Source organism: Neovison vison, chromosome 13, assembly GCF_020171115.1.
Source record: "Neovison vison isolate M4711 chromosome 13, ASM_NN_V1, whole genome shotgun sequence".
Classification (NCBI taxonomy): domain Eukaryota; kingdom Metazoa; phylum Chordata; class Mammalia; order Carnivora; family Mustelidae; genus Neogale; species Neogale vison.
The window spans coordinates 4,394,990-4,467,078 of record NC_058103.1 but is presented as its reverse complement, the minus strand read 5'-3'; the positions used below and the strand labels follow the sequence as shown (position 1 = coordinate 4,467,078).

General features: G+C 48.2%; 1 long non-coding RNA gene and 1 other non-coding gene across 3 annotated transcripts; one reads left to right on the top strand and one right to left on the bottom strand.

Annotated features, from left to right (window-relative positions):
* The first annotated feature begins 12,041 nt into the window (after positions 1-12,041).
* LOC122894828 lies at positions 12,042-12,182 on the top strand. Its single transcript, XR_006381856.1, has one exon. It is a non-coding gene; the product is annotated as a U4 spliceosomal RNA (small nuclear RNA).
* Positions 12,183-37,160: 24,978 nt separating this feature from the next.
* Positions 37,161-58,251, bottom strand: LOC122893523. Of its 2 annotated transcripts, none has more exons than XR_006381641.1 (3): positions 58,161-58,251; positions 48,210-48,317; positions 37,161-37,393 (listed from the first exon to the last, which is right to left on the bottom strand). It is a non-coding gene; the product is annotated as an uncharacterized LOC122893523 (long non-coding RNA). The 2 variants fall into 2 exon arrangements; XR_006381642.1 differs by lacking the exon at positions 58,161-58,251 and adding an exon at positions 49,680-49,848.
* Positions 58,252-72,089: the final 13,838 nt, after the last annotated feature.

Genomic DNA, 72,089 nt, shown 5'->3' with positions numbered 1-72,089 from the left:
AAAAAGGGGGGGGGAATGAAAGAAGAAAGGAAGGAAGGGGAAATAAAGTCCTTCCCAGACAAACAAAAGTTGTGGTCATTTATCACCATGGGATCTAATGAACACATATGGAAAAATTCACCCCAAAGTAGAAAAATAGCTTTTCCAAGCATACCTGCTACATTCTCCAGGATAGAATATGTGCTAGGCATAACAAAATTCTCAACAAATTTAAAATAATTGAGATAATCTAAAGTATATTCTCTGACCACACCAGAGTTAGATTAGAAATCAACAACAGAAAGAAATCAGAGAAATACTGACATCCTTGGAAATCAAACATCACGTTCTAAATAATGCATGGGCCAACGGAAAAATAAAAAAAAAATTTGAAAATAGGGAAAAGAGTGAAAACATGACATTAAAATTTATGTGATGTAATTAAATCAATGCTTAGAGAGAGAATTTAAATTTAAAATCTTATATGGGAAAGGAAGAATAATTTAACACAGTTATGAATGAAAGAAGGGATGTCACTACAGGAATTCCAGGTTATGAACAATTTATGTCAAAAACTTAAATGAAAAGAAAAAATTCCTAGAAAAACATAAAACATCAAAACTCAATAAAGAAGAAAGAGAAAAATTTCTAAGGAAGATCATTGAATTAGTAATTTTAAAACTCTCCAGATCTAAAGCTCAAGCCAGGATGGTTTCACTGGTGAGTTCTACCAACCATTTAAAGAAAAAAAAATGCCAACTCTTCAATAAATCTTTCAAAAAACAGAGAAGTATAAAATACTTCACAATTCAATTTATGAAGCCATAGTCCCCAGATATCAAAGCCTGGCAAAAGCATCACAGGAAAAATACCACATCACAGACCAAAAACATCACAGATAATTTTCCCTCATGAAAACTGATCACAATCCTTAGCAAAATATTGGCAAAATAGTCCAAGTAACAAAGGAGGATGGTTTTACATGATAAGCAATGGGATTTGTCCCAGATATTCAATGTTGGTTGAGATCCAAAAGTCAATTGATGTAATATATTAAAGGGGGAAAATGATCAAATCAATAGACTCAATAAAATCATCTGACAAAATCTAATACCCTTTATTGTACAAAGGCTCTCAAAAAACTAGGAATAGATGAGAACTTTCTTAACCTGATAAAATGCATTTCCTTAATTGTGAAAAACAAGAGGAATGTTTTCTCCCCAAGGTTGGGAAGAAGACATGAACACCTGCTCCTACTGCTTACATTTAATATTGTGCTCGAGGTTTTAGCCAGGGCAATAATGGAAGGAAAGGAAATTTAAGGCATACAACTTGGAGAAGAAGAAGCAAGACTGTCTTTTTTCTCAGATGACATGATCTCTCATATAGAAGATACTAAGGAACCTATAAAATTACTGTGAGAATTAATAAGCAAGTTTAGCAAGGTCACATGATGTAAGATCAATATACCAAAAAATCAATTGTATCTCTATATACCACCAATGAAAAATCTGAAGACAAAATTAGGAAGACAATTACACTGACAAAAGTATCAAAAAATATTTAGGAATAAATTTAACAAAGGATATGCAAAACCTTTATGCTAAAAACTGTAAAACATCGGTAAAAGAAATCAAAGTGGACCTAAACTGAATGGAGACATATACCATATTCATGGATTAGAAGACAATATTCTTTTTTTTTTTCCCAAGGACTTTTTATTTATTTATTTGAGAGAGAGAGAGAGAGTGAGACAGAGACAGAGATAGCAAGAGAGAGCAGAGTGGGGAAGAGAGAGAGAAGCAGGATCCCCACTGAGCAGGGAGCCCAACTTGGGGCTTGATCCCAGGACCTTGGGATGATGACCTGAGCCAAAGGCAGACGCTAAACGACTGAGCCACGCAGGTGCCCCTGGAAGACAATATTCTTAAGATGGGAATTGTTGCTTTCAGTTTTTCATTGTTGAGTATGATGTTAGCTGTGAGCTTGCCATCCATGGCCTTTATATTGAGGTACTTTTCTTCTGTACCTAATCCCTTGAAAGTTTCTCTCATGAAAGAATGTTGAATTTTGTCAAATCCTTTTTTCTGCATTGAGATGATCATATAATTTTTTTTCTTCATTCTGTTAAAGTGGTGTGTCACATTTGATTTGTGTAGGTTGAAACATCTTCTCGTCCCAAGGATAAATCTTACTTGATCATAGTGGATGATTTTTTTTTAATGTGCTGTTGAACAGTTTGCTAGTATTTTGTTGAGGATTTTTTAGCTTATCAGGGATATTGTCCTATAATTTTCTTTTCTTGTAGTGTTCCTTTCTGGCTTTGGTATGAGAGTAACACTTGTTTTATAAAATGAGTTTGAAAGTGTTCTTTTCAGTTTTCTGGAAGAGTTTGAGTAGAACTGGCATTAATTCTTTCTTAATTGTTTGATGGAATGCACCGGTGAAGCCATCTGATCCTGGGCTTGTCTTTAATGGGAGGTTTTTGATTACCATTTCAATCTCCTTATTCATTCTTTGTCTGTTCATATTTCCTATTTCTTCCTGATTCAGACTTGGTAGGTTTTATATTTCTAGGAATTTATCCATTTTTTCTAGATTATCTAATCTGATAGCATATAGTTGTTCATACTGGTCTTCTATGGTCCTTTGCATTTCTATGGTATTGACTGTAATGTCTCCTCTTTCATTTACAATTTTATTTATGTAAGTCCCCTCTCTTTTATTCTTGGTTAGTCTAGCTAAACAATCCTAAAACTTATGTGGAACCACAAAAGACCCCAAAGAGCCAAGGCAAACTTGGCAAAGAAGAATAAAGTGGGAGGCATCTTTCTTCCTGATTTTAAACTATATTAGAAAGCTATAGTAATCAAAAACAGTATAACACTGGCTTGAAAACAAACCACAGACCAATGGAATAGAACAGAGAGCCCAGAAATAAACCTATACATATATGCCCAACTCATCTTTGACAAGGGTACCAAGAATACACAATTGGGAAAGGATAGTCTCTTCAATAAGTAGGGTTGGAAAAACTGGATATCCACATGCAAAAAATATAACTGAACCCTTATCTTACACCACACACAAAAATATTAATTAAAAAGTATTAAAGACTTAAAAGTAAAACCTGAAATTACAAAACCCCAAAAAGGAAACAGAGGGGGAATACAAACCATGACATTGGTCTTGGCAATGATTTTGGGGTGGGGAGAGATAAGACACCAAAACAGAGGCAACAAAAGAAAAAATAAACAAGTGGGACCACATCCAACTGAAACTTTTCTGTAGAAGAAAGGAAAGAATGAGCAAAATGAAAAAAGCAACCTACAGAATGGGAGAAAATATCTACAAAGCATATATCCAATAAGGGGTTAATGTCCAATATATAAAGAACTTACACAGTAGGAAAAAAAAAGGGAAGAACAAAAATAATTCAATTAAAAATGGGCACAGGACCTGAATAAACATTTTTTCAAAGAAGACATACAGAGGGTCAACGGGTACATGAAACTATGCTCACCATCATGGATCATCAGGGAGATGCAAATCAGACCCAAATGAGATATTGTCCCACATGCATTAGGCTGACTATTATCAAGAACACAAAAGACAACTAGTGCTGATGAGGATGTGAAGACACTGGAGCTCTTGGGCACTGTTGGTAGGTAAACTGGTGAAGCCACTGTAGAAAACAGTACGCAGCTTCTGCGAAAAATTGAAAACAGTACTACCGTATGATCCAGCAATCCCACTTCTGGGTATCGACCCAAAGGAAATGCAATCAGGGTCTCTGCACCCCCATGTCACTGCAGGATTGCTCACAACAGCCAAGACAACAGAAACAACCAAAATGAGCATCAATGAATGAATGAGGAAAATAAAAATATAATATACTGAAAATAGATGAAATATTTTTCAGCCATAAAAAAGAAGAAATCCTACTATTTGGGACAACATGGATGAACTTGGAGGACATTATGTTAAGTGAAATAAGCCAGATACAGAAAGACAAATACTGTATGTCTCCCCCTGGATGAGGTCTCTAAAGTAGTCAAACCAGGGTCGCCCTGGTGCTCAGTTGGTTAAGCATCTGCCTTCAGCTCAGGTCATGATCCCAGGGTCTTGGGACCAAGTCCCATGTGGAGCTTCCTGCTCAGCAAGGAATCTGTTTTTCCCTCTGCTCCCCACCCCCATTCATGCTCACGCTCTCTCTCTCTCTCTCAAGTAAATGAATAAAATATTTAAAAGAAAATAAAGTGTCCAACTCATAGTTAGAGGGTTTAGAATGGTAGCGACCAGGGGCTAGGAGTGGGGGATGTGGGGAGACGGTCAAAGGGTTACACACTGTTGGTCGGTTATGAGACGAAGTTCTGGAATCTCAGGTACAGCAGGGTGATTCGGTTAGTGATAATGTATTGTAAACTTGACATTTGCTAGGAGAGTCGATCAGAAGTGTTCTTGCCTCTGGTTCTTCCAAGTTGACAGCAGGATGGGAAGCCATCTCGGGCTGTCCACTCCATCCTCTAAACTAAGCCCTGAAAGTGCCACCTAAGGGAGGTGGGGGTTGATGGGCCCCTAAGAAGAGCCACGGTGAAGAGGGAGAAACTTGGGCTGGGATCAGGACCGTCAGAATTCTCCCCACACCTACCCAGCCTCCCGGGCCGGTGCCTGGCTGCCTCGGCCTCCACCCTCCATGCCCAGTGCCCATGGGGTGCTGGTCATCCGGCTGCCGTTGGCCCGGGAGGGGCGGGGTGGTGGCAGGACGGAGGAGAGGGGTGCACGCTCTCCTGTGGACTTGGCTGTGGTGTCCTGGGGCGTCCTTGAAATCAACAAGGCTGGTGAGAATGGAGAAGGGAAGTGAGGCTATAAAAATACCATCTCCCCATCCAGCCGGTTCGATGGGACTTTGGGGATGGGAGGCATCCCACAAGTAAACAAATACAAGGTCTCCTACCCATGTAACAGGATAAGATGGAAAGCACATTATGTGATGAAACCCTGTTTAAAAGGCTCAAGTCAAAACAAATAAATTAATTTAGTGTATTACGAAACAATTACAACAGTGCCCACCGCCCCTGTCCCCCACCCCCCGCCTCCAACTAGAGGTCTTCTTTCTGGCTCGAACCCTGGGGTTTTGGCAAAATTTTAAATGGCTTGAGTACAGTGCGTGCCTTTGGACCCAACCCGGCTGGCTTTATTATGTGCATGGACTGTCAGCACCATGTCTGGCGGGCTTCCCCGGCCCGGCAGCCTTTCCTGCTCCCAGAGACAGACAGGGGCAGTTGTCTCTGCTCCGCTAGGCTGCCCCCCACCCCCAGGCCTGCCCGGTGACCTGCTGGGCTTGGTGGCCCACAGCAATCGGCAGTGTTTTCCTTTGCTCTGGCCCCCGGCTGGTCTCTGCCAGGTCTCCCCTTCCCTTTCGCACGACTTGCCCCATCTCTAAGCTCCTCCCCTTCTCCCCTGGCCTTTTATTGCCTCCCAAGGGGACACCTGGGAGATCTGCTCTGTTAGGGTTGGGAGCCCTCCACTGGCCTGGCCCGGCCCCCAGGGTGCTCTGCTCTCCCTTTCTGAGTCAGTTAAAATTCAGTTTAAATGCCATCCTCTCCGGGAGGCTGAGGTGTGCCCAATGTCCCTGCAAGGGGCTCCCCCCCCCAAACCTCTTGGCCTGTGACTGTGTTACTTACATGTCAGGGGGGATCTGAAGGTTGCGGGTGGAATTAAGGTGGCCAGTCAACGAGCCTTAAAAGAGGGAGACGATCCCGAATTCTCCGGTTGGGACTCAGGGTCATCCCGGGTGCTCATCAATGCGAATGAGGCAGGCAAGAGAGGAGGGCGAGCGGGGGCAGGCCTGCCTGCCTCTGCTGACTTTGAAGATGCAGGAGGGGCCACGAGCCAAGGGGCACATGTGGCCTCCAGAAGCTGGAAACAGCCAAGAACAGACTCTGCCCTGGAGCGTCCAGAAGGAACTCGGCCCGGCCAACCCCTCAGTGTTCTCCCAGGAGACCTGTCCAGACCGCTGGCCTCTCTAGGTCACTACAGCCTCTAGGTCAGCGGCAATCTGTGGGAGCAGCAAGAGGAGCCCCGGACAAAAGCCTTCTCCCGTGGACAAGGGAGGCAGGCCCTCTGTGGGTTCCACGTACTTTAGAGCGTGTCTCTTGATGCTGCGGTGACAACGGCTGAAGAGCAGCCGGTGCGCTCACAGGCTTTCCAGCACGTCGAGTCGAGCAGGCTGGGTCCCAGGCTTCACCTCTCCCAGCTTTGCTCTGGCCTTGACCACCACGCATTACAGGGCCACGCTAAGGAGCACCAGGGCTGGCTTCCTCCCTGAGGCCACATACTCTGGAGCCCTGAGCTGCTGGGGGTAGGGGGTCCCCGAGCAGACCACTTGTGTCACCCGGTGATGAACCGCTGGTGTGTGGCTGGAACATCCTACTTGGAACCCGGCCCTCGGGGGGCCCCTGGGGCACCACCTGGACCCGTTTGTCTCGCCGTCTCTCTGGGTGTGAGACGGGTGGCTGGCTGATCTGCTGGGTGCCCAGGGCAGGAGGGGACACAGAGCAGGGGCTCTATCAGTCAATCAACGAATCCACTAGCCAGTCGATAGAAATTAAGCAACACCGAAAGATAGTTTCAGAAGACCTTCGGTGTCCGCAGCATCCCATTCTCCTCCCGGGGGACCCCTTCTGAGCTGGCCTCTCTCTCACCCGGGCCAGGCTCTCTGAAATGCACTGCCATTTCACAGCGGCCCCCTCTCCCGGCTTCTGGACCAGGCTCTCCTCCTGCTTAGCCCCAGGCCCCCTAGCAAGTGAGCCTTCACCTAACCCCAGGCGCCCGGGGCGACCCAGAGCGCGCCCACTTTAGGACTCTGCCCTGCTCCTGCTCCTCCATGTCCCCAACATCCAGCCGCGGAGAAGGCCCTGCCCAGGTTCTCAAGCGGTGTCCTCTGAGGCGGGGAGGACACCAGGCCCAGACCTGCGCTCTGCCAGCGGGCTCTGGGGACATGGCAGCTTTGATGCTGTTATATTTGCGTTATCCGCCCTCACTTCCCTCTTAGCTTTTCTCCATTCGCTGTTTTGCTGGATTAAGGAAAAGAGCGGGTGCCCTGTGCTCCCTTCCCTCAGGACGCTGAGTGTGCTATGATGAGATCCTGTTAATGTGGCTCTGTCCTCGGAGCCAGGCTAGAGCTCAGGGGGGACAGTGCGTCCCCAGCAGTTACCGGTGGGGACAGGAAGCAGGATTCAGGGGTCTGGGGTGCTGCTTCTTGGAGGGCCCTCAGTTCGCTGGGTCTCCCCATGGTGGGCGGGTGGCCTGCCCCGAGCCCAGCTGAGGTGGGGATGTCAGTGCTTGTGACAGTGACCAGGCCTCATTCTCTCATGTGGCAAGACGGGCCACTTGGTGTCTGGGGCCAGGAGCCGGCCGCCCAGACTCTGGAACCGGGTGTCCCGAGCTCTCTGAAAACCTCCTTGCTTGAGATCAAAGTCGTATCAATAACTGCAAACAAACAACAACAACGGAGCCTTGCTCATTCCCAGCCCCTTGTCCGGTGTCTCAGGGGCTGTCGCAGAGTCCGGAGCAGCAGGTCTCCAGCTGACGGCCTCCCCCAGGAGAGCAGGGAGGAGGGTCAGTGATGGCCAGACGCGGAGTGCAAGCCCAAGCTCATTCAGTCCCGCTGGAGACGTGGCCTCCCCGCCCCCCCGGCCGCGCCGCAGTCAGTCTCAGATCATTCGCTTCCAGACCGAGCAGCAGCCCCAGAACGGGACGGTGATGTCACTTCCCTCTCCCCTGTGCCGGCCTCCAGTCCCTAACATGAACAGGTCCTCCAAGGACTCTCCAGGGCGGTCTGACGGACGGACGAGGTGAGCGGCGGGACATGGGAATTCTTCCCAGGAGCCGGGGAACTTTCTGGCGCTGGCGGTTCTGACAGGGCAGCGGCAGCTGGCAGCCAGCGGGCCGGCATGACTCTGACTAACGGGTGTGGACGGCCCCGGAAGACCAGTCATGAGAACAGGCTGCTTGCCTGTCGGGGAGAGGTGAAACTGTCCCCTAACGGCTGCCCACATGACTGGCGGCTTTCTCCAGAAGCTTCTCCCAGAAGCAGCCCACGGCGGGTCTGAGGGAGAAGTGGGGAGAGGGCCAATGGCAGGGAAAATACAACCCAAACCCACACCAAAGCTTGTTTTTTATTTACCTGCGCGACTCCTGGGCTGAAAATTGCACAACCGGATTCCAACCAGATGCGCTGTAACAGGTGCCCTGACGGAGGTCTCGGGTGTCAACAGGCTTGCCCTCTGCTCTCCCAAGGACAGCGAAGTTCATCGGCGCGCCGATGAGAAGAGGTAGCCTCAGCCACTGCAGTTAAATTTTTACCGAGCCACTTTGGGTAAACAGGGGACTAGCGGAGTCCTAGTTTTCTTTCCAGACCAGCAGCCTCAGTATGTTTGTAGTGTAACAAAGAAAAGCGTTTTCTTGGAACCTCCAGGAAATGAATGGCTCATTTTTCCTGGCAGGCTGATGTGAGGGTACTCAATTACCTTGCACTGATTAAAGACAAGCGTTCCCGCCTCTGGGCAGAGAAGAGAAGAAGAGGAAAAATGAAGCCCATTAGCAAAGGGGGGCAATGATGTAAGCTATGCAGTCGGGTCCGCTTTTCCACTCGCCTGTTGTTTCCAGATGCCGGAAAATGGGATCGCACGGGGCTCAGGCCGCATCTTGTCATGAGGTTGCCTTGGGTGGCTTCTTGGAAGCAGAGAAAAAGTGATCCTTATTTACTAAAGACCCGCAATGCGTCCCACGCTTTCATCCTTTTACCTCTTTTAAAAATGTCCCATAAGGAAGGCAAGGGATTGACATCATTCTGCAGTTATGGGAGCAGACTGGGAGGGCCACCTTCCCCTCCAGTGCAGACCAGGAGGAGACCATGCCCTCCGGCCTGCCTGAGTTTGAACTTTGTGCTGGAGGCAGCTCAGCACCCCCAGGCAAGGGCTGACTTAGTAGGTCCCCGGAGGTCTGCGGAGGTAGGGGTAGGTTTGTGCTGGGATGGAGTCCAGGGGGATCATTAGCTACTCGTCCCTCCAACAAACACGATTGTGCACACAGCTGGAGATACCGTGGGTAGCCTCCCAGCCGCACCCAAGGGAAGAGGAGAGGGTCCCCAGGTGACTTATAAGCCCAGCTCAGCCTCTCAACAGCTTTGCCAGATGGCATAAATGTCCCAGTGCCCCGGTGCGATGAAGGGTTGCCCTGCAGAATTCCTGAGATCCCTTCGCCTTTCCATCCTAGGATTCTATTAACGCTGAGTGTGGGTTTTAAATGCTAAATGGAGTCCATGAAGGCTGAATATTTCTCGAGATTTAAAATGTCTCTCTGCTAATTGAAACTAATTCTCTGAACTGCACATTAAAAGCCCCAGGCTGATTTTTCTATTTGATGGACCCTGACAAAGTGGTGCGCGGAGACGCAGCGGCCCCAACCCCGCTCCAACTCCCTCCGCCCCATGTTCCTGCAGCCCAGCTCCCCCGGGAGCCTGGGCCTCCTGCCCTCCCCTCACTCCGGTTCCCTCTCCTCCTCCTCCTCCTCCTCCTCCTGCTGCAAGCTTGGCAGACTAATGGCCATCATCATCATGATGGGCGTTTAACAATGATGGGAGCTGCTCTCAACAGAACGCATTTCTTCCTCTGGAGAAGGGACATTTAAATCCTGCTGCCTGGCTAAGTGGGAGAGAGAATGGCAGGGCCCCAAAAGCGGCAAGGAGGAGGCCCCCCAGCTGGAGGTTGCAGCAGGAGCCTCAAGTTTCAAATCAGTGTTGTGGGGACAGAGAATTATTAAAGTTTCGGGGTTCTGTGCTCACCCTCTGAAAGTGACCCCTCCCAGCCTGGCCAGTATTGAGTTTCCAGTCTTTTAAGTACATGAGCAACAAAAGTCCATGGAACAGCATTTACCGATGGATTATATGATGCACCCCTTTCTCACTGTGTTGAAATACACCTGACGTGAAATTTACCATCTTAGCCATTTTTAAGTGGCATTTTTCAGTGACGTTAAGTACATGCACCCTGTCGAGCTGCCATCACCACCATCCATCTCCAGAACTTTCTCATCATCCCAAAGAGCAGCTTGATCCCCATTAAACACAAACTCTCTGACCTTCCCACCAGGTGCCAGGGGATGTGATGCACTTCTACCTTTCCAGATCTCTCGGGGGCATTCCATTAAACACATGCTGGTCAGGACTCGTAGGAATCTACATTTTAAAAATTGTACAGCCCTCATTCTGTTGGGAAAACTGAGGCACAGAGATAGGAAACAGCCCATTTCAACTGAGAGAGAGCCAGGGGCCATCAGGGATGCAAGTCCCAAATGTCCTTTGATTTTCACTGCACTTTGTAGATGGCCAAGATGGGTTTGTAAGTTCCTTTCTTTTATAGGAAATTAACGGGATACATAAGGATTAAGGGAATGGCATAATAAACACCTGTGTGTCCACCACCAGAATTGATGAATGGTAATATTTTGTCACAACTGTTTTACTTTTTTATAAAAGGAACAAAATAATAGACAATTCTGCCTAATCCCAGGGCACTATCTCCCCATAGGTAACCCAAATCTCACCCTTCTGAATTAGGTACATTCTTCTAGTATGCTGTTTACACCTACAGAATGAGATGTCCATGAATAATTTGTCCTGTCGTTTGCAGTGGGTTTTTAAACATTTTCATGAATGATGTTGCAAAGGAAGCTTACTTTTTCCTCAACATTATGTTTTTGAGATGGAACTGTGTTGATATGAGTGTGTGTGTGTGTGTGTGTGTGTGTGTACTTAGGTTGTTTCCAATTTATTTTCCTATTACAAACACTGCTGCAATTATGCACAAGCCTCTCTAGGTAATTGATTTAGAAGGGGAGTTGCTGAGTCTTTGCAAACCAATGTTTCCAGCTCCAATTTTGCTTTGGATATTGACAGATTGTTTTCCAAAGTGGTTGAATTAATCTACACTCCTACCAGCAGAGTGTGAGAATTCCTCTTATGCCTTATATTCACTAACTCTTGATATTGTCAGTCTTTTAAAGTTTTTGTCAATCTGATTAGTGTGAAATGTCCTCTTGTTTGTTTTAAATCATATTCATCGGATTCTTAGGAAGGCTAAGCATATGGGCATTAATGATTTTTAATGTTCTCCCATAAATTGTTTATTCTATGAAACAGAATAGAAAGCCCAGAAATAGACCCACATAAATAATGTCAATTGATCTTTGACAAAGAAGCAAAGGCAACACAGTGGACTAAAAACAGTTTGTTCAGGAAATGGTCTTGGAACAGCTGTGGGACATCCACAAGCCAAACCATCCATCTGGACACAGACCTTGCATACTTGGCAAAAATTAGCTCAAAATGGGTCATAGACCTAAATATAAACACAAGACTATAAAACTCCTAGAAGATACCACAGGAGAAGACTTAGGCAACCTTGGTTATAGCAATGACTTTCAGATACAATCCCGAAAGCACAACCCTTGAGAGAAATCATTGGTGAGCTGGGCTTCATTGAAATTAAAAACTTCTGCTCTGCTAAAGACCGCGTCAAGAGAAGGAGAAAAGAAGCCACAGACTTGGAGAAAATATTTACAAAACACGTATCCGATAAAGGGCTTGTATCCAAAATAAAAAAAGAACTCTTAAAACCCCAAAAAAGAAGACAAACGGTGTGATTAAAAGTTGGGCCAAAGACCTTAACAGACATATAAGCGTCAAATAAACATCTGAAAAGAGCTGCTCATCAAATGCCATCAGGGAAATGAGCTACCACTACACACTTATGAGGGCCCAAATCCAGAACACGGACACCAAATGCTGGTTAGGGCGTGGGGCAACAAGAGCTTCCATTCAGTGATGATGGTAATGTAAAATGGCGCGGTCACAGGAAGACAGGTGGAAGCGTCTCGCCCAACTAAATATAATTTTACCGTACGATCCAGGAATCATGCTTCCCAGTACTTACCCAAAGGAGTTAAAATTTTATATCTACACAAAAACCTGCACACAGAAGTTTATAGCAGCTTTATTCATAATTCAGTGGCAGTATCATAGCCAATGAGGTTTATCCGAGGCGCGATTATTGCTAATTGAAAACTTTTCCCATAATTCCAAAACTCTGAAGCAACCAAGATGTCCTTTGGTAGGGGAATGGATAAATAAACTGGTTACATCCAGACAATGAAATAGTATTCCATGCTATAAAAAAATGGGCCAATAAGCCATGAAGAGACCCCGAAGAAACTGAAATGCACATTGCCAAGCAAAAGAAGCCCATCCGGAAAGGCTACGTCCAGTAGGACCCCGACTCTATGACATTCTGGAAAAGGCAAAACTCTGGAGACAGTAAATTATCAGTGGTCCAAGGGCTTGGGGCAGGAGGGATGACTAGGAGGAGCACAGAGGATCTTTAGACAGGGCCAATCCTTTGTAGGATGCTGTAATCGTGGATTCGTGTCCTTACACACCCGTCTGAGCCCATCGATTATACATCAAGCGTGAACCCAGCCGCGTATCGTGCTTGGGACGATCATGATGTGTCAGTGTAGGGTCGTCTACGGTTATGGTGGGGATGCTGACAGAGTAAGGTGGCACGCATGTGCGGTAGCAGAGGGCATCTGAAAAAACTCTCTGGACCTTCCTCTTAATTTTGCTGTGAACCTAAAACATCCCTAAAAAACAAAGTTAAAAAAAAAAAAAAGATCACTGACTGCTTAAAGAAAGACGGATAATACTTTGTGGAGTCTCTAGAAATATGCAGGACAGTAATGACACAAAATAACACGCGAGGGGGAAATGGAAACATACGGTTTATATTTTTTACTGAATACACAACTTGACACATTCTTTCGAGATAGACTGCAATACATTAATTGTGCCTATCCTAAATTCTAGAGGAACCTTCAAAAAATAAAGAGGTACAGCTAATAAGACTATAGGTGAGCTAAAAGGAGATGCTAAGATTACTCAACCCGGAAGAATGCAGAAGAATGCAGAACAATGGGGAAAGAAACAAAGGATATACAGGGGGGCAACAAACAGCAACATTATATAATTAAATTTAAAACGTAAATGGTCTAAATGCACCAATTCAAAGCCGAGATTGTCCGACTGGATAAAAAAGCAAGACCTGAGACTTCTAATTTCAGCCCTGACATGTTAGTGCTTCCAAGTAATCACTCCCATCCTCACTTTAAAAAGAAAAAAGAAAGAAAGAAAGAAAAGAAAAAAGAACAAAGTGAAAATCAATGTCTTTTGTTGGATCCATCATCTGTCAGAGAATTGAGGTCACAGGGCAAACTACCACCTGAAAATGGGGGGCGGGGGCAGACAGGAGACACAGCCGCAGCTGAGATCCGCTTTCCTGAGAGCCAGGCCACTGGAGCTCTAAACCGATAAGAATACTTAAGTGGTAATTGTGACAAATTGCCGGAGATTGAGTGTGGACAAGCATTTAAGAATGGGAAATGGGAGGGGGAGGCGCAGTTGAGTGGGTTTTATCTGCAGTCCCCCCAGGTTCTCACCTTGAAGAGCCAAGAAAATTTCCCTCTTGTCTCAGGCGGGGAGAGGAGAAAAATGAACCCTTTGAAACACTCTCAGGGCATCTCCATAACAAAGGTCTACTCAGCAGGAGAAATGACCTTATCAGAGCCCTGTCTCAGGATGAAGGGCAACAGCCCCCTCTAGCCTTCCCGTGGCACTGAAGTCCCCCGGAGAAGGGAAGAAAACCAAGAAATGTATGTGAAATTCACACGCCAGGGACACAGGTCCACTAAAATTTTATCACGAGATTACAGAATGCCTCCCTCCCCGCCTTCACTACCACATCCACGGGCTCCAACGTCAGGCCACTGGATTACAGCCGAAAGAACTGCCAGGCACGAACTATATTTAGGAAGCAGTTCTTAGAAAAATCTGAAGACCACATGAAAAATAAAAAGAAGGACGCTAGACGCATCTGAAGCCTTTGGAATTTACATTTACAACGAACAAACACAGCTCAGCTCCTGGCCAGATTAACATAAAACCTCATCCTAAAAGCCTGTTCACCTCAGTTATTACCAGATACATCAGCTTGGGCTTTCAACAAAATAATTAGAAGGCATTCTAAGAGGAAAGAAAAAAATAAGACCAAACTGTATGCTGTGAGTAAGAAACTCAGTATAAGCACAAAGACACCAAGGAGGGAAAAAGAAGTATCATGCAAACACTAATAAGAAGAAAACGGGGAGTCCATGTCATTAGAAGACACAGTAGACTTCAGAACAAGGAGCGTCCCTAGAGGAAAGAGGGACATCCTGTAATGATAAAATGCTCTGTTCACCAATATGACACAACACGACAAAAGCAAGTACACTTCCAGTAATATAGCATCAAAATAAGTGAGCAAAACACCGAGGAAGCTGAACGGAGACAGTAAAATGCACAATTATTTTATATTTCCATACTTCTCTCTCTGTAATCAAGAGGAAAGTACAGAGAAAATTGCTAAGTAGCAAGGATAAGAATCACACTGAACTTAGCCTCAGAGACTATGGAAGCAAGAAGAGAGTGAAGTGAAATATTTAAAGTGTGGGAAGAAAAGAAATCCACAGTCTAGAATTCTGTATCCACTAAAGTTAGCCTTTGAAAGTGAAATACAAATACCCTCAAACAGAAATTGAGAGAACATGTTGCTAATAGAGTCGTTGTCCTGAAAGAAATGTTAAAAGAAGTTCTTCAGAGAAGAAAAAGGCTGTAGATCAGAAACTTGAAATAGAAAGAAAGAAAGAAAGAAAGAAAGAAAGAAAGAAAGAAAAAAGAAAAGAGAAAGAACATAAGAAAAGGGATAAGACAAGGTAAAATAAAATTATTTTTATTATTCTTAATTGAACTAACAAATAACACTTTGTTCAAAATGGTAATAGCAACAATGTATTCAGTAATTATACTTAGGAAAAAGTGAGATGAACTGCAGCAATATTATATGCAAAAGGACACCACAAAGGAGAAGATTCTGCTACAAAGTGACTATACTGGCCCATCAACAGTCTTGTGTTGTCTAGTTAAAGCCTCTGCCTTTGGCTCAGGTCATGATCCCAGGGTCCTGGGAATGAGCCCCCCATCAGGCTCCCTGCTCAGTGGGGGGCCTGCTTCTCCTCCTCCCCCCCCTGCCACTCCCACTTATGCTTGCGCTCACGAGCACAGTCTCTCTCTCTCCGTGTCAAATAAATACATAAAATTTTTTAAAACAAAAACAAAAACAAACACCCCCAGTATCGTGTTATTTGGAAAGTGGACTTGGGTTCGTTGCAAAGGCAAACTGCAAACTCTGGGGTAGTCACTAAAAAAGTAAACAAGAAAGAAATATAATTAATATGCTAAGAGGGAAGAAAACGGAATCATAACAAAATGCTCAGTTAAAAACCCCAGAATTCAGAAAGAGATTGGATGATAACAAAGACAGACAAAGCAAGGGGGATGAATAGAAAACAGGAACAAACATGACAGCTATTAATCCAGTTGCTGTGGTCTGCAGGTCTGGGTCCCCCTAAAACTCGAATGTTGAAATCCTTCCTCAGCCTCAGAGATGATGGGGTTAGGAGATGGATCTCTGGGAGGTGCTCAGACCACGAGGGTGGGACCCCCTGAGTGGGATTACTGCTCTGATGAAACAGGCTCCAGAGGGATCTTTGGCCCCTTTCATCGTGCCTGGGCATAGTGATAAGGGGGCTGGCTGTGAACCAGAAACAGAGTCCCCAGCAGAACCCAAACAGGCTGACACCCTGATCTCAGGCTTCCAGCTTCCAGAACAGAGAGCAATAGATCTCTGTTTATAAACCATCCTGCCTGTAGTATCTTGTTCCAGCCGCCCACACTGACTAAAATCCTGATCAAAAATCACTTTAAACATGGATGGTCTAAATGCAATTAGACCAATGAAAAGACATCGAGTAGTAGAGTGGATAAACACAGGTCCCTCTACAAACTCTCTACAAGGAACACCCTTCAAATATAAAGACTCAAACTAAAACTGAAGGGGTAGAGAAAGTTGTGTAGTGCTAACACATCAAAGGAAAGTTAAAGGAATTATACTGGTTTCAGGCACAGTAGATCTCAGAGCAAGGAGATAATCAGAGATTTTTAAAAAGGGACACTGGATAATGATAACAAGGTCGATTCTCCAAGAATACGTAGCAATTCTTGATTGTGCGCATTTAAAAGCAGAGCGTCAAAATAAATAAAGCAAAATCTGCCAGAACTACAAGAAGAGATAGATTAATCCACGGTTCAGCTGGAGACTTGAACCCCATTCTACCAGGAACTGAGAGATGCAACGCGGAGAAAACCAGCCAGGACAACAGTTGAACGGCAATAGCGCCATCAACCAACTGGATCTAACTGACACCTACAGAATACTTCATCCCATATTCTTTTTACGGAGCATTCACCAATTTTCAAATAGCTCACACTCCATGTCCTAAAACACACCTCAGCAAGTTTAAGAAAATAGAAATAGTAACATGCTCTCAGGCCACAGTGGGCTTAAACGAGAAGCCAGTAACAGAAAGACATTGGAAACGACCCCCCAAATGCCTGGAGATTAAACAACACATTTCTAAATAACACACAGATCAAAGAAGAAGTCTCAAGAGCTATTAATAAATATTTTGAATTAAGTGAAAATGAAAATGAGCAACAGTAAAATTGTGGGAGGCAGCAAAACGAGTGACCAGAGGGAACTTCTCAGTATCGAATGTATATATTAAGAAGGAAGATCTAAAATCGGTAACCTCAGTTTTCACCTTAGAAGCTAGTAAAACAACAAGTCAAATCCAAAGTAAGCAGTGGAAAAGAAATAATAAAAACTAGGGCGGAAATCAGTAAAATTGAAAGCAGGAAATCAGTAGAGAAAATCAACAAAACTAATATCTACTTCTTTGAAAAGATCAAGAAAACTGATTAAATTCTAGTTAACCTAATTAAGAAAAAGAAAGAAGATGCAAATTACTAACATTGGAAATGAAATAGAGTCAGGCCATCAATACTGATTCCATGAACATTAAAGGGATAATAAATATTATGAAAAACTCTATTCCCACAAATTTGATCACCGAGATGAAACAGACAATTCCTTGAATATACATTTTACCAAAACTCATACAAGAAGAATAGATAAACTCAGTAGGCTTGTATCTAAGAAAGAAATGGCATCAGTAAATAATAATCTTCAGAACAGAAAGTGCCAGGTCCAGATGAATCCACGGATGAATTCTACCAAACAATTAAGGAAGAAATTATACCAATTATCTACTATGTCTTCCAGAAAACAGAAACAGAAGGAATACTTCCTAACTTCCCAATTCTGAGACTCTATCACCCTGATATAGAAACCAGACAAAGATATTATTACAAAAAAAGAAAGAAAGAAAGAAAGAAAACTACAGACCAATATAAATCATGAACATAGATGGGAAAATCCTCAATAAACTGTTAGCAAATCAAATCCAACAATGTATCAAAAGATTGATACAGCATGACCAACTGGGATTTATTCCAGAATGCAATACTGGTTCAGTATTTGAAAATCACCTAATGTAATTCCATCACATCAACAGGCTAAAGAAGACAAATCTTATGATTATAGAAAAGCCGTTGGGAAAAACTCCAATACCCATTCATGATAAAAATTCTCAGTGTTCTAGGAACAGAAGGGAACTTCTTTAACTTGATAAAGAACAAGCAGCACACACGAGGAGCTTACATCATATTTACCGATGGGAAGCCAGGAGTTCTCCTGCTGAGATGAAGCACCAGGCCACGATATCTCCTCTGACCGCTCCCTTTCAACGTCATACTAGGAATCCTAGCAAACACAATAAGACAGGAAAAGGAAATAAGAGTTCTAGAGTAGGAAGGAAGAAATAAAACTCTGAAGATGACATGATTGTCTATGTAATAAGTCTGAAAGAATCAACAAAAGCCTTTTGGAACTAACAAACAACTACAGCAGGTTTATAGGATACAAAATCAATATCCTAAAATCATTGCTTTCTTGTATATCAGCAATGCACAATTGGAATTTGATATTAAAAACCCAATACCATTTACATGAGCACACATACACACACACAAGGTAAACTTGGGTTTAAATCTAACAAAGTATTTTGAAGATCTATATGAGGAAAGCAGCAAAACTCTAATGAAAGAAACAAAAGATTCAAATAAATGGAGAACTACTTACTGCATGTTCATGGAAAAGAAACAATATTTTTCTTTTTCTTTTTTTTTTTTTAATATTGTATTTATTTACTTGACAGACAGAATCACAAGTAGGCAGAGAGGCAGGCAGAGAGAGAGGAGGAAGCAGGCTCCCCACTGAGCAGGGAGCCCAATGCGAGGCTCTATCCCAGGATCCTGGGGTCATGACCAGAGCTGAAGGCAGAGGCTTTAACCCACTGAGCCACCCAGGCGCCCCAAAGACAGTACTTTTCAACTGTCAGTTCTTTACAACTTGATCTATAGATGTGATGTAATTCCCAGCAAGTTATTTTGTGAATACCAACAATTTAATTCTAAAGTTTATATGTAGAAGCAAAAGACTCAGAGTAGCCAACTCAATATTTAAGGAGACCAAAGCCAGAGGACTTCAAACCTATTATAGAGCTACAGTACTCAAGAGAGCATGGCATAGTGGAAACAGACAAACAGAAAATGCGACAGAATAGAGTGCCCAGAAATAGACCCAATTAATGCAGTTCACAGATTTTGGACAAAGGAGCAAAATTAATTCAACAGGGGAAAAAAACTGTCTTTTCCACAAGCGGTGCTGGAACAACTGGGCATCCTCATTCAAACAAATATATCTACATACAGACTTCCACCCTTCACAAAAAATAACTCAAGATACATCACAGACCTAAATGTAAGCTGCAAAATTATAAGACTTCCAGAAGATATCACAGGAGATAACACAAGTGTCCTTGGGTAAGGTGGTAACCTTTTAGATACAATACCAAAAGCACAAGCCGTTAAAGAAAAAAAAACCCTAAGTTAGACTTAACTAAAATTAAAAACTCCTGGTCCATGAGAGACACCATTAAGAGGTAAAAAGATGAGCTACATACTGGGAGAAAATATTTGCAAAATGGATATCTAATAAAAAACTTGTATCCAAAATATTCAAAGAACTCCTAAAATCAACCTAAAAAACCAAATAACCCAGGGCGCCTGGGTGGCTCAGTGGGTTAAGCCGCTGCCTTCGGCTCAGGTCATGATCTCAGGGTCCTGGGATCGAGTCCCGCATCGGGCTCTCTGCTCAGCAGGGAGCCTGCTTCCTCCTCTCTCTCTGCCTGCCTCTCTGCCTACTTGTGATCTCTCTCTGTCAAATAAATAAAAAAAAAAAAAACAAAAAAAAACCAAATAACCCAATTGAAAATGGGCAAGAGATCTGAACAGACACCTCACCAAAAGAAAATACACAAAAAAGATATGGATAAACTATAGTATATCCAGGCAATGGAACATTATTCATCAACAAAATAAACTGAGTAAGAGGGTAAATCCTAAGAGTCTTCATCACAGAAGGAATTTTTCCCTTTATTCTTTTCTTTTTATTGTGTCTCTGTGAGAAGGAACAGAGTTATGTTAGTGGAACATACCGCGGTAGTCATTTCCCAATGTAAGTAAATTGAACTATCATGCTGTACGCCTCGAACTTACTGCATGACACATGCCAATTTTTTCTCAATAAAACCGGGGGGAGGGGGGATGAGCTATCAAGCCATAAAAAGACAAGGCGGAACTGTAAATGAGTATTACTAAGTGAGAGAAGCCAGTCTGGAAAGGCTACATACGGTATGATTCCAACTCTATGACATTTAAGAAAAGGCATAAACATGGAGCCCATAAAAGGATCAGCTGTGCCAGGGTTTGTGGGGAGGAAAGGAGGGAGGAATAGGTGAACCACAGCATTTCCAGAACATTGAAAGTATTCTGTAGGCCATTGTGATGGCAGATACGTGGCATTACGCCCTTGTCGAGAAGCACAGCATGTACAGCACCTTGTGTAAACTCTGAACTTGCTTTGTCACAATGTACTGAGACTGGCTCGTTGGTGGTAAATGACCCACTGGACTGATGCAGGACGGAAATCCTGGGGAAGCTGTGTGTCAGATAGAGGGACTATGTGCGAACTTTGTACTTTCCAATCAGCTTATCTGGAAATCTGAAACAATTCTAAAAACATACAGGGTACTCATTAAGGAAAAAAAATCTTCAAGGTTCATCCCCAGCCCAGGGCCTGGCACAGCCTCAGCCCAGCCTGACCCCAGCTATAGGACACCCATGGTGACCACCCAGAGAAAGGGCCCTGCATGCATGGCACTGTATGTGACTGTCCCCGAAGGATGGTCTCCCCTGTCCCTCCCTGGGGTATCCAGGGAGTGGTGACAGGTATCAGGCTGGAGGCAGCTGCCCTGACCTGGTTCTCCCTGGGCTCCACCCCCTGGACCACTCCCCACCAGCTTTATAACTCCTCCTCCGGACTGGCTTCTCTCTTCTTGTCTCTGTGTTTCTTGCTTTGTTGCTCCTGCTGTCATAGCTTCCTGCTTTTGTGTCAGAGGCCTGCAGAAGGCACTCTGGGGCCACTGGTCTGTTGATCAGGAAGGTGAGAAGTCTTCCCCTGTCTGTAACAACCCACATGCCCACCCTCCTCCCTCTTCCCCGGCGGTTGAAGCATGGGGGGAGGGTCCCACACTGGCCCCAGGGTATCTTTAATCACGTCTGTGTGTGAGTGTGCACATCCTTGTGTGAAGGCATGTGGTCTGTGCCCATGTACAATGGTGTGTACCCTTTGGTCTCCAGGAGTGTCTGCAGGTAAGACATGTGAGGGTCAAAGTGCCTGTGTGGTTTCTCCCCTTTGACCCTGGGTGTACCTGTCCATGGGTCTGTCTGTGAGTGGCCTCCTGAGCTTGATCTCAGCTCTATTCTTGTGGCTTTTTAAAATTTAAGACAAACAAGCTAATTTTATAAATGGATGAACGATTCTAACAGACCATTAACAAAAGAAGATATAAACATGTCTAACAGACGTGTGAAAAGACACTTGACAGCATGAGTCCTAGGTAAAAGGCAAGTAAAAACCCAGCACACACCCACTACATAATACCATGTGTTGGCAAGGACATGGACAAGCTAGCACCATCAAAGCCAAACCGAACCAAACCAAAGCATGTCCGTGTTATTGTGCATGTACAATTGTATAAGCAGTTCAGAAAGCAGTTTCATCACTTGTTCATAGTAAAATACACACTTACCTTACGACCTAGAAATTCCATGTGCAGACATTTACCCTAGAGAAAGGGAAAGAGATGCCCACAAGATAATGGAGACACAAATATTTGAAGCATATTCATTCACAAGAGTCCCAAACTCGAAACAACCCACATGTTCTTTCACAGGCGAGGAGATAAAGTCTAGTATATCCATGCTTGGAAGACATTTAGCAATAAAATGAAAACTGGTGATACAGCAACGTGGGTACATACCAAAAATACTGTGCTCAATGGAATAAGTCAATCAGAAAGAGTCTATAATGTATGATGCCTCCTTTTCACAAAGAGCATTGAGTGGGTGTTGTGGCTAGAGGTGGAGGGGACATGAGGGACCTACGGAGGGAAAATGTTCGGTCTTGATGATGGTGGTGGTGGTGACCCTGGGTCACATTTGTCAAACCTCATGGAACTGCACTGTAATATCATTAATAAAAATTCCTGATGCATCTGTAACAGGTGGTTTACTTTTGGAAGGGATAGGGTAGCTCCAAAGTGAGTTAATAAACTCGTTCTTTGATGTTGACAAGTAATTACACTTGGAGTTGGACCCTCCACTGTGAAATTCACTGCAAGAAAGCCCAATGAGAGGAGCAACCAAAGGCATGAAAAATTCACATGAAGGCTCCAAGTGGATCATAAAGGTAATCAATGAATGGCAAATACCTGTCTAAGAAAACAAGAACCTGACTGCCTTGTTTGCACCTGTGCCCCTGGCCAGTTCACACTGCCATATAGCAACATCACTGGGTGAACACGTTCGAAAATCAAAGTCCTAATCTCCCTCTGTCGCCAACAGGATGTGCAGCCTCAGGCCCACGAGTTAATGCTGGCTCATCAGAGGTGCCATCTTCTGGATCTGAAAGACGTAAAACTGTTCTTAAAGACAAGAATAAAATGAGCAGGTGCCATGATGTGGTCATTGTTGGTTTCATTCAACCATTAGCAAGAGGGACGGGGATCAAACAGGCAAGAGGTCTGCTGAGAGAAGCTTCTCCCAGTTTTCCTTCAGCTGAGAATGTCTTTATTCATGTTCATCCCAAATAATCTTCGACAAAGCAGGAAAAAATATAGAGTGGAAAAAAAGACAGTCTCTTCAATAAATGGTGCTGGGAAAACTGGACAGCTATATGTAGAAGAATGAAACTTGACCATTCTCTTACACCATACACAAAGATAAACTCAAAATGGATAAAAGACCTCAATGTGAAACAGGAATCCATCAGAATCTTAGAGGAGAACATAGGCAGTAACCTCCTGGATATCAGCCACAGCAACTTCTTTCAAGATATGCCTCCAAAGGCAAAGGAAACAAAAGTGAAAATGAACTTTTGGGACTTCATCAAGATCAAAAGCTTCTGCACAACAAAGGAATCAGTCATCAAAACAATGAGGCAACCCACAGAATGGGAGGAGATATTTGCAAATGATAGTACAGACAAAAGGTTGATATCCAGGATCTATAAAGAACTTCTCAAACTCAACACACACAAAACAGATAATCATACCAAAAAATGAGCAGAAGATATGAACAGACACTTCATTCCAATGAAGACATACAAATGGCTATCAGACACATGAAAAAATGTTCATCATCACTAGCCATCAGGGAGATTCAAATTAAAACCACATTGAGATACCACCTTACACCAGTTAGAATGGGCAAAATTAGCAAGACAGGAAACAGAATGTGTTGGAGAGGATGTGGAGAAAGGGGAACCCTCTTCCACTGTTGGTGGGAATGCAAGTTGGTGCAACCTCTTTGGAGAACAGGGTGGAGATTCCTCAAGAAATTAAAAATAGAACTTCCCTATGACCCTGCCATTGCACTCCTGGGTATTTACCTCAAAGATACAGATGTCGTGAAAAGAAGGGCCATCTGTACCCCAATGTTTATAGCAGCAATGGCCACGGTCACCAAACTATGGAAAGAACCAAGATGCCCTTCAACAGACGAATGGATAAGGAAGATGTGGTCCATATACACTATGGAGTATTATGCCTCCATCAGAAAGGATGAATACCCAACTTTTGTGGCAACATGGACGGGACTGGAAGAGATTATGCTGAGTGAAATAAGTCAAGCAGAGAGAGTCCATTATCACATGGTTTCACTTATTTGTGGAGCATAACAAATAGCATGGAGGACATGGGAAGATGGAGAGGAGAAGGGAGTTGAGGGAAATTGGAAGGGGAGGTGAACCATGAGAGACTATGGACTCTGAAAAACAATCTGAGGGTTTTGAAGGGGTGGGGGGTGTGGAGGGATCCAGGTGGTGGGTATTGTGGAGGGCACTGATTGCATGGAGCACTGGGTGTGGTGCAATAACAAAGAATTCTGTTATGCTGAAAAGAAATTTAAAAAATAAAATAAAGGATATTTTCAGTGGGTTCTGTTTCTTCAGCAACTTAAGGATGTTCCAATGCCCCTGACCTTCATGGTCTCGGTGAGAGTGGTCTGCAGTCACAGAGTGACAGTTCCCACAAGGGCCAACCAAGAGCCACAACCAGGAGGGGAGGATTTCCATCATCCAACCATGTGGTTCCCTCCATGGGGAAGGTCCCACCCTATGCGGGTTTCCCTTGGGAGTTTTCCCGATCACACTTGGCGTGTAGTTCCAAGGTTCCAGCTGCCTCTGAGTCCAAAGGAAGACAGGCTGAAACTCAAAGAAAAAGGTGGAGGCACTCACCGAGGGGGTGTTTTCCTGTCAGCCTGCCGCCATTTCTGTGAGGAGTCCTCAGACACCAGGTGCTCCACACATCCTTCCAGGTTCTAGTGTCCATCAGCGGGAGACAGAGTGGCACGTGCTTACTCCGTCTTGGTCCCAGTTCTGTTTCCTGGCATGCTGCAAGTTCTGTGAAGGCAGAGACAGAGTCTAGCTTATTAATTTGGCTGACCTGAGCTTTGTGTTGCTCAGGTAGCCGCTCCTCCTCCAAAATTCTCTGAATAAACCAATAAACAGTGAAGACAAAATAGCAGTGAAGAGGATATTTGGAAAGCAACTGGCCCAGATACCGATAAATGATGGCATCTACCATTGCCTGGAGAGACCTAAAGCTTGCACGTCTATCTCCTCTATATCCCAACAACTTAACACGGAAGCATTCAAAACAGAGCTGGAGCTCCTACGTGTCCCCAGCCTGTTTAAGTATGAGGCACCTCTCCAAAGATGGTATCCAGAAGCCCCAAGAAAATCTGGGTCTATCTCATATGCAAACGAGTATTTGAAACACATGGGTGGCATTTCAAATTGGTGAGGGAAAAGATAGGTTTTCAATAAATCATGTTGGCTAGCCTTTTAGGGGGAAAGAACCGTAGACATCCTCCTTACTCTCTGTTCCCAAGTAAAGCCTGGATGGATCTGAATAGGAGAAAGAAAGCCATAAAAAGTACTAGGGAAAAACATAACTAAATAGTAGCCTATTATGAGAAAGAACTTTCTATAGAAAATACAAAATCTAATACCATAAAAGAAAAAATTAATAACTTTGGTTTCATGAAAATGTAAATCATTCCTAGCAGGGGGGATCATAACAAAGCCAGAAGGCAAACAGAAAATGAAAATGTGAATTTACTGTAACAATGTACAGAAAAATATGAGCACTGTTGTGGACACACATGCACACACACACACAGACACACAGACACAGATACACACTGTATCTAAATTAGAATTCTTTGAAAGAGGACTCCCCTACTGCTGCAGACAGAGGGAGGTATATCTTTTGGAGGGAACACTTAGGACCTAATAATTTGAATTCTGCCTAAGCTGGGGAACCTCCCATCTCCCCCCCAAGGGCAGGGTCTAGGTATCGCAGAGCTCCTGGGGGCACATTCTCATCACAGCGTCCCGGTGGCAGTGGGGGTCAGGAGGTCCGTGATCAGTTCTCACTGTCCCCATCCTTCATCCCAGACCACCCCCACCCCCCAGCTGCTTCCCCTGTTTCCTAAACCAATGAGATGGTGGAAACTAAACAGGGACCAGGTTGTGGGGAAGTTCGGGAAGTACAGCTATAGGGAAGACCTTGGAAGGTCAGGGAGAGGGATGGTCACATCACATTTCTCTTTTGCCTGATATGATCGGGGACCGCCCCATCAGATTCCCCAGAGTGGAAACATTGTTCACTGCTGTGCTAAAACTGGCCTTCCGAAAACCGCTGCATTTTCTCTGTTACAGGTTTTATTTGGAATTTTTCTTAAGTGAGGTGGCCAAAAATATTTTTTGTCCTCGTCTTGTCTGGATTTGGCGTCAGAATAATGCAAACTTCATCGAAGGTGTTGGAAATCCTCTTTTTCTGTTCTGTACAGCACTCTATGAAAGTACGTTATAGGAGACACGGCTTCCTTAAAAAGTTAGAGCATGCCTGCTAAGTGGCCCGGGTCTGTTTTCTGTCACCATTGTTTGGTCGACACGGGAAGTTTCCAGACTACCCGCTCCCTTTTTCCCCTGGCTCTTGAGGTTTTTCCTCTCTGAGGGATCCACTTTAGTTCACCCATTCTCAATTATTCTGAAATAATTTTTAATTTGTTTTTAATTTTCTCTTCAATCGAAGTTATCTAGAAAATCATTTTGTAATTGGCAGGCAGACAGATTCTTTTTTTTAAGGTGGCAGAAATATTACTCCCCAGGGCTGCCTGCAATTTCCTACTCCTCCCTTGCTTTGGGAACCCAGGTCCCGTTCAGGATGGTGATATACCCAGCTCTAGGGCAGGGACCGCGTCTGTCTGAAGCCATGCTACGGCTCCTGTTTCCCATCACCCGCTCCTCACGTGGCCAGCCTGCTTTCTCAGGGGAGACCCACAACTCCGTCCAGCCCCCTTCATCCCACTTTGGCTCTGACAATAAATACCCAGTGTATTCAATACTACACCGCCCAGTGTAGATGGGGGTCCCAGAGGTGCGGTACGCCTGGGCTCAGCTCCCGTTCCATCAGTGACCGGCTCTATCACTTTGGACAAGTTACTGAATCGCTCTCTGCCTCAGTTGCCCCACATGTAAAGAGGAGTACCTTATCGATTTATATGATCATTTAATGAGTGAAAATAGAGAAGGGACTCAGAACATGGTTGACACCAAGGAAGTCATACAAAGTGCCATTATCATTGTAATAATTATTGTCAATGCTCTAATAATCATCGCCATCCTCTTGGGGCTGTGAGGACAGAGAGCCAACATGAAGAGAACACAGAGCAGAAAGAAAGGGCTCGGACACTTGATGAAGATGTTGAACAGAGCTTGGAAACCCTGCCTCCAGACATTCAGAGAACAATAAATGTCCTTCCTCAGGTCCTCTGCTAGTTTTCATCGAACGCATTCTAACTGATACACTTGCTTATGTTTTTCATTAATTCAAAAACAGGTCTCAAGCTCTGTTCGAGGCTCTGGGGACACAAGTACGGGGCATCCCCAAAGGAGCCCTCTGCCTCCTGGCGCTCACATTCTTTTTACACTAATTTCTGATTGCTTCTCACAGAAGTCGGAGAAAGTAGCCCCGTGAGCTCTGCTTTGGGGACTCTACTGAGATTTTGTTGCTAATACAATTTTTATAATTGAAAAGTGAAAAGAACTTTTAAAAAGAACATGTGTTCTTGTCTGAAAAGAAAGCATACACGCAAGTAGAAGACAAGAAAAGTGAAGGTCAAGGCTCGTCTTTTTTACATACTGCCGTCCAGTTGTTCAAACGCTGTTGGTTCACCTGATGACTCTTTCTTCATGGAATTGTCTTTACACCTTTGTCGAAAACAAAATGGCCATATTTGTGGAGGTAAAGCGAGAGGAGGAGAGGAGAGAGAACAGAAAAGGCAAGCATGGTGGAAAGTTCTAAAATGAAAATACCAAACGTCGGCCGAGTCATGGCCCCAGACAGACCCGTCATTCTCTGCAGACAGGGTGTCAAGGGCATGACCTCTGTGGACGAATCCAGCCTTTCCAGCTGAAGTCCGTCCTTGAGTGCTCTCAAGTGTGTTCTCAAGCAGAAATGCTCTTGGACCAAAAGCACAAACTAGAACATTCCCAGCAGCACAGCCTGTTCGGCCCCAAAGCAGAAACCACTAACTGCTGGTCGTTGGCCGTGCCAGCAGCGCTGGGGTACACGCACGCGCCGGACCACGGTATGAAGATGGGAGGGAACGCTCTCGCGCGTCACCCCAGAACATGGCCCACTCTCACCGGCGTAAATGCTGGACCCGAAGAAGGAAGACAGAGGGGACGCTCTGTATAATCTCACTCATGGAAAATACGAGGACAGGGAAAACTCAGAGGCACTATGAGAAGCCGGACGCTGGCTTGCATTGGTGGGGACCAGGGAAGCCTGAGGTTATGGGATGTTCAGTCTCCTGACCTGGGTGCTGGTCACACGGGTGTGCCCAGTGTGTGAAAACCTGTCCAGCTGTCACACACACACACACACACACACACACACACGTGGGCTTTTCTACATATCACACTTCAAATCAGAGTTTAGGAAAAGAGGGAAGAAGGGAGAAGCCGGGGTCCTGTGCACATGGGGATGCACTCTGCCTGCCTGTCAGCTGCACAACCCGGCCCGCGACAGCATGGCCATCAGCTGACCCTCCCCACATAGCCTCGGTTTCCAGCTCGGGGGGTGCAGAGGGTGCTGAGCCGTGAAGCCCCGGATGGGACATGCCCTCGGGAAGAGGACCCACAACCCACAGGGGACCAGGTCACCACGTCCACCGGTAATGCTCAGAGCAGGTGGTCCCAAACTCTGCTACATCCTGTCACGTCCTCGTGAGCTGATCTGGGCCACGGACGTACAGATGCTGCTGGAACCGTCATCTCCGTCCGTCCTGCTCATGCAGGGTGTGGCTAAGGCGGGCTGCGGACCCCAGAGTGGTTGTCAGGGAACCCGCTAAAGGCGTTGGATGTGTATCTTCTACAGAACTGACATTTTATGCAATTTCCAAGGCAGCGCGGGGCTCCTGCAAGCCCCTACTGGAAGCGGGAGGTCTGTCTTCTTTCTGAGAGTGGAAAGTTGCTCAGTCCTCCCTGGGGAAAGCTGCGGGGATTTACACTCTTAAAGGCACAGAAATACCCTGTGGCCAGAGTAGCTTTTTCTACCTCTTCTTTCTATCCACCTCTGTCTCTCTCCTGATCCTAGTTTTGGGGGCTCAGAGTGGGGATGCTGGAAAGTCAGGCCTGTATCTCCCAACATGAGCAGCAGAGACTAGGCAGGGAGAAAACTCCCGCTCCCAACCCCTAGACACTCGCACAAATGTCCCAAGACCATGGTCGCTTCGGCTGTGGACAACAGGAATGGCACAGTGACGCGACACTTGGGGCAAAAGGGGTCGAAGCCACCAACCACTTGTAAACGGCCCAAGTTGCCTACATATAAAATTGCCTAAAAAGTTGTGCCATTAAAAAAAAAAAATTGGGCCATATAGATGTCACTGTGGAATCCTGACGCTGAGTAATATTTAGTTGTTTTAAGAGAGTCCCATCTTTGCTACAGAAGAAAGTGCACAGTATTGTCGCTAGCTCTGCGCCACAGATAAAACACAGAGCCCCGCTCGAGGGACGGCTGGGGACTTGGGTAGTCCCGGCATTTCCTGGAATCTCGCCGCATCTGTCGTGAGCCGTCCGTTGGGCTGAAACAGCGTTAAGCACTGAATCCACCACGTCAGGCTTGCAAAATACCGGCCGTGTCCTTACACACTTGCTGCGTCCCCCACGCCTGCGAGCATGACCGTCGTCCTCACCTGCGGCTTGGAGGGGCTCAGGGGTGTCGGCACGCAGACATATGTGCCCGTGCACACACGCATGCACGCACGCACACCATGCTGGCCGGGGCGCTGCTGTCTCGTTCCGGGGCGGAGGGGAGGGGAGACTGTTACCCCTACAAGCAGAGATTCCATTCAAATCCAGAGGCTCCTGGACCTGACTTCCCGGGCCGGCCGCCTCTCCAGAGGGTTCCTGCATAATCGCCCAGGAACCTGCTGAAGCAGAACGACCCTCAGACTTCAGTGTCCGGGCGAGGTGGGGAACAAGACCAGAGGGCCAAGCCATTTGTTCAGGGCCTCAGAGAAAAGTTCAACAGGGCAAAGACGGGACCTGTCCCTGTACCTGCGCCCCTTCCCCGTTCCTGGGGCCACCTGGGGAGACAAAGGGAGAGGAAGTGAAAGTGCTCACAGTAAGGTCCCAGCCCCGAAGCTCTCCGCCTAACTCTCCAAGAACCCAGGACAGGCACCCTTGCCCCTGTGCACAGGGGGGGCAGCGTGACCTGTGAAGGGTTTGCCAGGCAGTGGGTTCAATGAGGGCCCAAGTTTAGGGATCCTCTCCAGTCCCGGAGTCCCTGCGAGCACAGCCACCACAGCAGCCCTTGCCTCAGAAAATCAGCCCTTGCCTGAACCAAAACCCAACTCTGAGGAGTTGCCTGGGTGACCCAGTGACCCCAGATCCAGCATGATGCACAGGAGTGCCCGCCTTGCACTCCCCCACGGGACCTGCTCCTGTTCCCACTCCCACCAGGCCCGCCCAGGCGACCCAAGTCCAAGGGGAGTTCTGGTTGACCTGGTTCTAATAAGAGATGAGTTTTCTAGAGGAAACAAACAAACAAAAACCCATGATTAAACCATAAACATTTTCAAGGGCCCCTAGGCGGGGTGCCATTTAAATGACTTCTCTTGGACGTCCCCCTCTGCAGGGTCACTGAATGTCCCCATCCTGGCCCAGGGTCATAGTCGGCGGGCAGCCCCCAGGGAGGACCCTCTCGAAGAAGCTCAGTCCGCGTGCAGGGGTAGGAACATATCCCGCGGGAAGCAGCCTGAATGGACGGCGCCGGGCAGAGCAGGAGGAGCCCGGCAGAGGGGGTAAGCAAGACTCTGCTGCTGCTCTCAGGACCCCAGACAGCACCCGCCGCCTTCCTCCCACCAGCCGGCTCTGGGGATGTGCAAAGTGTCATTGTCACCGGGAAACAGGGTGCATGGGGCCCAGCTTTGACCCCGTGAGGGCCACAGGGCGGGGCACAATTCTGGAGGCTGGGGGGCTGAGATCAAGGTGCCGGCGGGCTGGACCCTCTGGGGCTGAGGGAGGATCTGTTTGGGCCCCTGCCCAGCTTCTGGTGTTTGCTGGGGACCTCTCCATTCTTCGGCTGGTGGCAGTGTCCCCCTGACCCAACTCCCTGGCTCTCTACCTTCATCTCCTGAAGGTGAACTTCCTGTGTGTGTGTGTGTGTGTGTGTGTGTACGCATGCATGTGCACAAACTTCCCCCTACCGTAAGGACCCAGTCACCTTGTGTGAGGGTCCTACCCTGCTCCAGTATGACATCCTCGTGACCCATTAAATCCCATCGTGACCCTGTTTCTGAATAAAGTCACGTTCGGAGGCAGTGAGGGTTCGGACTTCAACACGTGAATTTGGGGAGGACACAATTGAACGGATAAAAATGCTGAACACAGATCTAGTTCTCCCCTTGGCCACTTCCTGGTCTTGACACAAACCATCACAGCATCAGCCAGCGACGTGCCTCCTTCATCTGAGAGATGGGGAGGGAGCACCTGCCCCTCAGGGTCATCAAGAGCTTCCCATGAGGTGTGGGAGCCCCTCTCTTGTGCCCTCCCCCTCCAGCCTTCGTGTGGGCTCAGGACAAGCAGGACGCATCAATGGCATGACCCCCAACACCAGCGCTCAGGCCGGAAGGTGGCGCCTCCCCTGGCCCCGCCCTGCCCCCAGCAGGTGCACACACCCCTTCCCATGCCCCCTGCAGCAGCAGTGACTGCAGAAAGTCGTTAAGAGCAAACTACATGTTGAAATGCCATAAATCGAGGGGCTCATTTGGCTGTTCCCCTGCAGCTCCCCCCCACACCCCCCGCGCATTTATCTTTGACGCATTCCTAATGGAGCTGGGCTCCAGATGCTGTCAAGAAGGCAGGCATTTGCAAGGATGTCGGTGTTCAGCTGCCCATGGTGGAGACTTCTTTACTCTATTTATTCTTCCTGGATTACTTCATTTACTTCTTGTTCCAGCCGGATTTGTGGGGATAGACAGTGAAGAAAATCCATTTGGGTTAGGGGGCTCGGCACCCCACAATGGCAGGACAGGGGCAGAATAACTGAAAAACCCAAATAATCCCCCATTCCCACTTGGTCTCACAACTGGCATTCAGACCAGATGCAGCTCTTTGCAGAGGCGTGTTATTTTTAAAGTGTGAGGCTCAGGGTGTTCGGGGACCGTGCGTGTGATAGTGAGGATGGGAGTGCCTGGGGACCGGGCTGGGGGGTCGCGAGCACATGACAGGGGGTCTGGGGACCGGGCTGGGGGGTCGCGAGCACATGAAAGGGGGTCTTCCAGACCAGCAGCACCAAGGGAGCAAAGAAGGCTGGACAGGAGAGGGAGGCGGTGTTAGAGACCCACCGTGCCCAATGCCGCGCCTTTCCTACCAAACCCGAACTGAATCCCCAGAGCCTCCGTCTCTCCAGAATTGCGACTTAACCTTGGAGTCCTCTCTGGGGTGGGGGTGGGGGTCAGAGGTTGGGAGTGTTGGCCGTTCACCTCCGGAAAGCCACGTCTGAGCTGGCTCTTGCCAGCTGTGAATTTGGCCTCTGGGGACTCCTTTGCCGCACCGAGCACAGTGTCACAGGGTGTCACAGTGCCACTGTCACCGTGTCCCAGGGTGAGCAGGTTGGCGGGCTCTGCTCCTGCCCCACCCCCAGGGGGCCCCGGCCGGCCCTGGAGGATACGCGGTGCCCGGCCGAGCACTCCAGGAGGGAGTGGGGGCCGCTCCACACCAGCCCCTGTGCCCACTTGGCCACAGCGTCCTGTCTGGGACTAGCCGCTCTTAAACTCCCTGGCGACCCAGAGGAAAGCGGGGGAAAGTGCACACTGAATCGCTCCTTGGTGAGGGCCCGGCAGGACTGTGCCCATAGCCTGGGGAGAGGAACCACCGTAACGCCCCTGGCTCCTCTAACGGGCATTTGCCCAAAGCACACCCCCCCCGAGGGTCCCTCACGCCAACGCTCCCTGAGCAGGCTGCTCCCCTGCAGGACCCCTCTGGGTCACCCCACACGACAGCCAGCGTTTCCCTGGAGCCACCCTCCAAGTCCAGCACGTTCAGGCTTTGTCTCTCCGTTGTCTCCACCGGCATCATCCCCTCCGGCTGCCCGAGGCAGCCCCCTGCCCTCCTGCCCGGCGCTGAGCAGCAGCGGTCCTAGCTTGGGGTCTCAGCTTGGCCTCCTTTACTACTGGAAGATTCATGAGCTCTCATATAAACATGCCCACCTCCCTGCCAGAACTTTCTCTGTGGGCCAGTATGGAAAAAGGAGGGCAGCCCCAGAGCCGCCTCCCCCAAGACAGGCGGAGGGGCAGGTAACTCTTCCAACCAGAAGAAGATGGCAAAAGTGACAGGAAAAGACAATGTCTGCTCCAAGGTGACCGTCTATGTCCAACAGGACACTAGAGAGGTGGCCTGGGCTCTGTCCCAGGTCATGGCCCCATGGTGAGACATGCATGGTGCCCAGTGGCTACCGCCCTCCCCCTCCGGACCTCCCGCTGGGGAAACCAAGGGCCTCGTCCTCTAGTGTGTGGGGAAGCTGAGACAGACCCAGGTCCGCGGACACTGGTCCTCGCTTCCCTTTGACGTGTGGCAGGGAAGGATAACAGGCCCGTGAGAGGGGAAGCACCTTGCAAAGGTGTGAAGCCACAGGGATGGACTTCTAACCTCGTTTCCATGTCAAGAGTTATCTGTGCTACAGCCTTCTGGGCGGGGAGCCCTGGGCCGGGGCCGGGGTGGATGGAGGCTACTGAACGCGTCCATGCCAGTCGTGCCTTGTAATTAAGATTCTGGGAATAAAGTGATGCCGGGCGGGGGCTTTCACGGGCGAGCTGCCCTCCATGGTGCAGGCGGCTTTAGGCACCAGCGCCGTCCTAATGAATGGCTCCCTTTGGGTCTCAAAGAAAAGATGTAATCGGCCCACACAAAGCACGTCCCGGGCAATTACAAGAATCCACATGGACGGGCTGACCTGTGACCTCTACAACAAAATGAAGATTTTCAAATATCACCAGGAGGTAGGGAGAGAGACGGCTGGTCAGTGGCTCCCGCCTTCCACTCCCCAGGGAGCAAGAAAGAACAAGATCAGGAGCCTAAGAAAGAAATGGGGCAGACTTTGAACAGCCTTCGCACAATTTTTCGGTCATAGGGTCTTTTATGGGGGGTGGAGGAACGCTAATGCCCATTTTTTGCACTCCGTAAGCGGACGTGTACAAGACCGCTTTTCTTTGCTGCTGGCCATTGGCGTGCCGGTGACGGATTTCTTGCTCAGCAAAGCAGAACCTCCGAACAGCCACGGGATGTGTTCATTACCTTCTGCCAGAATATTAAAGAGGGTGTATTTTGGGGCAGGGGGACGTCATGGTGAAAAGCACGCCATACTCACTCCTTTCGGGACCTGAGTTCCTGAGCTCGGGGCCAACGGTCCAGGTTCGGGGCTGAGAACCTACAGAGGGCAAATACAGACTGCGTATCCATTCGTCCGTCTCCAGACTTGGGGAGCTGCGTCTCATCTCTCGGGGAAGATCCCGACCCATCCCACGGCAGCTTATTCAACCATCAGGGACCCGCAGCGGCAGGGAGGTCAAGGAGGGGCCGCCGCTCCTCGTGACGTCTGCCGGCGGCCTTCGCCTCCACGCTGCCGCCGCGCTGGGGGGACCTGCAGGGGAGCGGCGAGCTCTTCTCTGCTTCTCTTTTAAAATCAACACCCGTCCCCAGATTCGCTTTTGGCAAACATTGCTTAACCACCGCTGTTCCCTGTGAAGTCACTGGAGAGAGAGAGTTGGATAATGAGCTGGCATGCTCTGTTGAAATGTTTACTGTGTTCCTCAAAGCAAGGGACATGCTGGTTCCTCAACTAATTTCGGGTTGCTAGATCTTTCCTACTCTCTTTGGAGATCTGCAAAGTAAACACATGGACTTAAGTATAATTAAGCTGTATCGGGGAGTCAAATAAACAGGCATGGGTCTTCCTAAAGGGTAAACTGTTCCAGATCTGCGGGTAGAAAGTCCTCCTTGATTCTCCCCTGCCAGCCCCCACCCCGCAAAGGAAGAAGGACAGTCGGAGCATTACGATGACACATCGCAGCACACCCCAAAGATTCAGGGATGACAGACCAGGTGGTCTTGCCTTTGGCTCAGAGGATGGACCCCAGCACCCCAGAAAGCCTCCTACGTGCAAACTTGGTTTTGTAATGGGGCTGATGTTTGAAAATTTTTCTGAGCCTCAGCCTAGAACATTTCATGGTCTCATTTAAAGAAAAAATTAAAACTCAGGACATCCAGTCTTGTGTAATTTCTGAGAGGACTATAATAAATGTGTCCACGTAAGCCCTAAATTCCCACTTTCAAACTGAAGATCTGGGGTTAGGACGACATAAATTTCACTTGGTAATTTGGTGGAGTGTTTTTCTCAAGGAGTTCAAAAGCATTTATAGATCTTCCGATTAGTGCTTGTGATATCCTGGTGGGGTGGCAAATTCTATTAGCTCAGTTTTACAATTGGGAATAGAAAATCTTACGGCCGCCAAATGATTTGGCAAAAACCATATGGTGTGTCACTGATAATGCTTTGAGAAGAAAACAGGTTTCATCAACATCTTTGTCCAGTTTGCTTGCAGGATAATTACTATTATTATTTTAATATTAGGTAACATAGGGCGATTCCTGGGGTCTGTGTAAAATCTGCCCTGCATGTCCAGCCGGCTGGGGCAGGGTTCACCGGCGCAGAAAGGAGCGCCGCCTCTATTTGTGGGGAAGGACAGACTCCCTGCATCATCCTGGCCATCTGGACGGCTGGGTCCGGAAAAAAAGGACAGGCATCCTGAACAAGGAGCACCCCGGAGAGGGTATGTGAGAGCCCAGGGAGGGACTCCCCAAACCTGCTTCCCTCCGCACAAGGCCCAGCTCGCGGTGACCTCCTCCCCGCGCGGTCCGAGCAAGAAGTAGAGAAGGAAGAACAAGAAGAAAGACGTGGGCTTGCTGTACAGGGCAGATGGCGCATCGGGAACAGATGCCAGGGATGAAGGAGACGTCCGACTCCCCATCGGCTGCCGTGTCTCCTCCCGGAGGCAGACCTCCAGCGTGCAGAGCACAGACGAGCACTGGCCAGGAGTCAGGTGCCAGCCCGCGGCTGCTGGCCACAGGGTCCCCGGCCTCTAGGCCACGTGATCCCATTCCAAGGCACTTCCTGACCCTGTGGGCAAAACAGCTCAGGCAGAGGTCCTGGCTGCAGCCCCAGAGCGCCCACCCCTCTGGTGGGCTCCACGCCCTGCCCTCCTCCCCTGGTCACAGCCACTCCCTCCACCCCAGCCTCCCGTCCTGCCTCGGGGTTACCACGGCCTGTGCCATCTGTCGGGAACACTGCTGCCCGCCCTGCACCCACGCACACACCCTATTTGCACGTAGTCACCACCCCCCCAGGGAGGGTTACTCTCCCGGACCCTTATCTGGGGTCAAGTCCCTCACCCCAGACCGTCCCAGCCCTCTCCTGTGGTGACCACAGACGATCGAGACTGAGTCATTCATCGCTACTTTGGGCCTGGGCATCGGGCATTTCTACGGGAAGGTTAGCCCCACCACGTATTAGGACATTTTACACAATTTCTTTCTCCTGTTCTCTGCCCCTTGCCCAGGGCTAACACGGAAGTTATGGGTTGAAAAACCCCACACAGGGAAATACCAGGGACATCCTCTCATGTGTTCTGCTCCTCTACACAGCCCCAATTCCCCATTTCTAGGACTTTGGTCCTCTGGCTCCCAGGGCACACCCCTGGCCCCTTTGTCTGTCCTGCACCTACTCCGAGGGACATAGGTGTCCCTGAACCTGAGACGTCCACAGCTCTGCCCACGTTTCCCACATGGGAATCACTATGCCCTCTTAACACGGCTTTGCAAATGCAGTGAGGTCTCTCCCTAAAGGGACGGATGCTGCTTCTGTAGGAACAGTGAACTGAGCTTCATTTCCCAATATTCAAATTGTTTTTCCCTAGTAAATGTTTTCCATAGAACTTTCTGATCTTCACTTGTTTGAGAGGGGTCCAGTAGGTCTGTAATATTTTAGCTGTGTTTCAGCATACGCAGGAGATACCAGATCTGAGCTTCTAATGACTGTATTTTATAAAATCGGAACTGCTCATTCAATTATAAGTCAAGTCTTCATCGGCATTCACGGCATTGTTTTAAGCCTCCCCGCCCCCCCAAACAGAACTCCGTGTCTCCCAGTGGGAACATCACAAAAACACCATTAGAAGTGAAGGAGCCAGCTTCTCTCCGTCGCTCCCCGGATGCCTTCTCCAAATACCCAGAGGCCTTTTCTCAAAAGCAGAGAAACTCTCCAAGGAGGAAGTGGTTTGGACATCTGTCATTGCTATGAGAACATGACTACCAGTCCTCATAAGTGGTAGAAATAATTCCAGAAGAATGAAGCAATAGGTAAGTGGGATCTTAGCGGGGGAAGCGGGGGAGAGAAAGGGTGGGAGGCGGGGGCTGGATGGGAGAGAGAGAATGAACAGAAGGAGGGAACCGGGCCCCGTACGCATCTCTGACAAGCTAGCGCGCGGACTCATCCCCCCGGGGCAACGCAGAGCTGTCTGTCACGGGTGCAGCTGGGAGGTGTGATTTGTCACAGGGCTCCTTTTAATTATGTAAGATGCCCTGAAACTGAAACCAACAGGATGGGGGCAGCAAGTTTTCCCACTGCTGTTATCTTATCTTTTCCAGGTCCCGTCTTTGAACTTGACTGTCCTTAAAAAAGAAAAAAAAAATCCACCAACCTAAAGCTATATGCGTTATGCCTTGCTGAATGGATCAAAACACGATTGGTTTCTGAAATTTGAAGGTTTATTTCATTTAAATAATAATCACATACTTATAACTCACATTTACTTCTCGTGTTTTTAATTTTTTATGATAGATGGCACATCTGTCTTTGCCAATTACCCAGAGGCAGACACGAGTCTGGGAACAGAAGAAGCCATTAGCACCGCCGTGAAAGACAAGTGGAGCTCTTCTGCGCCTCAACTCCATATTTTCTACGGTGTCAAGCTGTCATTTTCCTGTAGGGAGAGGACACAGGGAAACCCGAAACCCGATGAACACATTTTCAGCAGCGGAGATAATCTCATCCTCCTCATTTGCTGGGCTCCCAAGATGAGCAACTACACTTTCTGAGAAATTCCTTTTAACACCTTCACAGATTCTAGAAACCAGAGCTCTCTGCCTAGGCTGAGAAAGGCTCCTCTCCCCTCTCACACATTAGCCTGTTTTCGTATAATCTGTGAGTTTCCGAGCAGGGACGGCATTTCCTGCACCTGCTGTGTGCGGGGAGACAGGGTCTCTGGGGCCAGGGCCGGCCAGCATGGATAGGAGGCTCGCCTGTCTACCTGCTCATAGCCACCTGATTCTCTACTCGTCGTGTTCTCACTGGTCTCCTGGAGTCTCTCCTTGAATGTCCCCCCCAACTGCTGTGGTCAGAGTGAACCCCATACGTCTGGCCAGACAGATCCCCTACTCCAAAACCTCCTTTAGTTCCCGGAGGAAAGACCAAGATCCTGAGTTTCTCGTTGAAGGCCCTGGGAAGCCTGGCCCCAGGGGATGTCCCAGCCCCATCTGCCACCCCTTTCGTGCCACCTCCTTTGCTGTGGCCACACACTGGACAACAGAGTCCTCAAAGCTGCCTGCTGTTCCCATTACCGTTCCTCCCACCAACAACACTGACAGAGTTCTTAGGGCTTGCTGGGCGCTGTGGTGGGTGCCAAAGACGGAGGCGGCCATGAAAGCCTGTCGTTTGCTGAGTTAGAAGTCATGTAGGGGATGCAGGACTCAGCTCTGTTCCCCTAAACCCAGGAGAGCACCCCGACCCTCATCCACCCGGCCCGCTTTACTAGAGGCTGTTCTGCCACGTTTGCGGAAGAAAGTTTAGAGATTGCACGTGTGTGACGCACCTCACACCCACTGTGACAGTTACTACTCAAAAAAAAAAAAAAAGAATAAGAAGAGGTGTTGGCAAGGATGTAGAGACATCGGAACTCTGTGTGCTGCTGGTGGGAACTGAGAATGGTACAGTGGCTGTGACGAGCCTGGTGGTTCGTCAAAAAATTAAACAGAATTATCATATGACCCAGCAATTCCTCTTCTGGACATGTACCCCAAAGCATTGGAGGTGGGACTCAAACAGGTACCCGCACACCACATTCCCTGTAGCGTTATTTGCCGTAGACAAAAGATGGAAACCATCCGAATGTCCATGAGTAGCTGAATGGATACACAAACTGTGGGATGTCCACACAAGGGAATAGCACTCAGCTGACACTTGAAAAAGAGATTCTGACACACAACATGTCCTGCAACATGGATGAACCTGGAGGACATTATGCCGAGTGACCCGAGCCAGTCACAGAAGACAGACATTGTTGTGTGATCCCACTTACCCACTTGAGGTAGAGGAGTCAAGCTCCTGGAGACAAGAAGGAGGACGTGGGTGTCAGGGGCTGGGGAGGGGCCATGAGGAGTGAGTGCCTAGTGGAGACAGAGTTTCAGTTTGGAAAGATGAAAGAAAGTTCTGGAGACGGATGGTGGTGATGGCTGTCCAACGGTGTGAATGTGCTTAGCGCCATTGAACTGCGTATTTAAAATGGTTAAAGTGGTAGATTTTATATTTTATTATTATTATTTTTTAAAGATTTATTTATTTATCTGTCGATGGGGGGTGATTAGCGGACAAGCAAGGGAAGCAGAAGGCACTGGGGGAAGCAGGCTCCCCACTGAGCAACAAGCTGGATATGGGACTCTATCCCAAGATGCTGGGAACATGACCTGAGCCAAAGGCAGAGATTCAACTGACTGAGTCACCCAGACATCCCAAAGTGGGATTTTTAAAAATATATTTTACCACAATAAAAAATATATATATATATATATTATGTAGAATTTCTGCTTCTGGCCACAACACAGTCATGGGGTCCTGATTTACCCTTCCACATTAAATGACAACCAGACAAAACAACTAAAAAATAAAAAAATAATTTTCAGATGTAGGAAAACAGACAGCACAGAACAGTGATCCTTGCAAGATGGGAATAAATGAGATGTGTCCTCTAATTGCCCTAGTTTGCTTCATTTTCAGGATGCATGGCAGGAGGGGCAGCCTGAAGAGAGTCTGGGGTTGTCCCTCATCTGAGCAGATGGAGCTGAGAATCCAGGGAGGCCTGGGAGGCTAGAACTTCAGGGCAGCTTTTGAGAGAGGAAAGAGCTATAGAAGACAAGCAAGTTGGTGGAAGAGAGAGCTACAGAGGGGCCCCAGGAGACTTTGGGTGAATGCTTGTCAGCGAGCACATGTGAGGCCCGGGGAGAGTCACCAGAAAGGAGATGCAGAACTATCTCTGAAGCTAGAAATCGCTAGCATGCTTGCTAAAGCAGAGAAACCTTGTAATACACAGGGCATCAGGAAGAATACTCGGAAGGATAATGCCTCAAGAAGATTAGCCCTATGCTAATGGCCATTCTGGTCTTGTCTAACAAAGCTTAAAAGTAAGGGTCAAAAGGATTGAGCTATTTCCAAGAAACATAACTGCTTCTAAGAACAAAGCTCAAGAGTGCGTAAAGGAATATAAAAATATCACAGCCGACAAAATAAAATGTATAATTCTCTCTCCAATTAAAAGATTATTAAGAATACAAAGTAACAGGAAAATGTGACTCATAATGGGGGGAGGAGCAATCAATAGAAACATACCCCGAAATAACACAGATAACAGAGCTGATTTAAAAGGGTATTAAGTAGTTATTGTAACTAGATTTTGTACATTAGAAGGGTAGAGGAGAACATAAGCATGTTGAAAAGATATGCAGAATATATCTAAAAGACACAAATGGAATTGGCAGAAATTTAAAAATGAGGTCTTGGACTACACGCTACAGAACAAAAATTTAGCACACTTGAAGACTAAATAGCAGCTGAAACCATCCAAAACAACAGGGTAAAAAGATGCGAAAAACCTGAAGAGCATTTAGTGAGCAGTGGGAAATACTCAAATGTTCTAATACACTCACCGGAGTCCCTGAAGGAGGGAAAGGAAAAGATCTGAAGAAATAATGGTTGAAGGTTTTCCGAATTTGGTGAAAAGTACAAACCCCAAAATACAAGAAGTTAAATGAACCCCAAATATGAGAAGTATGAATAAAACTATAGCAAGGTACATCAAAGAAGTAGTGATAAAGAGAAAACTTTAAAAGGAGCTAGAGTAAGAAAGCACACATAACGTACAGAGGAGCAAAGATATGTACATGGGCCAATTTCTCATCAGAAACAATGCATGCCAAGGGACAGTACAGTAATATCTAAAAGTTTAAAAACTGTCAATCTAGAGTCATTCCCCAGAAAAGGAAATACCTTTCAAAAATAAGGATTAAAAAGACTTTTTCAGACATATAAAAGCTGAAGAATTTCTTCACCAACAGACCTTTACTATAAGAAATGATAAAGTCTTTTGAGCAGAAAACAAAATGGTAACAACAATTGGGCTATCTACCAAAAAAAAAAAAAAAAAAAAAAAGATGAGCACTGGAAATGGTAATTAATGGGTAAATACAAAAGACATTTTCTCCTATCTAAAAAAAATGTTTAAAGATAATTGAGTCTTTCAAGTAAACATAGTAACAGTACGCTGAGAGGTTTAAAAGGCAGATAGATATAAAGGCATGGCAGTAATTAGCACAGGGACTATAAAGGGAGAAACAGAAGCACAGCTCTGTAAGACTGTTACACTATATGTGAAGAATTCTAATATTGTCTGAAGATAGATTGCAGTAACTTATAAAGTATACTTTGAAAAAGTAAACTTTCAAAAATTCACCATCAGTCATTTATTTATTTATTTTTAAAGATTTTATATCTTTATTTTACAGAGAGAGTGGGCACACACAGTGGGGGAGGAGCAAAGGGAGAGAGAGAATCCCAAGCAGATTCTGCACTGTCCAATGTGCAGAGTCCAATGTGAGGCCCAATCCCACCCCCATGAGATCATTACCTGAGTGGAAACCAAGAGTTGGATGCTTAATGAACTGAGCCACCCAGGTGCCCCTGCATTAGTCATTTAAAGTGTGAGATGCATATGCTTTAAGCTTTTGAGATATTGCCTCATTCATCACATAAAAAATACAATGTATAATCCAAAAATGGGAATAAGCTTTAAAATTAAAGCAAATGGAATTTAGGTGACTATACTTTCCTTATAGTTAAAAAAAAAAATCTATACTCTAAGCCCTAGAGCAACCTCCATTTAAAAAAAGAGAGGTAGAGTGAATAAGCCAACAGAGCATATAAATTGAAATAATAAAAACCACTCAATTTATCCAAAGGAAGTCAGGAAAAAAAGAACAAAGAGCATATGGGACACATAGGAAAAAAGCAATATAACAGATTTAAACTCAAATTACATCAATAATCACATCAAATATAAATGCCCTAAACACTTTAAATAAAAGGCACAGATTGTCTGATTGAATAAAAGAGCAAAAACAAACTACATACTGTCTAAAATAAACCTTCTTTTATTAAAAAGACTCAGATAAATTAAGAGTTAAGGATAGATACACAATATATCACTCTAAGAATAATCAGAAGAAAGCTGGAGTGGCTATATTAATATCAGACAAAGTAGGTTTTGAAACAAAGGGTTTTACCAAGGATTAAGAGAATAACTTAACGATAATAAAGGAGTCTATTCATCAAGAAGACATAATAATTATAATTGGAGACTTCAGAAACTTCTCTTAATAATTGATAGACCAAGTACACAGAAAATTAGTAAGGACAAAGAAATCCTGAACAATATTATAAGCCAATTGGGTCTGATTTGAGATCCATAGAATATGCTACCTAACTGCAGAAGAATATGTTCTTTTCAAGTGCACACAAACATTTACCAAGGTAGATCTTATTCTGGGACCAAAAAAAAAAGAATAAATTTTTATAAATTCAAGTCATATAAGGAATATTTTCTGGCCACAATGAAATTAAATTAGAAATTGGTATCTGAAAGATATCTTAAAAAGTCCCTTAAATATGTGGAAATTAAGTAATGTACTTCTAAATAACTCATGTCAAAGAAGAAGTCACAAAGACTATTAGAATGTATTTTGAAATGAAGAAAAATCAAAACATGACAAGTCCAAATGTGTAAGATGCAGCTAAAAGGGCTTACCATGAAAGTTATAGCACTGACCACCTAATTAGCAAGTCAAATGTTCTTGAAACAATGATCTTACCTTCTAGCTTAGAAAATGAGAAAAAGAAGATAAATTTTAATTCAAAGTAAGCAAGAGACAAGAAATAATAAAGATAATTATAAATAAATGAAATAGGGAAAAAATAAGCGATAGAGAAGATCAACCAAACCAAACACGAGGTATTTCAAAAGATGTACCAAGTTGCTAAATCTCTAGCCAGGGAGATCTGGAAAAAGAAATAGAAGAAACAAATTACCAATATCATAAACAAGAGCGAGGAGAGACATCACTACAAATCCTACAGGCAAAAAGTAATAATAACGAGACACTGTTATGAACAACTTTATATGACTAAATTCAGTAACTTAGACGAAATGAGGAAATTATGTAGAAGACATAAATTTTCAGAGTTCACTCAAAAAGAAATAGATAATCTGAATGGCCTAGCCTTATATCTATTAAAGAAATTGAATTTGTAGTTAAAACTTCCTCACAGAGAAAATCCCAGGCCCATATGGCTTAACTGGAGAATTCCACCAAGCATTGAAGACAGAAGCAAAATTAATTCTACAGAAACTCTTCCAAAAAACTAAGAAAGAGGGAACATTTTCCAACTCATACTATGAAGCCAGCATTACCCTGATACCAAAACCAGAATATGATATTATAAGATAGCTACAGAGTATTATCCCTCACGAACAGAGATGCAAATTTTCTTTTAAAAATTGAGCATGTCTAATCCAACAATATACAGAAAGGATAATATATCATAGCTAAATGGGGTTTATGAAGGAGTTGCAGAGTTGATTTAACATTTGAAAATCAATGTAATTCATCATATTGGCAGAATAAAGGAGAAAAGACATATGATCACATCAATAAATGCAGGAGACTCATTTCACAAAATCTAAGATGTCATGTCTTGCGATTATTCTCCACAAATTAAAATTAGAAGAAATTCCTCAACACAAAAAAGAGCACCTGCAAGAAAGTTACAAGGAATGTCACTAACGGCGAACTGAATGCTTTCCCCCAGTTTCAGGAACAAGACAAGGATGTCTGTTCCTACCACTTTGGCTCTTGCTGTTGTTCTCATCACTTTCATTCAGCACTGTATTAGAAATTCTAGCTGATGCAGTATGGCAAAGGGGAGACATAAAAAGAAGATGTACTGAAAAAGTTAAAGTAAAATTGCCATATTTGTTCACAACATGATCATCTATATAGAAAGTCTAAGGAATCTACCAGAAAGAAAAAAAGCCACTAGAACTAATAAGCGAGTTGGCTAAGCTTGCCAGATACAGGTTGATAAAAATATATTGTTATTGCCACATATTACCAAGAAAAAAAAAAAAGAAACTGAAATTTAAAAAAATAAAATCATGTATTTCATCAAGACAGATTAAATGCATGGGGTTAGATTTGATCAAAGAAGTGCAAATACCACTGAAAACGAAACAGTGCTGAGAGTAATAAAGACCTATTAAATAGAGAGGAGTCCAGCGTTCGTGGATCAGAAGACCCAATGTTATTCAGATGTCAGTCATTCCCAAATTAAAGTATGGGCTCAATATTATCCTCATCAAAAGCGCAGCAGGTTTACTGTAGAAATTGATTAGCTAATTAAAAAGTTTATATTAAAATACAAAACTAAGACTAGTCACACACACACAAAACAACAACTTTCAGGGGAAAAAAAAGTAAGGTCAGAGAGCCTAACCCTAAACTGGTTAGTTTTAAGATTTATTACAAAGATACTGTAATCAAGACAGTTTCATATTAACATATATAGAGACACACAGGTCAGTGCAGCAGAAAAAAGTGTTCAGAAATGGACTGACTGATTTTCAACAAAAGTTCTAAGGTAAGACAGTGAAGAAATGACTATTTTTAAAATAATTAATGCTGGAAAAAGTATATAACCCTATAAAAAGTTAAAAAAATTAATGAACTCTGATATTTCATACCATACGTAAAAGTAACCCAGAATAGATCATAGCCCTAAAGGTAAGAGCAAAGATTATACCCCTTCTAGAAGAAAATATAAGAGGAAATCCGAGTGGTCTTTGGCAAAGATTTTTTAAATACTATACAAAGTATGAAACATAAAAGAAAAAACAAATCGGACGAAATCCAAATATAACTTTTTGCTCTTTGAAAAGAGTGTTATGGGGGCACCTGGGTGGCTCAGTGGGTTAAGCTTCTGCCTTCGGCGCAGGTCAAGATTCCAGGGTCCTGGGATCACGTCCCGCATCAGGCTCTCTGCTCAGCTGGGAGCCTGCTTCCTCCTCTCTCTATGCCTGTGTCTCTGCCTACGTGTGATCTCTCTCTGTCAAATAAATGAATAAAAATCTTTAAAAAAAAGAAAAAGAAAAGAGTGTTATGTAATTAACAGCTATTAATTAATAACTACAAACTGGGAGAAAATATCTAGAAAGCATGGATCCATCTATGCACTCGAATCTAGAATATATAAAGAACACTTGTCTTTCAATGAGATTAACAAACCAATAAAAAAATTAAGGAGAAGATCTGATTACACACGCTATCAAAAGAAGACATATAGATGGCAAGTAAACACCTGGAAAGATGCTCGACATGACTGGTTATTATGGAAATGCAAAATAAAACCATAATCAGATACCACAGCACACCCGCTAGAATGACTAAGTTAAAAATAAGAACTAATTATATGTCCACATAAATGGACCTGTAGAAGATATAGTGCTATGTGAAATGAGTCATAGAAAGACAAATACCATATGATTTCACTTAAGCGTGAAATCTAAAAAAACAAAGCCAATGAAGAAATAAAAACAGACCCATAAGTCCAGAGAACACACTGGTGACTACCAGAGGGGAGGTCGGTGGGTGATGGGGACACAGGTGAGGGGGATTACGAGGCACAAACTTAAATTTATTAAAACTAGTAAGTCATGGAGATGAAAGGTACGGCACCGGGAACGTGGTTGATAATACCGTAATCACGTTGTTCGGTGACAGGTGGTGACCCAACCTGCCGTGGGGAGCCCTGAGTAATGTAGAGAATTGTCAAACCACTGTGTTGTCCACTGGAAACTAACATAACACTGTATGGTAATTATACTTCAATAAAAAAAGAAGAAATGCAACGACTAATTAAACACGTGTGCCACATGTCAAAAGAGAGAGAGAATGAAAAGAGGAAAGACAAGACTGATCACACCAAGTCCCAAGGTAGATGGGGAAGCTTCTGGAACTCAACACAGCTGGTGGGACTCTAAAAATAAATAAGCCACTTTGGGAAAACAGTTTGGCAGTTTCTTAAAAAGTTAAACATATGTGTACCGTATGACCCAGCCATTCCGCTCCTAGGCACTAACCCAGAGGAAAGGAAAGCCTATGCCCCTGCAAAGTCTTGGGACACGAGTGTTCACAGCAGCTTCATCTGGAAGAGTCAAGATCTGGAAACAGCCCAAATGCCCATCAGCCGATGAATGCGTAACCAAATTGCGGCACAGCCATACAACAGAATGTGACTCAGCAATGAAAAGGAGCAAGCTGTGGGTACTCAAAATAATACTTAACTGGCAGGGGAGATACCACGATCATGACACGCACAATAACACAGATGAAGCCCAAAATACTTATTCTGCGTGAAAGGAGTCAGACAAAAAGCACATATTGGATGATTCCATTTACAAGCAATTCTGGAAAATGCAAACTAATTTGCCATGACAGAAAGCAGATCAGTGGTTATCCGAGGGTAGGTGAGCGTGGAGAAGTGGATTAGTGAAGGAGCTCAAGGAAGCTTTAGGAGGTGACGGTTGTGGTCATCCCCGTTTGTCCATGGGGATGGGGACGTGTGGAAACTCATCCACTGTGTACGCTAAATATGAACAGTTTATTATAACTCAGTTGTATTTCAATAAACCTACAAATCAGAACTTCAGACTTACCTCTCTACTTCTGTTTACTAGTGATGCGTTGATCATTTTGAAGAGTAAGAAATAGTCTCCAGGAAGGAAACTAGGGTTTTAGAGACACGGCTGGGGCCCGCTTGGCATATTTGTGGGTGTTGCAAGACCCCACCTTGTCTATGCCACAGACTCGACTAATACGAGCTTCTCCTCCCCTTCCCACCCCCCAGCCACCCCTGTTTGCCCAGTTAACAGCTGTGGATTTGAGGAAACTCAGCTCAAGAGTCAGCTCCCCCTTGAGTCAGGATCTGGGACGCATTCTGACCAGAACTCATGATCAGCCTAATCTAAGCCCCGTCCTGTGGGTCACTCCCAGGACACTGTGGACAACTCGTCCCATAGCTTCTGTTCACAGCACAATGCGTGGTCCCAGAAAAACACTTGGTGAATAAATAACAAGCATGGGGGTAGGAACAGGTCCCAAACAAGGGCAGGAACGAGGCTTCCTTCTGGATGACACAGACACAGCGAGGGTAAAGGTCCAGAAACCCAAAAGCATGACCCTCCATCTCTTCCAGATACCCCCTCTCGGGCAGCTCAGTAAAGGGGAACAGAGCAGTGAACATCCAGTATCTCCAAATGAGTCCCAATATATCTTCCTTCCCCCTTCCAGCTCAGGAGGGAATGGGGGTCTTGTGGGGTAGCCATGGTCACGACTGGCCTCCAAAGACCCCACAGGGAGATAATACAGAAAAGGTTAGGCCACACCCAGCCTTTGCAGTAAGGATCATCTACAAGGACGGGCAGATACAATTTTAATAATCCCTTGTTTGCTCCCTGAGATGCCAAACAGGATAAAAGTCCACGTCAATGGGTCCAAGCTTTTGACCAGAACGGAGCTGACTCACGCAGTATCTCCCCTTTTGGATGGAGTCCCTCGGTAGGTTCCAGAAAGGCTGAATGCAGCCCCATCTGACCCTGCCCCCAGTAACCACAAGTCCCTCCTACATGAGCATTCCTTTCTCTCCCCCACATTCCCATCAGTCCCCAGATCAGCATCGCCAGAGGAACCCTCGTGGGGATCTGGCTTACAGCACCTGCCAACGCCCTTCTGGATGCCAGGAAGCCGGACTCCCTGGGCCGGGTGAGTTCCAGAACGCACGCCTCTCCGGAGTCAGTTCTTTGCTTTTGTGGGCAATTGTTTCATAAATGCCAGAGAGTATCTGAGGTGGGCAAGACTGGAAAGGAACCAGAAGTCCTCTGGATACTCCAATTCATTCCTCCCCAAAAGATGTGTGTCTGCCCTTTGTGGGGTCCTATACCAGCTGAAGGTAAAGGAGATGAGAGGGCTCCACCCTGGCCCCCGGGGAGCCCACAGGGGGTGGAGGAGATCTAGGAGAACAGAGAGGAAGTAAGAGGCAAAGAGGGGATGGGGGGATCAGGAAAACCTCCTGGAGGAGATGGGCTAAGCCGAGATTTTAGGAAGTGGGCTACCCTGGATGAGGCCCAACAAGGAAAGGCCTGTTTCAGGAAAAGGCAACAGGGCAAGCGAAGGCACAGACACAGAGGAGCCAGGTGTACCCATAAGCACTGTGGTGCAACCCGGAGGAGAAGGTTGTGGGTTCCAATATCCCACACAGCCTGCCTAGCGCAGGGGCCCAGACGCATGACTCGGTGTTCTGTCAATCGATGGTGCACAATTGCTTACATCTGTCCTTTTGAACAGACTGTTCTGCTTATTTACCTTCTTGGGTGCTACATCGCTCTGGTACGAGGTTCCCAGGGTATAAAGTGAAAGCTGGCTTTCTTCTTTCACCTCTTTAAGACTCCAGGAAACAGCCGGATCCTGAATCTACACAAGAAGACGGGAGAAACCTTTTTTTGATGCGTTGCAGGACACACAGGAAGTGAGTGGAATCTCTAAAGCCCAGTGCCCACCCCTAACACCCGTACCCCCACCCCAGTAAAAAAGGAACAGGCGTGAACTGAACCCAGAACAGCTGGGGGCCAAAGGCAAAGAGGGGAGGAGGTCACCCTGAAGGAATGTCAGGCAGTCAGTGGGAAAGACAGCATGGCGTAGACCCTGAGACCTGTGGCCGCCAGAATCTGTACAAGGAGAGTGCAGGAGAGGTACATAGGACATGTGTGGGGAAAACAAGGACCCATTCCTAAAGATAAGAAAAAAGGGCTTGGGGGAGGAATGACCATGCAAAGCTTAAAAAGAACCCAAAGGACTTCTAGAAATGAAAGATATAATTTGGGAAACAATAAATGAGACACTACGACTAGAAAAGACTCTCTCCTGCCTTCTGCTCGTTCCTCCAACACTGGCCCCTCTGCCTTCTCCCTTCAGCCCAGCAGACACTGCAAGCAGAAGCAACCAGAAGAAATCTTCCACCACGGCCAGGCTCGCCTCCACCACATGCCAGCACCACACCCACGCACTCAGTCTTCACCCCTACTTCTAGTGATGAACTTTTCATGCCCCAACCTGAAGGCAAGTCCACCTGTGTTCCAGAACTGTCTCTCCACATCCCCCGAAGGCTGCTGCTCCAGACATTCCCCGCTCCTCTCCCACACGGCTCACTTTCTCTCTCTGCTGGAATATTTTCATCACCTTCTTATGACTTAACCCTAGAGTTAAGTGGATTCCATGCCCAGAGCCAAGTCTTTTCTCTTTTCCCTTGGTTAGCTAATGTTTTAGCTCCAGTAACTTCTTCAAGAAAGGCTTACATGAACCATATCTCCTAAGTCCTTACCCACTCAGTAGCGTCTGCTGCTTCTCTACTCACGTGACAGTTTGGCTAGGTATAAAATGACTTTCAGAGCATTCCCCATGGATGCCTTTCCCCTTCTAGGTTTCTCACCTAACCTGATCCCCTTTCCTCAATTCCTGTGTTGTCTTTAAAATTTAGTGCCTCTAATCAGGAATGCCTGTGTGTTTACCACTGTATATATCTCCCTTGGGACACAATATTTCCTTTCAACCTGTAGACTCAGGTCTTCCTTTTATTTCTAAAAATGTTTCTTAGGTTATAATCATAATTTTTAAATTCTTTTTCTCTCATAATCTTAGCTCTTTGTTCTTCAGTCTCATTGGGTACAAATATTTGAGATATTTCTTTACACCTTCCCATACTCAAATCCTTCTAAATGCCTTATTTGCTTCCATTTTGTGTTGTCCACTCTCCCCTCAGTCCTGTCGTCCATATACCTTTCTACGTTGTCAGCTTTGGCAGTGTCTTCTCCTTGTGCCCTTCATATCTGGTAATGGCCATACTTGTCTGTCGCACATTTTCCTGAGTTCTCCAAGTTCACGTCTCATTTCCTTTACTCTTGCCATGACTTCTGTGGGATGCATCTCTACTTTAAGCTCATATTTTATAGAGGCAATTCTCCCATGTTTTCTTTTTTAATTCATGGAAATATGTTGGGTCAGAAATTCCATCAGCTCCACAACAGTATGACTTAGATAAGAAAGAAAAGATGGAAAGAAAGACAGAAAATGTGCATGTATATCATCCAGTTTTGAGGAAATCCAGTGCACCCATAGCTGATGGACACCCCAATGGCTAACCAAAGCCACATGCACCTCCGTGGGGCTCTATGACTCTTCCTTCTGTGCCTACCATCATCCCCACATAAACGGCCTTTCTCCATGGCCTCTAGGATCCCTCCCTTCCTTGGTGCTCTGTGAACTGCTATGCCTTTGCAGAAAGCCCTGCCTATTTCTTATGATACAGAGCAAGAGTTTCAACCTCTCCCCAACCCTGCCCAACTCTACAACCACACACATATCCTTCTGCCAAATGGCCTGCCGGGATTCCTGATTGGTCAGTGGAACCATGACCTGGTAGCCCTGGATATACTCCAGATTTTCCATCCAGTGGCATGGAGGAGAATCGCCAGGGCCGAAGGGAAACAAATAGGGAAAGCAGCTTGACTGTCCTGTGAATGCACCGTCTTCTCTCTGCTTTGGGTGCTGGAATTCAGGTCTGGTGGCTCTAAGAACCAGTCAACACATCTGTCCGTGCACCAACTTTTCCTCTGACTCATTACCATGTGCCCTTGCCTCTGTGATAAGCTTTCTTTATCTATCTGTGCTTCAGCATGTGCACATATAATTAACTCAATAAAAATCAGACAAGGGCCAGTCAAGGAAGGCATTTCATGGGGCCAAAGACTGGACATCATTTTAAAAACCACTGAAACTCAGACAATGACAACAAGATGCTGACGTTCATGGAACATCAAGTAAAGCTACTGTGGGGACCGTGAGCAGGACACAATCTCTGAGCTGTGTTTTTCCACTTCTCATGCGGGATGAGGACCAATCCGTACGCAGCCTTGTGCCCCAGCCAACAAGGTGTTCACCTGGGGAGAAGGCGGAAAAGCTTCAGGAACAGCGAGGGTTAGAGCTTCGGGAAACGGGCTGCAGTCCCAGGCTCCATGATGATGGAAAGCCTCTTAACACGAAAGCTCACCTCCCTACTGCAACTGGAAATACCCACCTCAGAGACGGCTGGGGAGACCTCATGGGACGCTCCCTGTAAAAGCCTCAAGCAAGGTGCCTGGCACCTAGAAACTGAAAAGTAACATTTGGCTCCCTTTCCTCTTCCTGAGCCGTGCCGAAGCTGGAGGGCAGCTCTCGCTCTCACGGTCTTCCTTCCCTGCTGGGGGCCATCGGTGTGTCCGCCTCAACCCTGCAACTCTTACAGGGCGGTTTTGATGCATGGACATCAGAGTGGACTTGTCGATTTCTTAAAGTCATGAGGTTTTTTTGTTTTGTTTTGTTTTTTTATCAAGTAATATTCACAACCGATCTCTGGACACGACGCCATCCCATCACCCCCTCCAATTATGTTGTGAGAGACTTGCCCCTTCGGAGTCCCCTGCCACCTCCCCTACCGCTTCTCTTTGTAGCAGTAGGTCTCACCTTCTTCACGCTTGATTTGTCTGAATTTCTTAGGAGTAGGTACCGTGTTTTTGTCTTAAATTCCAGTTAATGTACAGCATAGTATTAGTTTCAGGTGTACAGTACCATGATTCAGCACGTCCGTGCCTGACCCCGCGCTCATCACGACAGGTGCCCTCCTTCATCCCCACGACCTACTTCCCCTGCCCTGCGCCCACCTCCCTCTGGTGACCATCCATGTGTTCTCTAGACTGAAGATCCTCTTTCTTGGTTTGTCTCTTATTTTTTCCCTTTGCTCATTTATTTTGTTTCTTCAATGCCACATATGAGTGAAATTATATGGTATTGGTCTTTCTCGGAATTATTTTGCTGAGCATCTGCTCTCTGGCTCCATCCACATCACTGCAAATGGCAGGATTTCGTTCTTCTTGATGGCAGAGTCCATCCCATGTGTCTACCCCAACTTTTGCATCTGATGGACACCTGGGCTGCTTCCCTAATTTGGCTGTTGCAGATAATGCTGCAGGAAACAGAGGGGTGCATGTATCCCTTTGAAGTTTCGTATTCTTTGGGTAAATACCTAGTAGTCCTCGTCGGATCATAGTGTAGTATTTTTATCATCAGAAAAAAATACCAACATCTTAAATAATACACCTGTGTTGCTGCTAAGGCCTAATGGACTTTAGAGAGTTTAGTGGAGATTGTCCCGAATGGTGGCAAGCCGAGCGTGAGTGGTGCTTTGTCACCCAATGTCCTCCATTCTCTGGAAACCTCTGAGCGGGACTTCCCCAACGCGGGAACAAAACTCCTTCAGTTCAAATCTCTGGGCCGCCCCGGCCAGCTGGAGGACTCTGACTGTGTGGCGAACATCTCTGATCCTCAGATGCCACGTGTGTCGAGAATGCAGATAAGATCGAGCCCAAGCTCAGCAGGTGCCCGGGGGAGGGAAAGAGGCAAAACCCCTCAAGCGGTCCCCAGCGCCTCAGGACCATCCCTGAGCACGTGATCGATGAGGGGACAGACGGGAGAGCCTGCAAGGGAACTGCGGCCCTTTAGCCACTAAAAAGGAATAAATTACTGGTTCACACCGCCATGCGGATGAACCCTGAGCTCGCTGTGTTATGTAAAAAGCAGCCAGTTGCTCAAGCCCACGTTGTGTGATTCCGTTTATGTGAAAGGAGGAACAGGCAGATGTATGGGGACGGAAAGTGGGTTAGCACTGGGGCCGGCGGTGAGCGCAGCTGACGGCGGACAGTGTTTCGCGAACGGGGCTCTCCTTCGAGGACGAAGGTCTGGAACCAGGAGTGACTGCTGTACGTTGTGAATGTGCTTAATGCCACTCAAATATACATTTGAAATCAGTTAGAATGGTAGCGTCTATGTTACTTGTACTTTGCTGTTAAAAATAAAATAAAATAAAATAAAGGCCCAGGGGCCCATCCCCGGAGGATCCCTGGAACACAATGTGGACCGTGAGCTCACACTCTGCTTTGAACCATCAGTGGTCCTGCACCATCAGCTTTGCTCTTTAACAAACCACGTCAACACGGAGTGGCCTGAAACAGCCAAGCTCACCATCGCGCGGGCTGGCTGTGCTGTTCTGGGTTGGGCTCCCTGATGAGTCCGTGGTCGGCTGGCAGGCCGCTGGAGGCTGCAGGGACTAACGGGGCCTCTCTTCCATGTGCGGCTGTTGGGAGCCTGCTGGGTGGGGAGCCTCAGCCAAGAGGGCTGGCCTCTGGTCTTGGGTGCGGGGTGAGGGAGTGCAGAGGGCGAGGCTCAGATAGGAGGTGGGGGCATCCTCTTTGCAAGGCACTTGGTACAATAGTAGAGATTTGCCATTCAGGGCTGCCATGTTCCGGCCCCCTGCGCAGATGCCTTAGAGGGGCCCCATCAAAATATCTTCCTTGGCTTTCCTTGGGACTCTATGTTTCTTGTTTCAGAACTGAACAGGCCCGACATCACTTTCCATCCCCCGTGTCCAGAGCCACCTCCTCTCTCTCTCTCTCAGCCGCTCTGGAGGGTCGGAGTGGAGGGTCCCCCCCGGGTGGAAGAAATAAAAGGGGGTGAAGACAGGGGTGGGGACAGCAGGAGCAGGAGCCCCTGTCCGGTGTGGCCAGGGTCCGGTGTGGCCAGGGTCCTAAGGCATATGAAGCCGACTTCGTGTCCATAAAGAGGAGTTTAGTGCACAGCAAAGGGCCTGAAGCCATGCGGGAGGTGACTGGACCAAGTCCGTGGTAATGGGGAGCCCCTGATGAGCGTGGCGTGCCACGGTTGGGGCCGACTTCAGGAAAGGCCGTCCACAGAATGGACAGAGATGCTGTTCCGAGAGAGCTCCGAGGGGGAGCGCACCAGCAGGAGGCTGTGATGGAGATGCTCCGGAGGCAGAGTCGATGACTTGACAACGGCTTCAATGTGGAAGGAGTGGAGGGGATGTGGGGCAGTGGTGAGTTACAGGGAGGGCAGAAGCATCACCCACGCAGGAGGCGGACGGGGAAAGCGTGGTGTGTTTGCAGGGAGAAGGAAGGAGACGTGGGTAAGTGTTGCCGACCCTTCTAGGGAGACGTCCGTGCAGTGCTGTGGCCCAGGGCAGGGGCAGAACAAGGCTGCTGGGGCGGCCCCACAAGCAGAGGGGCTCAGGCCCTCCGTGGGCACTGCCCCGCCCTGCTGCCTCACCCGCAGCCAGGCCCAAGCCAGCCCTGCGGTCTGATGGTCCGCCGGGGTCTAAAACCCAACTTCCAAGATTGAGCAATAATGTTTTCTCCTCCCAGATGAAAACCTGCCCAAAACACGGGCCCGGATCGCTCTCCGGCTCTCTCCTGCCCTTGGAGCGCGCGGTGCCTGGCCACAGCTGCATGGCTGACAACAGCATTTACAAGGCTGTCCTTCTGCCAGGGTCCTTTGAGAAGTAAAAATAGCTGACATGAGCCCGCTCTCCCGGAACCATGAAAACATTTCACCCTCCCTCAAGCTTTCACCTACTGCCGTGTCATCCCACGGGGAGCCTCGAGGGGCCGGGCCGTGCTGAGCCTCCCTCCACACCGGGCTCAGCTTGAACCGGGGCTGGAGACCGGCGAGTGTCCTTCCGTCGCCGCTAAGGTGCAAAACGCACCCGCCGTCGGTTTAAATACAGATGCTTTCTGATCTTCCCAGCACCTGCTGGGGCACGCGATGGCCGGTTATGACATTCCGGGCACGATGAACTCATCCAATATTAGGGTCCCGGACGTGGGTCGTGTGCCCTCAGGCCAGCGACAAAAATATCTCTAAGATTCTGGAGCTAACAGTGCATTTGCGAGGTCATTCAAGGTTAAGACCAGAAGGATTAAAAGATCTGACTCCTTCCTGAGGTCCTTAGTTGTAAAGGACCAAAGAAGCTGTAAAACAAAGATTTATTCAGTTTCAGCCGGACAGCTCAATGGCACAGCCCCGTAAGGACCAGGAAAAAAGAAACATCTGGCCAGAAAAGCACACTTGTTTACGAAAAAAAAAAAAAAAAAAAAAAAAAAGGTTTAAGAGTCTTCTCCAGCTTTACCAAGTTTTTGGACGAAAACGAGGCTGAACACGAAAAACAATGTAGAACCTTGAGAGCCACAGGGGCAACACAGGCGGGGGAAAGAACATCTTGTTTCTTCCTCGTCCAGCTGCCTCGGACAGTGGGCCCCCTCCCGAGCACCCCGGGGAGAAGCCCCGCCCTGGTAGGTAGCCCCTGGGGGCCGCCCAGCTGTGGCGCTCCCCGCACAGGTGGCCAGGCCGCCCCGGGGCCCCGCCCTCTTGTGGGGGAAGGCAGCCTCCGGTCAGATGCTCAGATGATGCGCGTCGAGGGCCCCTGATGACCAAGAGCCTCTCCCGAGCTCAGCGCACACCGCCCTGGTGCTTTTGGCACGTAGATGGTGACAACCACTTACTTGGCGTGGTGGGGGGTGCGTCTTTGGAGCTGTGGACAATGGCTGTTTTGTAAGGGAGGAAGCTTGCACTGGCAACATGGCCCCAGGCCCAGGCCAGGAAACGCGGCTGCTTTTCCAGGCCTGCCGTTGACTCAGCAGGGCTCTGAGGCCAAGCCCTGCCGCCAGGGTCAGCCCAGCCTCCTCCGGACATGCACGCGGTAGCCCACAGAGGCGGGGCGGTCATCACAGGCCGGCCTGACCCTCGGCTCTCCCCGGGACGCTCATGGGAGGAATGGGTTAAGACTGGAAGACGCTTTGAACTTCTTGGCACAAAGCTGTCTCGAGCTCGGTAATTAATAAGTCTTGCCGCTGAGGTGGATTAAGGTCAGAAGCCACTTGGGGGCCTGGGGAGTAGGTCACGGCTCATGGCTGCATCTCTGGGGCCCGTGACATTTGCAGCCCGACGCGGGGCACAGCAACGGTGGGGGCAGGTGCCACAGGTTCCCCGGCCACGCAGGTCAGCGGCTGGGAGGGCGAGAGCACTGTGTTGGGGGAGTCCGAGATCAAGGTTCTTACAGCAGCCAGCGAGGAAGACGCTGGGCGGACCTGACCAGGTAGGGCGGCCCTGCTGCCGTCGTCCAGGGGGGCCTAGAGGCCTCTGAGCAATCGGCGCCAGAGGGCTCCCACGTGCCCCCTGAAAGACGACGTTCCTGGCAACCTTGCACCACTCATGCCAAGTCATGAAGAACACGAGACAGAGCCCAAACGTTCCTTCCAGAAGCTCATCCTCTTCCTCTATAAAAGGGGGTGTCGGACCAGCCATGGCGTCAGAGCTCCTGAGTCCCCCAGACTTGTGGTCTGTTACACCTGTGCTGCCACTCCCTCCCCACGGCGTGGGTGGTCTGTGGACAGTCTCCCTTCCGCTGCCCTCCTGAGCGAGACACTCAGGAACCGGCGTCCCAACACCCCATATGGTCAGACCAGACTGAAGCCCGGCAAGCTCACGTCCAGCTAGGTCAGTGCTGCGCCCAGGACCACCCCTTCCTGCCCACCTGCCCCTCCAGGTGTTCCCGTGGCCCCTCGAATGGGACTCCTGGGCCACGAACCACTAGCACAGGGACACAGAGGGGACTCTGGCTCCTGAGCTCCCCACGGTGTGTCCGGTTCCACCTGCTGGCCCACGCGGTCCCGAGGCACCCCGCTCTCTGCACGCTGGTTCTGCCCTAAGCCTTCTGCTCTCGCCAAGTCTCTCTGGCCCCGTGTTCCCCAGGAACTCCTCCCAGACCAACCTCCCATCGGAGAATCCCGCCCTAACCTCCTAATGCATTCAAAACGCATTTCTGAACAGCGATTCACCTTTGGGCTAACAAAGTCTGTTCTCACCAGCAGGGCACCCTGACCTCTGCCAGCGGCTGGACAGTCTCCTCTCCCTGCCCCGACGGCAACGTGCTTGCACACACAGAAAGGACGCGTGAAAGCCTAACCATTTGTCCTGCTCAGCTGTGCCTGTCCACGGCGGATGCGGCATCTGCCTCTGCCGTCCCCATCACAGCCCCATCCCCCCAGCCACCAGGCCAGCTCCCTCTGCTCCTGTCTCCCAGAGTCCCCCTTGCCCCTTTTCATCATCGGAGGGTGGGGGCATCCTTAGCCCCCCCCCAACACTTCCCCATCAGGATGGCAGCAAAACCTCTTCCTCCAGCCCTCCAAGACCTCCTGCCCCCCCACGCCTGAGCAGTCCTTCTCAAATGCCTTCTCAGCATCCCCTGGCTTGACCTGGGGTCAGGGCTCGGGGTAGTCAGTATTGAATCAGAGCACTGTCTCCTCCGCTACCTCAGGGACAAGGCTCGTGGTCACCCGCCATCAGTGTGGCTTCTGCTGTTGGTAAGGGGGCAGCGGGCTGGCTCGCTGACCACTCAGGGTCCCCACCGACTAGTCCCCTCGGACACCCCACTCTGCTTCCAGGCTTGGAAGACACGGCTCCTTCCGCCTCCTACATCTGTCCTCAGCACCACCATCCTCATCCCGTCATCCTTCAACACCCCCAAGAGTCCCTTCTCCATGGGAGGGCCCCCCCTTGCCCCCTCCTTGCTCCCACAAGGGCTGGCACCATCCTTGGCCAGGCCAGGTCCGAGGTCGCAGGGGCTGGGGCCAGGAGGCCGCGGCCAGTGAGGCTCTCTAGGGAGTGCGCACCTCGCTCCCTGGCGTGTCCTTCCCCGCGCCCCACACTAGGACTGGACAAGCGAAGGCCCCTCCTCGCTGAGGCTCAGCCCGGGTCTCCGTGTGTGAGCTGAGCTCGCCGCCCAGGCTGGCTGCTGGCTCACGGGCTGAAGGAGCCTTGCCTTTTGTTTAGGCACGTGGAAAGCCAGTGTTCTCTGGCTCTTATCGGTGAGTTGCCGCGCGCACATGGCGAGACCAGGGAGCCCCGGTGTGGCCCCCGCGCGCCGAACCGCCCCGCCCTCTGAACCACTTGCGTGTCAGAGCTGGTCTCAGCATGCGGGCGGCGAGGCCCTGGTGCGCCGAGTCCTACCCCAACAGCACGATGGTTTTGTCCGATCCCAGAGACCGGATCGGCCCAGCACCCCCCTCCCCAGCTCGGTGGGCATGGCCTGACCCTCTGTTTCGGGCGAGTGGGGCCAGGGGCCGCCCCGTGAAGGCCTTCTCGCCCGTCTGGATGTTTTCCCGTCGTCTCCGGAGGCATTGGCCAGGCCCGAGAGAAGAGGTGCCGTAAATCATCGGCCCCCACTGCCCCTCCGGAAACACTAGACGTGCTCAGAATAGGGCGTGTTTGCCGCACAGGCCCGGCAGCCTGACGGGCAGGAGTCCGAACGGGCTGCATCAGGGGCACAGCCGAAGGCTCCGCCCTCCATAAATCAAGCCGGGGCCTTGGCATCCTTACCGGGTGCTTCCCGCTCCGGCTCACCCAAGGCCGAGGGGCTGGGGCCGGCCGCTCCCATCCCACGCCACGGGCTTGGGCCTCGGCTTAACCTGGCCTGACCCCGCAGAGGCCCACACGCTCAGCGTCCCACACACCACACGCGGCCACAGGATTACACAACTCCGTCCCGATGCTGCAGAGAACAGCATGTCCAGGCGAAGCCCAACCCCGCGGCCCGCGGGAGACAAATAGCAGGAGGACGGGACCTGTGTGCGGCCGACGGGCCGCGCCCACTGCAGCCCGAGCTCGGTCACTCGAGGCCCGGTCGCCGCGGGCAGAGGCCACCGCCCCCCTCCAACCCAGCCACTGCCTCCGCAGAACGGGGACGGGAGGCCTGGGGGCTCCGGCCCAGCCCAGGGCTGCATGGCCCAGGCTCCGTGGGCCCCTGAGCCCCCGGGGCTTGTCGGACCCTGTTGCCGTGAGGTGGTGGTGGGACCAGACGAGCGGGAAGGGCCGAAGTGTGGATTTTACCGGATTCCCACTTACTCGGGATAAGCTGCCTGCAGAAAATGGGCTGTTGGAATCTTTCCTTTCATGTCTGGCCAGGAATATTGCTCCTCGGAGCAGAGGGCTGTGTCCAGGCTCCTCAGCAGGGCGCAGGGGCCAGCTGTCCCAGAACGACTCTAGCCTTCGCTGGGGAAAGTCTCTGCCAGGAGAAATCGTGAAAGTGGCACAAACCAGGAGACTTCCTGCAAACACAGCCCCAGCTACCAGAGCTTCGAGGAGCTCTGTCCCTGTGAAGAAGTGGGACCTGGGGACCTGTGCTTCCCACCTTGACAACACCTTCCTTACGGAGGCCACAGATGCCTGGTGGGACAGAGACACATATCTCTCAAGATGGGGACCCCAAGAACACCTCTCGCTTAGGTCCCAGCCCTGCTCACAGACCAGACAACTGAAGGAGACAGAAATGCAGAGAACTTCTGAAGCCAGAAGAGCCCGCTTGCGACCCCAGCATGGTCTCTGGGTGACACGGGCCCCGACACAGGGTGTCTCTCGTAGCTGGGAGCCCAGGGAGCAGATGAAAGCACAGATCTTGTACAGTCGCCCATGTGTGCTTCCTGGAGGGAGTCAGACTCAGAGAGACAGAGAGTGGAACGGGGGTCTCCAGGCGGCGACGGAGATGGTTCCAGCTTGGGAAGATGGAAAGTTCTGGAAAGGGATGGTGATGAGGTCTGCCCAGCCATGTGAAGTGTTCAGTGCTTCTGGATTGATGGTGAATTTTAGGTCATGGGTATTTTAGCACAATAAGAAAAATTTTGAAAAAATCCTGCAGTTCCTGGGGCACAGCAGTGCACGCATGTCGAGAAAGCCGTATTCTTGGCAAAGAGCAAGCCGGGCGTCCAGCGTTTCCCACGGCCAACGGAGAGGTGCAGAGGCTCTGGGGCTTCTTTGGAGTCTGGGAGCAACACAGCCCCCCCGCAGGCGGGAGTCACTCCGACCCATTCACTGGGTCACCCACAAAGCTGCGTGGTGTGGGGCCCGGATCAAGAGGGGGATGGGCGGATAGAGTATCGTGCGGCCACGGTCTCCGTTTGGGAAGATGATCAAGTCTCAGAGACCAGGTAGAAGTTGCATAAACTTCTTGCAAGTTGCAAGAGCGACCTAAACAATCACGAACCAAGCCAGGAGGCGGTGGGGATCGGCAGACGACGGAGCATCGCAGACACCCAGCCCCAGCGCCCATGTCTGAGCTCGGGAGTGTGGAGGGGTCACTCTGTTCCTGCAGGGCGTGGGGTCAGCACCATGCTCTGCCCCAAGGACTGTGCAGAACACGGGGAGCTTCTCAAACGTCGCTCAGGAACATCAGTCTTCTGTGCTGGCCTCCACGGGGCAGTTTACGTCCCGGCTGCCACAGCTCTGAGCACTCAGGCCTGAGCCCGGGAGCTCGGGCTCAGTATGGGGCTCTGAGATGCACAGACAGGCTCCCACCACCCAGGAGCTCCTGGACATGGGGAGCACACGCAGGAGCCCCTGAGCACAGTCCCGCACGCACCCCACGACACATGGGGTCCTCTGTGGCTGCCACTTTCAGAATGCACTTAGCATTCCACGTCCCTTCCCACCCCCACCCTGAGCCTGGGAATGGCTCACGACCTGGGAATGAACAGGACATGAATCGTAGAACTGGGCAGGCCGAGGAGATGCCTCCAGCCCAACCCCCTTCCTTCATAAACAGGCTGCACACACGGGCCCTGCCGGCTCCCGGGACCTGGCTCAGGTTCCCATGTTCTCTGAAGCCCTACTAGGTGCCAGCTGCAGCGCTAGGCCCTGATCATACCCGGGGAAAGGAGACCCGATCTGGGCCCGGGCCACAGGATGGCCACGGTCTGGCTGGAGCAGAACGAGAGAACTTGGCCAAGGACATGAAGTAGGTGCTCACCCAGGGAGAGGGAGGCTCTTCGAGCTGGTACACAGGCCCTTGTCCCCAAGGTGGACACCAGGACCCTGACTCACAGAGGCGGTTCGCGGCTGGTAAGGACCAGGACTGGGACGAGAGCCCGCGCGGGCCTGCCCACTGCCTCCTCCCTGCCTCGCTGGGGCGCAGGTGGGCACACGAAGCTTCCCTGCGTGGGTACTGCCTGGGGACACCTGCTGCGCGGCCAGCTGGCCCAAGATCCCGAGGCGGCCAAGAAGGTCCAGGCACAGGCCCACACAAGCTCTCCAAGGCAGGGCCTGGGACGGCCAGGCTCCCTCCGCGGCCCAGCCCGGTGGACTCTGTGTGCGTCACCTTCCAGTTTCATGCTGTTCCTTGGCTGTAGCCCTTCTATGCATTCTTCCTTCTCATCTCTTAATGATGAATTAAATTCTTCTCATTTTTTTACCCTGATGCAAAATAACAACTGAGAAAGAAAGAAAAAGAAACGCCAGCTGACGAAAACCCCTGAGTGCGTCTGGCACCGCATTTTGGAACACACTGGGGGTGAACCCCGGGGTGGGCCATGGGGGGGTGCGGCCCCCTGAGGCAAGAGCATGTGCGTCCCTGGTTTGGGGGAACCCGAGTGCAAACCTGTGACGCAGAAATGACGGGACCTGCCTCCCGAGCTGGAGGAAGAACGGAAGGAAACGGGGCACGGAGTGGGCGCTCAGGGATAAGCTTCCTTCGCCAACCAACATGTTCAACCATGACCCATCTGCCTGCCCGCACTTGGCCTGGCCCACGGGTCAGCCTCGCGGAGAGCCCGGGGGCCATCGATGGCATAGGGCTCACTGTCTCCCTTGAGGCTGATCATTCGCTCCTCTGACCAGCTCTGGGTTCGATGCTGCAGCCGGGACATCTTTTCAGAGGAAAGGCCACTCCCCCAAAGGCCGCAGGGTGACCTAGCAACGACCCTGCCGCCAGTCGTTGGGCACCCACCATGCCCTCCTGTCCTGGCGACTGGCCCGCGGCACAGGGGTCTCTACTCCTGAACCACGAGCCTGTAACCAGAGCCCCCAAGAGCTGACATAAGAAGCTCAAGGCCACAAAAGCAGTGAGGGTCCGAGGCCAGGCGCCCCGGCTCCAGAGCCGGTCACCCCTCCTCCCAACGCATCCTCCACCCCGAGCCCGGTGCTCATTCTCCCGAAGGAGCAGGAGGGGCCGCTGCACACATCGCTGCTTCTCCCTCCGGCGCTCTCCTCCGCTCCTCTCCGTCCAGAACCACGGGGGCTTCCTACAGCCGCCCTGAGCAGGATGGGGGCTCCTGCAGGATCTGGGGACAGAACGGATCTAGAACTTGCTTCAAACCTCACCCCCAGGGCCAACCCCGGCGAGGCCCAGCGCCCCTGTCCCTGCCAGGTGGAGGGCGGAAGGGAGCGCTCGGCTGCGAAGGCCAGCAGGTGTGGGGCTTAATCTGCGCTCTCATCTGGGCATCAGCTCCAAGGAGTGGCCCTGGTTTCTTCATCTGTGAAATGGGAACAAGACGAGACCACCGTCCCTACAGTTCTTGTGAGGGGGAAGGGAATGACACACGCACAAGGCCCAGAGGGCACCCGGTGGGGATGCGTGCCCAGCACCAGCGACCCACGCCCCTGTCCTGCCTTGTGCCGGGCCCATGACAAAGGCCCCCTTTCCCTGGTATATAAGGGAGGTGACATCCACGCTGTCACATCACAGAGCTGTTATAACCACAGCACTGACGAGGCTACATGGAAGTTATTTTCAAGCCACTCCCTGTTCAATCATCCATCCCATGTTCTCTGAAGCCCTACTAGGTGCCAGCTGCAGCGCTAGGCCCTGATCATACCCGGGGAAAGGAGACCCGATCTGGGCCCGGGCCACAGGATGGCCACGGTCTGGCTGGAGCAGAACGAGAGAACTTGGCCAAGGACATGAAGTAGGTGCTCACCCAGGGAGAGGGAGGCTCTTCGAGCTGGTACACGGGCCCCACAGGCACAGCCCCGAACTCCTGCATGACATCCACAGGCATAGGGACGACGTGTGAGGGGTCCAGGACTTTCTGGATGGCCCTGTGAGCCGTGTCCAGGCAGCAACTAGCCCCGCCCATCCTCATCTGGGGATCTAGATGAGGAAACCAGACAAGAAGGCAAGGCGGGCTCAGAGCTAGGATCTCTCCTGTTGGAAACCCAGGCCCAAGGGCTCCCCTCTGGGATCTGGGCGGGAGCCCCATCATTTAAACAGCTGTTTGAGGGACAGAGCACTGCCTCCTTGCTTGATCCATTCCCCCGGCTGTCAGCGGCTGCTGCCGACTAGCCCAGCTCTCGTTCTGATTTGAGATAGAAATGAAGTCCCTAGCATAGCACCAGTCTCCAAGAAACTACTTGAAAAAAAAAATGATATAATGTCCATAATAAGGAAAAGAGCAGGTGACACAGGAGAGTTTCCGGAATACAGGCCAACAGGGAAGCCACGCGCGGGCCTCCTGGGGGCCCAGACATCTGTGTCCGAGTGCCGAGTATGAGTGACCCCCAACGGCAGCCTGACATACCACATCCCTGCAAATACGCTTCTAGGCTTCTCTGCCCCAATGGACCTGGAGAAAAGTGGGACCAGAAATTCCCGGGAAGGAGCTGTTCTGTTTCACTTCAGAGGCCACCAGTTGTGAGTGTGAGAAAGAAAAGGAAGTTATTGCTCCTGGTCCTGCAAGGAACCCCCCACCAGTCCATACAAACCACCCCTACCAGCCGCCCTGGGGCCATCACAGACACACCTCTCAGACTGCACTGAGTAGCCCTTCGGAAGACATGCTCATCGACAAAGAATCCATCCCAGGTTGGCAAGTTGTGTCTTCCCAGTGACTTAGCCTAATCACCCAAATCTCACAGATCTAACTTCTCCAGAAAATAAAACTTGACAGCCTACGGCCCAAGGACCAAATCCAACCTGATGCCTGGTTTTGTAAATAAAGTTTTATTGCCACACTGTCACACCCATTTCTTGACATACTGCCTATGACTGTTGTAACACTCTGTCGGTGCTGCTGAAATGTTGATTTGTGACAGCGCCTTGATCTGAATGTTTGTGCCCCCACCCGAATTCATACATCGAAATCCTAACACCCAGAGCGAATGGTATTTGGATGGTGGGGCCCTTGGGAGGGCAGAACCCTCATGACTGGGATTGCTGTCCTTATAAAAGAAATCCAGAAGACTCCTTTACCCCTTCTGCCATGCTAGGACACAGCGAAAAGACAGCCACCTACGAACCAGAAAGTGGGTTCTTACCAGACACTGAATCGGCCAGGACCTTGATCTCAGACTTCTAGCCTCCAGAGCTATGAGCAAACTCTGTTGTTGATAAGCTACCCAGTCTGCAGTCATCTGTTACAGCAGCCCGAGGTGACTAAGAGCCGCAGAGCCAAAGATGTGTACCATCTAGTCAGGCCTTACAGAGAAAGTGTGCCGGCCCCCCCTCAACGTGGACACAGGGACACGTGAGGGACTCTCCCCTCTGTGTCCTGACTGGGCACTCTCTCGGCACAGTGCCCAGGGCAGAATGTCCACACTGAATGCTTGTCAACCTGGTGTAGACACCTGCCCCCAACATGTCCCAAATCATTCAACAATACTCCTTTAGAGCCCCATGTGACAGACCCTGATGTGTCCCCATGTGGCTTCCTGAGGTAGACCTCACCCAGTGGAGGGGATAAGGCTCACAAGCTCGCTTTTTGGAGCACATCTTTGGAGGAGATCATGCCGCCTTCTGTATATACAAAAAGAGGATTCTGGAAACGTGTTTCCAGTTAGCTGGAAGTAGAGGGGAAGAGTTATGATTTCTGGATGATTCTGGGGTTACCCAGAACAGAAAGGGTGATGTGAATGCCTGAAAACAGACAAGCCGCTCATACCCACTGAGTCACCGAAGCAGAAAGGTCACAGACAGTGTGGCCAAGATAAGTGGATAAGATGTTCCAGAAACAGCTGACCTCCCTTCTCCTCCCTGTTCAACCTCCAAAAGCACATGGGGTGACAGCTGTTCCCACTGCTTGGGAACTTTGCTCCGGAGGTGCTCTATTTTTCCTGCATGTCTAGTAATTAGTGGGAGGATGGCGCAAGCCTGGGGATTTCAGGCAAATCTGTTCACACTCTTTGAGGGAGGCGGCCTGGGGATCCCGCTAGCTCTGCTCCAGCCTGTCGGGGACCCCACACTGACTGTGGTCCAGCCCTTAGCACGGTGCACAGGTCCCCTCTGCCTGGAGCCTCACCTTTCTCCCCTGCTCCCTCGGGGGCCCCATGACAGCTCTGGGACTGGCCTCTGCCCTTGACACTCTGTGCCTTGCCCCCTTCTAACTGGAGGCCCATGGCCTCCCTCCCTAACCCCCTCCTTGGGCAATCTCCTTCCAACCCAGGAAGCATGGCATCAGCATCTCCTCTGCCTGGCACTGCCTTGACCTCCCTGGCCTCCCATGTCCCCATCAAACCCCATGACCCAACAGGTTTGCTTTGTCTTTCCCCACATCCCTGATAACTAATTGCCCTGAATTAAGGGTCTCACTGATCCCTAAGCACCCCCATTGCCTGCTAAATATTTCCTATCTTTATCTTTGCATTGATAGTTTGTTTCTAGATCTACAGTCCAGGAGGAGGTTCATTCCAGCACATTCCACCAGTGAGCGGCTCCATCCTTGTGTGCCCAGCCTGCACGGGCAGCTGGAGGAACCAGGGCTCGAATGTCCTTGTCCCCCCCAGCTCTTCTAGGCCCGGAGTCCCCTACTCTTCCACAGCTCCTGCAGCTCTGCATGTCCTGATTTCCTTCGGCCATCTGTGCATCACACATCTGTGAGCCCTTCCGGCGAGGATGGAGGGGCCCCACGCCCCCCATTCCTGCCCCGAAGGAACTGTCAGTCTAACGGGGAGATAAGAACCCAGGTGGAGAACCCAAAAGAAAGTGTAAAAGGCAAGCACCCTTCGCAGCATCTGTGACGGTCTTGTCACAATGACCAAGAATCCCTGTGTCGTCTCTCCTGTCTCGGTGGGGAATGCCGGCTGGCGCTCACTGAGTATTCGATCCATAAACCCACAATTAAAATGCACAAACTCCACTGTTGGTGGGGATGCAAACTGCTGCGGCCACCGGGGGGAACACTATGGAGGGTCCTTAAAAAGTTAAAAATAGAAATACCACATGATCCGGTAATTCCACTGCTGGGTATTTGCCCAAAGAACACAAAAACACTGATCTGAAAAGATACAAGCACTCCTGTGTTTACTGCAGCGATGTCTACAGCGGCCAAGATCTGGAAGCCATCCAAGGGTCCTCCGATGGGTGAATGGATAAAGGAGAGGTGGTTCGTATGTACAACGGAGTATTGCTGAGCCATCGAACAGACGAGATCTGCTATTTGCCACCACATGGGTGGACCTAGAGGGTATTATGCTCAGGAAGTAAGTCAGACAAACATGGTGTGATTTCACTCGTATGTGAGATCTAAAAAAACAAGAGAAATGAACCAACAAAGCAGAAGCAGACCCGTGAATACAGAGAGATTGGTGGTTGTCCGGGGAGGGGGTGGGGGGATGGACAAAACGGGTAAAGGGGAGTGGGAGAAATCGGCTCTGGGTTACGGAATGAGTAAGTCAAGGGGACGAAAGGCACCACACAGGGAACATAGCCAGCGGTACTGTCATAGCGTTGCATGGTGACAGATGGGAGCTACGCCTGTGGTGAGCACACTGTAAAGTGTCGAATCACCAAATCACCATGTGGTGCAGCTGAAACTGATGTAACATTGTGCGTCCACTACACTTATAATAAAAGGATGGATGGACGAATGGACAGACAGATTGATAAATGGCATGCTTCTGGATGAAGACCGCAGAATGAAAAAGAGTCACAGATACACTCTTCTCTGATATCCAACAGGGTGAAAAGAAAAAGTCAGAAGACAAAATGCATCACCAATCACCACTCAACGCCATAAGCATCAAAAAGGACAGCGAAGCGAGAAGCAGGAGGTCCCGGTTTGGCACCAAGATGTGCAATTCCTAACCACACCCTCAACCCCTAGAAGATCTTCGGAGGAAAGAAATTCATACTGAGAATTCTCACAAAGCTCCACAAGGGGCAGTGGGCTTGGGCAGACCAGCAAAACTGAAGTTCAACTTCAAGAGCAGAAGTCCCTGCATGTTCCAGAGGGAGCTCAGCAGAGAGAAAACGCTTTTTCCAGGATGCCAGATTTAGCACATAAAAATGTGCCAAGATGTCCTCTTTGGGATATACTTATCCTCAACTATTATCAGTTGTTTATCTGAAATTTATATATAACTGGGCATCTTGTATTTTATTCGGAAACCCTACCAGGGCACCGAGCTCCATTGGAACAGCAAACTGATGTCTGCGGGAGGGAGAAGCATGCCCTCAGAGGGCCTGACTGGGCCCTGGGACATAACACTCAACGATGACAGAGCTGGGGCTCTCAGCCTAAGCAGACACCCCTTTGCTGACTGTTCCCTCCCGCAGACCACAGGGAGTCTGGCCGCCAGTGACAGGCCATCTTCAAAGTACAGCTCAGAAAGAGGAAGACCAAGTTGCCCCCAGTAAATGGGAAAATGACGCTTTCACACACAACACATCATACACATAGAAAGGCTGGACCCAGCTGCCCTATCACGCGGGATAAACAGAACGGAAGGGGGGCTCTAAAGGGAGTCCTTGCCCTGGGGCTCCTCAGGACCAGTAGGGGGGTTGCAAGGTCAGCCCTAGACACTGACAGCTGCACATGCTCTTTTCTTCTGCAGGTGTTACTCCCCCACTACACCTTTCGCACCTCTATCTGTTCTTGAAGAACTCACACCAGCAACAAAAACCGGTGGAGAAAGGGGCAATGCAGTGGCGTGACAGAGCCACTCACCCATCCCGTGTAGGTGGGGAGTCAAGACCTGCCGCAAAACCTTAAGACCTCAGGACTGCTCAGTGACTTGTAAAATATTTCTCAGAAACCTAAGGAGGGTCTTCAAAGACTGCTATCTCTCGTGGTGAGGGGGTTCATCCATGGTTCAGCTATTCCACCATACTACTTTTCTTAAGCTCAAGTAAAATTAAAATCCTGTATTTTTAATCATGCAAAATATGACGCTACTTTTTTGGGAATAATATCATCTTGTCAATCTATATGTTCACCTATTTTTCTATTTATTCCTATAGAGAAGCCTGGCGTGATGTTCACCAAGTGTTAGCCCTACTTCTTTGTGGGCCATGGGAGAGTTGCTGGTTTCCTATTCATACTTCTCTGTATTGCTTTAGTTTTTGTAATGGTGTGTAAAACTTTCAACAAAAAAATAAATAAAGCCATTACTTTAAAATAATAATTATAATGACAATACGTATGGCTCATACTACTCAGCATTTTACATGTATAACTCCCTTATAACTCATCAGAGGTGAATTATTATATCTATTTTAAAATAAAGAAAATGAGACAAATGTTACGTGAAATCTCAAAAGAATCTACATAAATATTATTAGACTAATGAGTTAAGCAAAGGGCTGGCTACATAGGAATATACATTGCATTTCTATACACCATCAGCAAATACTTGGAGCCAGTTAGTAAAAAGAAGAACACCTCTTATGGTAGCAACCAAAATCAAAGGTATCCAGAAACAAATCTAATTAGAAATGGGTAAGATCTGTTTGCTTTAATCTTCACTGAACTCTAGAGTCATTGAACTCTATTAAAAATGCATTAAGGAATGCTCAAGTAAATGGAGAGATAGCCCATGTTTATGGATAGGAACACTTAATACCACAGGAGAGCAATCTCTCCCAAAAGGAGAGTTACAGCTCAAATTACTGGAAAAAAAAAAAAGTTTTAAAAATTATAACTGGTTTTTTTTCATGGATTGGCAAGTGGATTATAAAATATTTACGGGAAGGCGAAGGTCAAGAATATGTAAGGCACTCCTAAAGAAGAGTAAGTTAGAGATGTATCCTAATATGAAGGTTTATTCATAACGTTCGGGCAAATTAGTGGGATATTGCTGTGATGACTGACAAAATGGCCACTGGAACAGAACAAAAAGCCTCAAAGTAAATCCACCCACACGTGGAGCTTTAACATATGACAAGAGGCCACTCTGAAGATCTGGGAAGAGAGGAGGCACTATTTAGCAAATGGCTCTGTTTTCAATAGTTATTTATATGGAGGAAGGTAAAATTAGATCGCTATCTCAAACCCTTAACAAAAGTCAGTTCTAAATGAATTAAAGTTTCAAATGTGAAAACAAAACAAAAAATTATAGCAGAACATATAAGACAATATATTTTTATTTGGTGTAGGAAAGTATTAAGACACCAAAAAGTGTTAAACATAATATAAAATATTAGCACATTTTAAGTTATCTCAATTAATAACAGGTTCGCCAAAACCCACCACAAAACAGTGAAAAGAGAAGCCACAAACTGGGACATAGTGTTTGAGACACATACAAAAAATAAATAATTAGTGCCCAAAATATATAGGGAACTCCAAATCAAAAGGGGATAAATCAGGGCACCGGGGGGCTCAGTTGCTTAAGCATCTGCCATCAGCTCAGGTTGTGATCTCAGGGTCCTGGGATCCAGCCCCGCATCAGGCTCTCTGCTCAGCGGGGAGTCTGCTTCTCCCTCCCCTCTCCCTCTGTGCTCTCTCTCCCTCTCTCAAGTAAATAAATACTTTTAAAAAAAAATTTAAAAATGAAAAACAAAGGGAATAAATTAAATTTTAAAAATACACAAATAGGCGTTCTGCAGAAGAAGCACAGATTCTAATACATATATGAAAGTTGGATTAATCTCTTTAGTAATCAGGAAAACACAAATTAAGGGCATCAATAAGCTATTATTTTGCTCTTTATTGTAAACAATTAGGTCTGACTACACCCAATGTTAGAGAGTACACAGATGAACACAGTGTGAATGGACACAAACGCTTTGGAAAACAATGTGGCATTATTTGCAAAGTTGAACAATAACATATTTAATCAGCCAGCCACACCACTCCGGGGTATTTTCACAAAAGAAACAAACCCAAACACCCCACAATGGAATATGATGTAGCAACAAAGGTAAAGGAACTACACAGCTCCACACTGCAACAGAACATTCTGAGTCTGAAGCCAATAAAATGAAACAATATATAGTCAGGCATAAAGACACACGTGAGATCTTTTTTCTTAAGTAAGAGTATAAGAAATGGATTTAAGGTAGCAGCTTATCTCTGGAGAGGCAGGGAAAGAACAGAGAGATGCACATTTTTTGTTTCACGGGTTATCATTCTGCTTTATAACCTAAATACATCGCATACATGATCTTTTGTGTGATTTTTGAATTTTTTTTGTATTTGGATAAAGAAAAAAATTAATTGAAAAGAAATCAAGGCACAGGGAGTTTACAAACGTGTTCACGGTCGAGGATAGAAGCGTGCCAGAGCCGGGATGCAAAGGGTCTTGCCCGTTGCTCTGCTCCTTCCCCTGCAGTCCGCTTCATGTATATACATATAGATTTAAAGACTTTATTTGTTTGACAGAGAGAGACGCAGCGAGAGAGGGAACACAAGCAGGAAGGGGAGAGGGAGACGCAGGCTTCCCGCCAAGCAGAGAGCCTGATGCGGGGGACCATAATGTGAGCTTAACGACTGAGACCCCCAGATGCTCCTCTGCTTCGTACACTTAGTGAGCTCTCCAGAGGAGAAAGTGGCATGCAGTGGGAGGAACAGGGAAATTACATGAAGGACAAATACCTTCTCATTTAATAACCAGAAGCCAAAAGAGCAGAACGGAAGAGGAAATGAACAGAGAAAACACAACAGCATGTGCTACAGCCGCTGGACAGTGTTCTCACATCTGGCCTCCTGGGGCTTCCCACGGCCAGTGATGGGTAAAACTTCTGGCCTGCATGTAGCCAGTCCTTTCGTTTTATGGGGAAAGTCGTGATTTCTCTAAATATGTAGTCCCCGACTCCTGAAGAGTCCTATCAGAAGACCACGGAGCACCGCCCCCCAACCTGGGCCAGGGTCCAGCAGCGGCTTTGGAAAGACTGTGACGGACATTCCACAGCTCTGTGCGCTGGGAAGCCTTCATCCCCGTAAGCCCCATATCTCGGGGCTGGGAGCCTGAATGCTCAGTGCTTGGGTTTTCATTTTAAAAGCACTTTCCATCTCTTTAAAAAAAACTCAATGCTTTTCTGGTTACACAAGCAACACATGATTCTAGAGAAAATATGAAAAACACAGATAAGCGCAAAGAAGAAAGGGGTATAAGGCACACACAATCCCCACTCATAAAAATAATAGCTTTATCAATTGGTGCCTTTCTTTCCAGTCCTTTTTTCCTGTGGATATGTAACTCTTGAGTTTATGTGTGTGCTTATACTTAAGATGTTTCTGCTTAACTGAGATCTTATTGTATATACAGTCCCTAAGTGCTTTTGACTGACTAAAGAAGACACTGATCTTCCCCCTCATTTCAAAGATAACCCTTCGTGCTTTTCTCTCGGGGGCCCAGGACCACATCAGCTAAACCCTCGCTTGCACTTGGGTGGTACGGGCTCCATGAAGGACTTTGGGATGGTCCCTGTTGTCTTTCATTTATCACTGTTCTTCAGCTGAGAAACCATTCTTAGTGGAGTACAAACCAGAAGAGTTCTGCAGCTGCCAGGTTAGGGGAGAATTACAATGACAAGCAGGGAAATTTGCATTTCTATAGTGGTTCCAGCCATATGACCCACTTTCCCGTGGAAACGTAGCTGTCATTCATGTGGAGAAGGGGGAAGACAAAGCCGGAGGGATATTCTTCAACTGGCCTCTTGAGTTGGACTGCCAGAAATTAAATCCAGGCTTGAAATTCTGTACACCCACGTTTCTTCATCAGTAAATTGAGGATAATAAAAGCACATGACCCGTGCGGTTACACAATGACAACTGAAAAGACCGAACACACACAAATCAATTAACAGCGTTCCTGGCACATAATGAGTATTGAATAGGTGTTACTCCAGTCAATGTCATGATGGTGACGGTGGTGGGGACAGGGATGGCCATGATGATGACATGAAAAAGCTCTGTGATACACTTTGGGGATGAAAGGGATCGATTGTGTACAAGAACAGGGACTCCTTTTAAGTCTCCAAACGAGTTCGGACAAGAGTATACGCTCAGGTAACCAGGTATAGACCATTTCTATCACCCTGAAGAGCTTCCCAGACCCACTTTCCATTAACTAATCTTCTCCCCTTGCGAAAACAGCCCCAGGCAACAAGCGTACATTACATTTATCATTTTGCATTCGATCGGTCTTTTACGGAGATTCATACAAAGAATTCTACTTTATCCTCATTTCCTGGCTGCTTCACTACATGTCTTTGCTCTTTTAGGTTGATGGTTGTTTGGGGGTAAGCAGTATACACCTTTTTTATATTATATTATCACCTTCAAGCAGTATTATGCCATTTCACACAGAAGAATGTTACTTCCA